Below are 71,497 nucleotides of genomic sequence, written 5' to 3'. Positions count from 1 at the left end.
GGGGTCTCCCTACCCCCTGTTCCCTCCTCTTACTTTTGAGGGCCACTCTGGAAACATCTGGGATCATACTGGGTACGACTGGGACCACCCTGGGGGCAACTGTGACCATGCTGGGGCAACTGGGGCCACACTGGAAATGACTGGGACTATGTTAGGGTGCAACTGGGACCATAGTGGGACAACTGGGAGCTACTGGGATCATGCTAGGGGCAACTGGGATCATACTGGGGGTGACTGGAAGTGACTAGGAGCAGCTGGGAGCAACTGGGTTCATGCTGGGAGCAACTGGGAGTGACTGGAACCACACTGGGAGGAACTGGGATCATGTTGGGGCAAGTGGGAGTGTCTAGGAGCACATTGGGTCCAATTGGGATATACTAGGTGTAACTGGAACTACGTTGAGGGCAACTTGGATCATACTGGGAGTGACTCAGCATGCTGGGGGACACTGGGATATACTGGGAGCAACTGGAACTATGTTGAAGGTAACTGTGATCATACTGGGGGAACTGGGAGTAACTGGGACTATGCTGGGGTGTAACTGCGATCACTGTGGGAGGAATTGGGCCCATGCTGGGGGCAACTGGGAGCAACTGGGTTTATATTGGGAGTGACTAGGAGCAACTGGGACCATACTGGGAACCACTGCAGCCACCCTGCGGGCAACTGGGATCATACTGGGAGCAAGTGGGACCACAGTGAGGATGACTGGAAGTGACGAGGAGTAACTGGGAGCAGAAAGGGAGCAACTGGGATCATACTGGGAGTGACTAGGAGCATGCTGGTGGCAAATGGGACCATGCTGGGACAACGTTAGGGGGCAACTGGGATTATGTTGGGCTGTAACTGGGACAATGCTGGGGCAACGGGGAGCTACTGGAATCATGCTGAGGGCAACTGGGATCATACTGGGAGCAGGTGGGACCACACTGAGGGCAACTGGGATCATACTGGGAGTGACTGGGAGCACGCTGGCGGCGACTGGGACCATGCTGAGGGCAACTGGGACCGTGCTGGGGGCAACTGGGAGCGACTGGGATCACACTGGCTCGAACTGGGACCAACTGGTACCACGCTGCAGGCGACTGGGATCATACTGGGAGCAAGTGGGACCACACTGAGGGCAACTGGGATCATATTGGGAGCGTCTAGGAGCACAGTGGCAGCAACTGGGATCATACTGTGAGTAACTGAGATCACACGGAGGGCAACTGGGAGCAACTGGGATCGTGCTGGGCAAGACTGGGATCATACAGGGAGCAACTGGGATCATGCTGGGCAAGACTGGGATCATACAGGGAGCAACTGGGACCACACTGGGGGTGACTGGAAGTAACTAGGAGCAACTGGAATCACGCTGGGAGCAACTGGGAGTGACTGGGACCATGCTGGGAGGAACTGGGATCATGTTGGGGGCATTTGAGATATACTGACAGCAACTGGAATCATACTGGGAGTGACTAGGTGCATGCTGGGGGCAACTGGGATATACTGGGAGCAGCTGGAATTATGAGGGTAAGTGGGACCATACTGGGGGCAACTGGGAGTGACTGGGACTATGCTGGGGTGCACCTGGGATCATGGAGGGAGTAATTGGGTCCATGCTGTGTGCAGCTGGGATCATACTGGGAGCGACTGGAACTACAGTGCTGGCAACTAGGGTCATACTGGGAGCAACTGGGGTGGAACCCTGGTCCCCCCTCCCCCGGCCAATGAAGGGTGAGCTGCGCGCCCGGACGCCCGGGTCCCCTGTGGTGCCCTGTGGCTGGGGGAGGGACAATGCAAATTTATGCTAACGAGCCCTGCGGCTTCTCTCCCCCCTCCCACCCCCTGTCCCTGCCGCCGCGGCACCATCGAGACGCGGCCTCCGGGGGCGCAGAGCGGCCGGGCGGGCGCCTGTTGGTCCGAAGGTGGGCGGGTGGTCGGCCGCACCGTCAGCAGGAGGGCGGTGCGGTGGGAGGTGTGAATCCGAGCCAGGTTTGGGGGGGTCTGGGGCGTGACGTCACGCTGGGGGGGCTGTGAGGTCAGGGAGGGGGGAGGTAGGGCGGGTCAGGGGGCGACAGCCCAGGGCCGGGCGGCAGCCGTGGTCTCGGTGCCTCTGATGAAGAGATCGACCAGGGCCATGTGGAGGCGGGGGGGGGGAGCTCAGGGGACCTGCCCTGGGTGTCCCCCCCTCGGACGCCTGGGTCCCCTCCAGCCCCACCCCGGACAGTGCAGTGGGCGTGGCCTCGCTATGCCCTGCCCCAAGCCTGCCACCCCCCTGGTGCTGCAGCCAGACCCTATAGACCCTGCAGACCCTATGTACCCTTCCCTGACCCTTGGCCCTACAGACTGCCCTCAGCCCCTGTATACCCTTCCCTGATACCCCCCCCCCCCCAGACCCTAGAGAGCCCCTCTGGATCCTATAGATCCCTCTGTTCCCTCTAGCCCTATAGATCCCCCTGAACCCTATAAATTCCCCATTCCCTCCCAGTCCTGTAGATCCCATGGGACCCTATGGATCCCTCCTTACTCTCCTGTATCCTATAGACACTCTCAAACCCTATAGGTCCCTCTCAGACCCTCTGGGTCCCTCCCTTTCCCCCCTGCACCCTATAGACCCTGACTCAATAGATTTATCCCTCCCCATGTCTGTACTGATCCCCCCAGACCCTGCAGATCACTCTCTTTCCCCCTGGACCCTGTAGATTCCTCCCCCCGCCCCAACCTTACAGTTCCCTCTTTTCACCAAACCCAGCCCCTACAGATTCCCCCAGACCCCATGGATCCCACCACCCCTTCCCCCTCCAGGCCCTAAAGATCTCTCCTGGAAGCTTTAGACACACACACACACACACACACCCAGGACCCCCTATGGATCCCTGCCTCCCCCCAAGCCTGGACCATAAACTCCAAAACTCCCCCTCACCTTGACTCCCCCCAAACCCCTCAGGAATACTGCTTGGGGACCCCAAAACCCCACAGGACTCCCCAACCTTCTCCCCCTCTCCATTTGTGTGTCCCCCCAGCCCCGCCCTCCCACGCCAGACCTGCTGGTGCTGAGCTCAGTGGGCACCATCCAGGAGGTGCTGGCCTGGCACTGGGGGGACTGGCTGGAGGGCCCCCCCAAGTTACCTGGGGGGGGGGGGTGTGGCTATGGGGCTGTAGAGGGTTATGGGGTGGGGGAGGTCCCTATGGATTGGGGGGTGGGGAATCTGTGGGGTTGGGGCCATGGGTGCTGGGGGCTCCCTGGGGTGTCGGTCCGTCCGTGTCCCCCCCCCCCCCCCCCCCCCCCGCCAAGGAAGGTGGAAACAAGATCATGGTCTTCCAGCCACATCTGTTCCTTTCAGAGCAGTAACTCATCTTGAGATCCTCCCGGAGCAACGTTTCACCTCTTCTCGCAGCTAGCCAGTCTCAGAGAGCAGACAGCAGTTTACGCAAGCGCCACAGTTTAGTGCCAGACAAGGAGGGAGAGGAAAGGACCTGGCGAAGTGCAGAACAGACAGAACTCAACTGGACAGAGTCATTCTCTCCTAGGACAGAAAGCAAAACCCACCGGAGGAGAACAGCAACCCCAAGATCAGTAACAGGAGAGGGAGTGCATGCTTGAACACCCTTTTGCACTTGTTCCTACTTGGCATAGAAGATTAAATATGCACGCTGGCAGAGGGCCGTCTTGATGTCACAGAGAACCACAGAGGCATCATTCATCTTGTACCAACGTCCATCGCTGGCCTGCAAAGAAAGGCAACGCTATCTTCAGATGAACTGCAGGGGTTTTAAAAGAAAAACACAGACAGGACACCACTGAAGGACACAATCCACCAACAGAAATCCCAAAGTTGACTTTTACCTTTACAGAGCAGTAGTAGTGTCCTGTCTGACAGCTGGGACCTACATGTACCAGGATGGCATGCAAGGAATAGAGGAGAGGTTCTCCAGCCACTTGAGACACATGTGCGCCAAGGTCCATATGTTCTGGATGTGGCACAAGCTAAAGAGAGGCCAAGAAGACTCCAAAGTTATCCTGAGAGTCATTAGGAAGCAGCCTGAGAAGACCTTGTCACCAAACACAGGCTAGAGGTATAGAAATAGATCTTCTGGCTTCATCAAAAACAGCTGTTGCCACTTCATCCCTGAAGTGGCAGAAAACTGTTCTCAGCCAAGCCAGCTCTTTACGCCCACAGTAAGTGCTTACCTTCACATTGGAACTTTCCTCTTACCGTAAGGCAAAGAGCAAGGCAGAGCTATTGCACTGATTTTTCGTAGACAGCTTCACCCGATAGCCATCGCGGGCAGACATTAAGGACTTCCAAAATAGGATTCTCCTTTGGGAACGATCTCCTTCCAAGCAGACAAAGTTGCCGTGCACTTGTATACATACCTGGCTAATCTGCCAGAGAAAGCATCGAATCTCTTCAAGCACAGTGTCAGGACATTGGAGGAAAAATGTACCGTGAGCCTCTTGGACGCGGTGGCCAGCTGTTCACACCTTGAAAACAAGCACAGACCCAACTGTTCCACCTATCTTCTCTCCACTCCACCCCCCATCCATGTAGGGCTGAGTTAAGGCTTGTTTTGCCCAACTACCGTGTGCACGTGTCTGCATTTCAGATGCCTTAAGTCCATAGGCTCTCCCTGAAGGTAGCTTTGGTCTCGGGTGGCTCCCTTTGGAGAGCAGCAGTCTGCAGCCCTTGCAATACAAGAGCGAGGCATGACACTGCTCAGAGAGCCAGCAGGAGCCCCTACTGCTCCGAGGACTGAGTTCTCCTGGACAGAGATTCAAGTATCCAAAAAAGTCTTGGAGATGAAACTGTGGATTGTTGCCAAATCACTGTCCAGAGCTCCTCCTTGCTTTGGCTCACCATTGCAGAAGGGACATGTCTTTTTGCCTTCTGGCCATAAGGGTAGTTCCGTAGGCAGCTTCATAGCTGGGAAGGTTGACCACCTCCAGCGCAGACAAGGCCAGGAATAAAATTCTCATCAGCTTTGCAAATATTCAGGCAGAAGGGAAAAAAAATGACCTGCTTTAGAAACAAATGCATTCTTTTCCAAGTTCCGGATGGTTCCTGTGGGTTAGTTGTACAGGGAAGGAAAAAAAAAAAAAAAAAAAAAAAAAAACCCCAAGCTGCCTCATGACTGGCTTTCTCAGTTAAGTCCACACTTAACTAGTGCTCCCAGGCATGCAATACTGTAACCCAGTATCTACTAGGAAGATGTCCTTAGCAATAACCTTACTTGCTACATTTATAGCCCTTTTTGCCATTCAGCTGCTCAGGTTTGACAAAGTCTTCCAGAGCTGCAGTGACAGATGAGGCTGCCTGGGTGAGAGAGAGAGGAGAGCACTAAGCTCCTGGAAACTCAAAATCTCAAGAAAGAGCTACCTGTGTGGTACCAGCCTTGTCCCAATAAACAGCTACCCCGGGCGGTACCCGATTTGCCTGTGGGACGCATGGTCCAAAAGAGCAAAAGCAATCCAAGCCGTCTGCACAGCAACCAGAGGCGCACGGAGGGAGTCCAACGCAGGGGGGTATGACAGTGTCATCACGGCTGTAGATACCATCCTTGCTCTGCCCAGCTGACACCCAGCACAGGGAGACCATTTACAGAGCTTCCACAGCAGAAGCACACAAGCACAGTTCCCTTCCCATCCAGCAGCAAGCTCTTGTGTGGTAACAGCCACAGGTTGAATTCCACGGAGCTTCCTGGAGATAAATGAGGTGCCCTGCAGGGGCCTGGAAACATTTTGCACCACAATTTCAAAACATCTTACCTTGATATCCAAGGGAATATCAAGGAATGCCTCGTAGGTGTCAGAAATGGCTTTGCAGCTGAAGCACGTTACTGGAAGGCAAAGAGAAATGCTTCTCAGGTTGGGAAGGAGACTAACTCTGCCCCTTTCAGTGACCAAGACATACTGCTTTCAACACACTGGACATACTGCTGCATCCCAGAGGCTGTTTACCACAAACAGAGAAAGAGCCACAGATCATTCTAAGGGCAGGAATAGTTTTTAAAAGTACCTCTGGATCTCAGAGATCCTCCAAAGACCTAATGAATGAGCGTGCTAGCCTGAGAAGATGTGTCCCAGCTGGAAAGAAATGGTAATCAGAGCTCACGAGGTGGAAGGCAGAGAGTTAGCTCTTGCAAGAATTTTCCTTGTTAGGAAAGCCCTGGACAGAGGTTTTCACTGACGGTCGTAAAAAGGGCTAGGGAGTATTTCAGCGGTCACGTGCTTATGCTTACTCGCTGTTTCTGCTCAAACAAGCTCTCTGCATGGCACCCACAGCATAGCAGAAGAATTCATGCGCGTCTTCCTGGCTGCCAGGATGGAAATGTTCTCCTATTCCTAAGAAAGAAGAAGGTTTTCACAGTGATCTCAGAGAAAAAGGGAGGAAAACTTACCTTTCTAAAAAAGCTCTCCACCTTAACACGAACACAGCAAAACCAGTGACACACTGGGTGCTTCAGAAATCAAGAATATCTCCAGATGAAACCATCTGAAATGACTTATGTGGAAGCTCATTGAGGAGAGATGTAGGTTTGATGGCACTGCCCGAACAAGACAGGACCTCCTCAATGTGTGCTACCGTCGTGCACATCATGCAGAAGCCATCCTCTGCACCTGAAGAGGGAGGGAAAGAAAGAAGGAAGGGAGGAGGGAAGCAAGCAAGCCTGATGTGCATCTCCGGGGTGCTGAAACCCTCCTCCTCCCTGCTGAGGAGGTCATAGTCTGTGGTGTCCACCAACCAGCTGTGGACATCTCTTCCCCGCTGCGGGGATCTGCTCCGGGCCCTTTCCAAGCACAGTTCCTATTGCAGCGGGAAGAAGGGCTGAATCCGTGCTCCTCTTTGTTGGTCTTTGTTGAGCCTGCTCCGGCCTGGGCTCCTCTCCAGGGGCTGCAGCTTCCTGGTGGAGCTGTCAATGGCTGCCTGAGGGCGACAGCGGTGGTGGCTGGATCCTCTTCCAGGCACCCATTTCACAGAATCACAGGCTACTTGAGGCTGCCCAGGAGGTCACCTGGAGGGTGAAGTCCCCTGGTCCCAGCCCCCTGCTCAAGCAGAGCCACCTGCAGCTGGTTGTCCATGACCATGTCCAGAGGGCTGTGGAACATCTCCAAGGATGGAGACTCCACAGGCTCCCTGGGCAGCCTGTGCCGGTGCTCGTCACCCGCACAGCACCCTTTGCATTCCCCTTGCTGAACTGCGTGAGGTCTCTGTCAGCCCATCTCTCCAGCCTGCCCAGGCCCCTCGGGATGGCAGCACGACCCCCTGGCTGAAGCACCTCTCCTCCCAGCCTGGTGTCATCTGCCAACTTGCTGAGGGTGCCCTCTGCCCATCACCCAGACCATTAGTTAAGGAAGATGTTAAACAGGATCGGACCCGGTACTGACGCCCGGGAGACACCGCTAGCTCCTGGCCTCACACTAGACTTGGTGCCACTGAGCAGCACCCTCAGGGCCTGGCCGTTCAGCCTGATGCAGTCCCACTCGCTGTCAGCTCATCCAGCCCACATCCATTCAAGTGACTTGAACTCCATCTTTAGAAAGAAGAGATTGCAAGATGGGCACATGCAAACACACTGCTTTCAAAATCCCACAATGTAAACTTCTCGGACTGGGTATTTCCACCAATTGCTGCAAAACCTATGGAGAAAGAAACACCCCGTAAATTCCACAGGCAAGGCCAACGAGTCTTTTTAATTCTGGCTTTGGCTTTTCTGCCTGCTGGGTCCAAACGAGTGTTGTTTCTGCAAGGCGACCCCAAAAGCTGAACGCGGATTAAAGCTCTTCCTGGAGGGACCTGTGGGCAGGCAGGCCAGCTGGCAGAGCTGTCCGAGTCTCCGGAAGGTCTCTCTGAGCTCTTCCTGGCCAGAGGCAGCACTGGGAGGAGGGACAGGGTAGGCTGCTGGTGCCCTTTGTGCAGCTTGGTCCCTGCTGGGGGAAGTTTTGATGCTTCCTGGATTCCTGGATTCCTCAATTCCTCTCTGGCACTGCAGCAGTCAGATGCCGTGCTCCTCCCTCATCCAGGTCGACAATGTGCCCCCGTCACCATCTCGGCACCCCAAGTGATTGCCTGATGTGCGTCTCCGGGGTGCTGAAACCCTCCTTCTCCCTGCTGAGGGGTCACACTCGGTGCTGTGCACAAACTGGCTGCAGAGGTCAGAGCCCCGATGTGGGGATCTGCTCCGCTCTCTCGGCCGCAGCTGAGCATGCTCCCGAGCGGCCCTGGGTGTGGGAGCCCGCTTGGAGCTGGCATTGGAGGGCCCTGCAGCTGCATCATCCCTTGGGGCTCGGTCATGACGTGGAGGACTTGCTCTCCGCCTCCCCTTCCTCCTCGCAGAGCGGTGGTAGTCCGTGGTCTCCACAACCCGGCTGCGGAGAGCGTAGCCCTGCCGCAGGGATCTGCTCTGCTTCTGCATTGGCAGGGTTTGCTCCTGAGCAGCACTGGGTGCAGGAGCCGACTGGGAGGTGCCGTTGGAGGGCCCTGGAGCAGCAGCATCCCTGGGAGCGTGATCACGACTTGGAGGACTCCTCCTCCTCCTCCTCCTCCTCGTCCCTGTTGAGTGGTCGTAGTCTGTGGTGTCCACCAACCAGCTCCGGACATCTCTTCCCCACTGCGGGGATCTGCTCCGGGCCCTCTCCCTGGCACCGTTCCTCTGGCAGCGGGAAGAAGGGCTGCATCCGTGCTCCTCTTTGGTGCTGTCTTCTTGCACGGTGTGCAGAGGGGCAAGTGGTGGAGAGCAGACCGGGCACGCAGCTTTCCTTCTGGACACCAGCCTCAGGCAGCCGCAGAAGAAGCGATGCAAGCAGGAGCCCACGTAGGAGGTGATGCTCAGCCTGCCTGGCCAGCCTGCAGATGCCTCCCATGCACCTGCCTGGGTTAGCTGTCTGGTGCTGGCTGGTGCAGAGGAGCTGCTGTCCTCTGGAGAGTCCTCCATGCCCACCGCCATGTCCTGCAAAGAGAGCTGTGCAAAGGTCCTGCCCTTTCCTGCTGAAAGGACCTGAACAGTGGGGAAACCCCAGCAGCTGTGGGAGGGGACAGCTAAGGGCCTCCCAAAGCCTCTCCTGGAGGGCTGCAAAGGCAGAAGGGCCAAAGGCGGACAAATGGGGTGGATCGAGGTGGGATGCTTTGAGAGGGAGCAGCCTTGCGGCTGTGAAGAAAGCGGCAGCGTGGGAGGGAGAAGAGAGCAATGCCAAGATCCCAGAAAGAAATCTGCTGTCCCTCTGATGCCCTGAGCCACTTCCCCAGGTTACCTTAGTCCTAGGAGGCAGACCCTCTGGTCCCACAGCATCCTCCTGCTTGCCCTCGGCCCCGCATTGACTGAGGGACGAACAGGCATATGCTGGTGCCAGTGAGGAAGGCACCTTTTCTCCCCTTTTCAAATCAGAACACCTGGAGAAAAAAAAGAGTGATCTGCGTTTAGGGCTGTTCTTGCAGCTTTCTCTGGGGTTCAGTCATTTTCTTGGAGCGGTTTCTACAACAGACAGAAGACGTAACCAAGACTACAAATGGGAAAATTGATGGGGGTCTGCCCACCAGGTCTGCCCCTGTCAAAGCAAGTCCTCGTCTTTATCATCCCTACGGCCTCCATTTCATAGAATCATAGAATCATCAAATGGTGTGGGTTGGAAGGGACCTTAAAGATCATCTAGTTCCAAGCCCCCTGCCATGGGCAGGGACACCTTCCACTAGACGAGGTTGCTCAAAGCCCCATCCAACCTGGCCTTGAACACCTCCAGGGAGGGGGCATCCACAACCTCTCTGGGAAAACTCTCCCAGTGTTTCACCATCCTCTCTGCAAAGAATTTCTTCCTAATATCTAATCTAAATCTTCCCTCTCTCACTTTAAAACTGTTACCCCTCGTCCTATCGCTACACTCCCTGATAGAGAGTCCCTCCCCATCTTTCCTGTAGGCCCCCTTTAACTACTCTTCTCTACATTAGCCAGCTTCAGACAGCAGGCAAGTCGCACTTTACACCAGGGCAGCAGCCTGAAGCCCAGCAAGGGAAGATAAGGACTGACGGGGGGTAGTTCAGATTCAACAGCACTGAAGGAGGCAGGTAGTAATTGTCTCCTATGACAGAAAGAGAAACAGGCAGGAGGAGAAGAAAAAGAGCAAAGGCAGGAAAAGGAAACGTATTCTGAACACATTTTAACACTTGTCATCACCTGACATAAAACAGCAAATAGGCTTGCTGCCTGAGAACTGTCTTGATGCCACAACCATTCACAGCCATATCATTCATCTCGTACCACAGTCCATTGCTGGCCTGCAAAGAAAGGCATCAGTCTCTGGAGATGAACCGCATGGTTTCTCCACAAAAACACAGGCGGAAAACTACAGAACCAAGAGTACGCCAACACAAATCCAACCCAGCCCCTAAGGAGACCTTCTCCCCCCAACCCTTGGCCGCCAGTTACGCTGCCGGGAAGGTTTGTCTTCCCCAGCACACATTTTTTCCCTTGCTAGGAAGGAAGTTGCTCTTTACCTTTGTGTAGCACAAATAGTGTCCTGCACGACAGCTGTCACCACGATGCACCAGGACAGCATATAAGGAGTAGAGGAGCACTTCTCCGGCTGTCTGGGACATGTATGGCTGAAGATCCAAGTACTCAGGATACTCCACAACCTACAGGGAGACCAGGAGGGCTCAGAAACGATCCTGAAGTACTACATGAAATAGCCTTCAACAGGCATGGTTTGTCTGGCAGGAAACTGCTCCCGGCCAAAGCAGCTCTGTCGGAGTAGAGTACATGCTTGTCTTCGCACCGGAACTCTCCTCTCCTCGGAAGGGAACACGAAAAAGCCAACAGGAACAGCTTGTGAAAGAGCGTACTGCTTTGGGAAATCTCCTGCTCCGGGAAGAGAAAGTTGCCCTCCAGTGGCATACACACCTTGCTGATCTTCCTGCCGGTGCAATCTTCAAACTTTTTCAGACACACTGTGAGAACCTTGGGCGCGCAATGGACTGTAAACCCCTTGGAGGCAGCAACCATCTTGTCACACCTTGAAAGCAAGCACAGAGCCAAGTGCTGAAATGCACCCAATTTTCCCCCAAGAAGACCAGACAAGCTTTCTTGTCTCACACAGCCTTACACTATTTTAAGGCTATTCAGTACCATAAGGCCATATTAAAAAAAAGCTGCGTCTCGTTATCGTGCATTAAGCCTATGTGAAACGATGACTTCTGCTCAATGACATGCAGCACCTTCCCGCAGGATCTAGTACTACTGGGTCGCTAGTAATCATCTTACTTGCTACACTTAAAGCAGTTTTCACCATCCAGCTGCTGCGGTTTCACAAAGTCCTCCAGAGCTGCAGTGACAGAAGAGGCTGCCTGGAGGAGTGAGAGAGGAGAGCAGTGAGCTGCGGGCAATGCCCTTGCCCAAACACTTACTAGGAGTTGACAAGAAGACCCAGGTAGCTGATGCTGAGGAGACGCGCTGTGAACCCGCAAGCAGTGTCCAGAAGGAGGCAGAAAGAGGGTATGATGCTGAACATTTCCCTCAGGGAACTGAATTCCTGAGGGATTCCCGGGGCTATCAAGAGCTACTTCCCTGTGGCACTGCAGGGTCATCAATAATGAAAACGATACAACCCATCAGCCTGGGAGCCAGATGGGGTGCTGAGGGAGGGCAAAAGGAAGAAGGATGAGAGAACATCAAGGGTGCAGAGAGGATAATTCGTACTTGTCCAGCTTAAAGCCAGCACCTACAAGGAGACCACTGCCATGGCCTCCCCGGAAGAACTCAGCCCATTCCACTTCTGACCCTCCACCAAGCTCTCTTGTGTTTGCAGCATACGTTTTAAAGTCAAAAGCATGGATTGCGGAAAGCTACAGGGGCCTTGGGTCGTCTTGAAGCACAGCTATAAACCCTCTTACTTTTATATCCAAAGGGACATCCAGGAAAGCCTCGTAGGAATCGGAAACTGCTTTGCAGCTCAAGCACGTGACTGGAAGGCAAATCAAAATGCTCAGCGATAGGGGAAGTCACTGGCTGCGCCAGTTTCCGTCCTTCATACCTACTACGCCGGTCACACGATTGGCTGTTTATCACAGGCCAACAGAAGGGCACAGACAATTCCAAGTTGAGCAATAGTTGCGGAAAAGTACCTCTGGATCTCAGAAAGCCCCCAGATATTTGATGGATGGTGGTAGTTTCTTGAGAAGACATGTCCAACCTGGAAATAAATGGTAAGGCAGAGAGTGATCTCCTCCAAGAGTCTTGCTTTGTCTGAAAGCCCCGGGCATAGGTTTTCCTTGGTGGGAGTACATCAAGGAGTCCAAAGGGCTTGGGAACATCGAAAAGGTAATTTGCTTGTGCTTACTCGCTGCTTCCACTCAGACAAGCTGTCTGCATGGCATCGACAGTATAGCGTAGGAACTCGTGGGCATCTTCCTGCCTGCCAAGCTGGAAATCTTCTCCTATTCCTAAGAAAGAAGAAGTTAATAATTCTCTCCTACAAGAAGGGGAGAAAACCTGTAAAAGCACCTGAAATGACTTACGTGTGAGGACGTTGATGACAGCGCTAGGCTGGATGGCACTGACCGAGGAATGCGGGACCTTGTTAACGTGCGCTTCCATTATGCACATCATGCAGAAGTCTTGCTGACGACCTGAAGAGGGAGAGAGGGAGGGAGGGAAGCAAGCTCCTCAGGTTACATAATAGCCATAGCGATGGGAAACCTCATGGAGAAGCTGAAGTTTTAAGAACAGTCTCCACTCCTCCCAAGGTGCCAACGTCCCAACAAGCCCGGGACATTTTAGTGCGTAGAAAAGTTTCTTCAGAGGGATGCTTAACTGACAGAAGTTTTCTGTGCAATAAGCAAAGAGAGTTTGACTTGCAGGAATAGGGACCAAGACCCGGGGCTAGAAAGAAGTGCCTCTCTGAAGATGAACACACCTAGATAAGGCGAGCGGCTGCTAAGCCTGAGCGTTCAAAGAACAACTCCTCGTGGGGTTGAGAAAGAAGGGCTGCTTTTCTCCTGAATCAAATTCCAGATTGTGGGAATCCTGGGGAAGTGCCCAACAGATGTACAAGGAGATGTTCCTCAAAGTACTCACACGACTGGCTGTGCTCATGAGAGAGCAGGTAGTTGGCCAGAGGGGCTGTGTACGTCAGGCACTGCAGGACGGAGTTGACGAAGCACGTATTGCCCAGGTTGTGCAGTCCCGCTCCAGCTCTCTGTCTTTGCTGCCAATCCATGCAAATCTTCTCCGGGGGAAAGGGGATCCTTTGTTGTGGAGCCATTTCCTTGGCAGTGACTGCAGGGAAACGACATTTGAGAAGAGATGACACGATTTTGTTGCACAAAAGCGTTTTTAGAAGTCGAGTTCTGTACAGGAGCACCCAGGACAACCAGCTCTAACCTCCAACCCAGAAACACTGGGGGAAGCCTAACGCTGCCGTTGATACTTATTGGTCAAGAAACAGTTTTGGAAAATAGGCTGCTCCCCTGCTTATTTTGCCAAAAGTCCAACAAGCCCACACTCCGATTTCTGTGCCCAGGGCTACCTTCCTTCCTACCTTCCTTCCTACCTTCCTACGTCCTGGAGGTCAGGGCGTGCTCCAGAAAGAGAAGATCGGTGCCAATCCTGTCTCCTGATCACAAAGAAATAACTGTAACTCAACAAAATGCTGAAAAAAAACCCCAAACGCAACCCACAGAACAGCATCCGCCACCAACAGTGTTTCAGTGGCACTTGTAACCGCTGTCGAGCTGCAGGCTGATGGCCCCACTGTCCCTGTCACAGGACTCCAGTTGCCAGCAATTACCGAGGCCCTTTTGAAAGACTGCATTGCGTGTCACCTTCTCTGAAGAGGACCTGCTGCTTACCTGTGGCTAGCCTTAGCAGCAGAGCCCTCGGGCTCTCCAGCCCACACTTGCTCACCTTGGATGCAGGAGTGACCGGCTTTCGGCCACTATTTTAACGGCTGCCTTTGCCGTGCTCCTTCTCTGTCTCCCTTCCTACCGCCTCAGTCAGGGCAGGCTTCTTGTCATTCTAGGCTGAGCCCAACGCCTCAGACTACACTGCCACCCCCTACTTACCTATCCTAGGATATGGTAAGGAAATAGCAAACAGGAACTCTACCCGTAGCCCACCTCTGGCCAGCCTATCAAGGTGTAATAGCTCAGCCTGCAGCTCGGAAGGCGCAGACCAGCCTGTACTTTCATCCCGTATCTACCTACTCTATGATCTGTCCTGAAAGTCAAATCAGAATTACCTTGGAAAGAGGATGGAAGTTGAGAACTGAGCAGTAAATGATAAATGGTTGGGAAAATGTAGGCATGCAAGCAGCAAAGGAAGGAGGTGAGTTATCCTGAAGGCCAGCTCAGCCCAGCTGGCTTTTGCTGGCCTGCTTTTCAGGATCCCAAGACCTGGCCAGGTGTGCTCACAAGCGCCGGGCGGGTGCCGCATCACTGCCCCCTTGTGACACGGGGCTGCACGGGGACATGTCCCCTTGAGGCCATCGAGCACCATGGCCGCCACAGCCCGGGCACCTCCGGTAGCCGGCAGTCGCTGGAGCTCCCCAGAGGCTGCTGGCGCAGGGCTGTTTGTCTGCGGCAGAGCTCCCACCTCTTCCTGCAGCTGCATGGGCTGGATGAATAAAAACCTGCCCAGGGCTGTAGGCGTGCCTGTTCACAGCTTTGGCTGGCACGTTTGGGTTGCTGAGGGTGTCTTTTCCACTCTGCCCAGGTACAGGACTGTGTCCGTGACACTCATGTGGTCTCTCACAGGTTCATTTCCAAAGAATTTGATCTGCCCCCAAGACAGAGCCACGGGCTGGCTCTGAACTAGCACTACCAAAGAAACACCTTCAGCAACTGTGCTGGGTTGAACTTGGCTGGCTGCCAGGCCCCCACCCAACTGCTCTCTCACCCTGGACCTCTGAAAAATGTTTGTGGGTGCCTTTTTAGCATCAGGTTTAATTCCTTGACCTGCTCGCAGGGCAGTGAGTATTGCTCCTGCCCCGATCAGGCAGCTGGGTGTTATTCCTGCCCTTTTGAGCTGGCCGGTTTGGCCCTTGCCCTGCCTGGCTCATCTAGTTTTCCCCAATGCTGCTTGGGGCAGTTAATTTTACTCCTGCTCATCTCAGGGCAGCTAGTTTGGCTCCTGCTCCACTTGGGGAGGCTTTCTTTTTTTTTTATCCTCCACTTGGGGCATCCAGTTTGGCCACGGCCTTGTCCGGGTGTCTTGCTTTCACTGTGTCCCTCTCGGGAGAGCTGTTTTTCCCCCTCTCTTGTTTGGCAAGGCTCATTTTGCCCCTTCTCCACACAGGGTGCCTGCATTTACTCCCCCCCTGCTCAGGTGGTTCTTTATGCCTGTACTGGGTCTGGCTGAGATGGAGTTAATTCTCCCCAAAACAGCCCTCGTAGTGCTGTGCTTTGTATTGGTAGCTAGAAAAGTGTTGATAACACACCAGTGTTTTGGCTACCGCTGAGCAGTGCTTGCACAGCATAAGGCTGTCTCTCCAACACTTCCCCCTGCCCCCACTGGTGGGCTTTGGGTGGGCAAGATCCTGGGAGGGGATATAGCCAGGACAGCTGACCCAAACTGACCAAAGGGATATTCCATGCCATATGACGTCAGCTCAGCAATAAAAGCTAAGTAAAGGGAGATGGAAGGGGGTGGCATTTTTTTTTAACATTTGTCTTTGGGTGCAACCGCTACAAGTAGTGAAGCCCTGCTTCCCGGGAAGGGACCAGACATCGCCTGCCAATGGGAAGTAGAGAATAAAACCTTTTGTTTTCCTTCGTTTTCACGTGCGACCTTTGCTTTTGCTTTATTAAGCTGTCCTTATCTTGACCCACGAGCCTTTTGTTATATTTTCTCCCCCCTGTCCAGCTGAGGAGGGGGAGTGATAGAGTCGCTTTGGTGGGCACCTGGCGTCGACCCAGGGTGAACCCACCAGAACTGAATATCCAACACTTGGGCTCGTTTGCCTCCACTGCCATACTGTGGACTGTGGCTATGGCCAAATTATGGAATGAATACGTATAATACATATTCCACCACAGGCTTATAAGCAAGGCTACCCTATTAAAATCTAGGCTTCCAAATGACTAGTAACAGGAAGAACAAACAGACGGAAATAGCAAAAATAACTATCCCTTGGATATAGAGGACAGCACTGAAATCAAAAGGGTTTCCTGACTCCGGCAACCCAGAAGGCATTGAAAGAGCTAAAGCAAGCAGTCATGGAAGCTCCCTCATGAGCCCTGCCAGACTACAACAAGCCTTTGGTATTATATGTACACGGACAGAAAGGAATAGCCAGTTGGCCCAGAAACGTCTGCAAGCCGTAGCATACTACTCAGCAGAACTAGACCTCTTAATTCAAGGCATGATTTCATGTGCTGGGGCTGTTGCAGCAGCAGCTGCGATGACTGAGAGAGCAAGACATATTGTCCTGGGGCACCTCCTAATGCTGATGGTTCAGTCGTACTCTTTAGTCCTCCTCTGCAGAATTCAAGCAGCTGTGGATGTGCCACAGTTGGGAAGTACATTGGTTTATGGCACTCAACCTAGATGGCTACTGGCTTTTTTGACTGAACTTTCCATAAACGCACAAGGTACACTCCAACAGCGCGAGATGTCCTCTCCTCCCTTCACTGTCACTGCGGCGCGGGCAGCTGAGTGCCCCACGGCAAAACCCCCCAGGCTGTCTTGCCCTGGCTGGCTGCTGGCAGGAGGGGACACGGGTCGGTGACAGCCTGTGGGGTGACAGGAGGGACACGGGTCAGTGACAGCCCCGGGGGGTGACAGGACACGGGCCTTTTGTCGTAACGCGCTGGGTCATGGAAGGCGCGGAGGGGCGGGTGCGGCGTTCCGTTGCAGGTGCACACTGACACGCTGGCGGCAGCCTCTCCTGCAGTTTGTGCCTTTCCATATCAAGGCATTCTTGGTGGACGTCAGGTGTTTTCTGCGCAAGGTAAAGCAGGCTTTCCAATTAAGCCACTCCAATTTTTGGCATGCCATATGTCCTGGTTTCGGCCAGAATAGAGTTAATTTTCTTTCTAGTAGCTGGCATAGTGCTATGTTTTGGGTTCAGTATGAGAAGAATGTTGATAACACACTGACGTTTTCAGCTGTTGCTAAGTAGTATTTATACTATGTCAAGGACTTTTCAGCTTCTCATGCCCAGCCAGCAAGAAAGCTGGAGGGGCACAAGGAGTTGGGAGGGGACACAGCCAGGACAGCTGAGCCAAACTGGCCAACGGGGTATTCCATACCATGTGCTGTCATGCCCAGTATATAATCTGGGGGGAGTTGGCCTAGGGGGATCGCTGCTCGGGAACTGTCTGTGCATTGGTCAGCGAGTGGTGAGCAATTGCACTCTGCATCACTTGTTTTGCATATTCTCATTCTTTTATTATTCTCATCATTATTATTATTTTCTTCTTTTTCTGTCCCATTACACTGTCTTTATCTCAACCCACAAGTTTGACTTTTCCCCCCAATCCTCTCCCCCATCCCACTGGGGGGGGGGAAGTGAGCGAGCGGCTGCGCGGTGCTTAGTTGCTGGCTGGGGTTAAACCCCCGACACCATACTGTATGTGCCTGTACCAAGGTACGCTGCTTGGAGGGTCAGGTACACCAAAGGAAGATCATCTACTCCAACCTCCTGCACGCAATGGCCATTTTCATCTATGTATCTCAGCGCCAAATTGAACGTCTTGGAAACATAAAGGCTCCTGCCTGAGAGCGTCTAGTCATCATTTCCTTTGACAGTTCATTCCAAAATTAGTCTCTCCCACAGTTCAAAGGAAGGAAAAAACCTCCAAAAACCAATGTCTCCGACTTCAGTTTTTAATTTCTGCTATGCCTTTTACCGTGTTACATTTTCTCTTTTCCAAAGATTTCTACATGCTTTTTCCAGTCATCTTTTGATCTGCAACTCTTTCAGGCTCTCACTAGAAGTTATTTACCTCTTCCATCTACATAACTGTCTATGTAACTGTTATACAGATAGTCTTCTATCTCTGTAACAAGTATATTCCGTCTTAATTACTAGAAGGCAAATCACGGGTTTGTTTCAAGTATCATGAGCTTAAAGTCTCATTATTTTGCTTTGCTGGACTCATGATTTTTCACATTGGAGACTGCCAGCATCTTACTACAGCAGAGTGAAAAAAGCTTTTGTGTGTGATTTTTTTGCTCCGCTGTGCCCCTATTTCTGGGCCCCAGGTCCCGGCCTTCTGGAACCTTCTCCCACCCCAGTTCCAGGAGTGTCCGAGACCCCCGTCAGTCAGGAGAAGGGACGCCGGGCCCCTCCCCGCGACGTCCATGTTGGGTCTCTCGGGGCGTTGTCCAGGCCATTGTCACCTTAGTATTGTTATTACTATCATTATTAGTTTCTTCCTTTCTGTCCTGTTAAACTGTTCTTATCTCAACCCACGAGTTTGACTTTTTTCCCCCCAATTCTCTCCCCCATCCCACTGCGTGGGGGGGAAGCGAGCGAGCGGCTGCGTGGTGCTGAGTTGCCGGCTGGGGTTAAATCCTGACAAAGGTGTGGGAGGGGCTGAGGGTAGAGGGTCTCTAAGGAGATGGGTGTTCTATATGGGGTTGGGGGGGCTGTATGGGGTTTGGAGGGGCGGTTGTGGGGGTTTTATGGGGCTGGGATGATCTATATGGGGGTGTGGGGGGGGTGTTTTAGGGTCTATATGGCCCCAGGGGGGTTATATGGTCCATATGGGGCTGGGGGAGTCTATAGAACTGTGGGGAGGGCCTATAGGGATGGAAAGAGTGGCCTATAAGGTCTATATGACCTGGGGGGAGAGGAACTATGGGGTTTATATGGGGCTGAGGGGAGTTACAGGGCATCTGGGTCGGGGGGGCATCTACCCCTGGACACCCTGGTCCACTACCTGGACACCTGGGGCTGCCTGCATGTCCAGATGACTGGGTCCTCCTGTGACAGGGGGATCTATAGGGTCCAGAGGGATCTATATGGCCCAGGGCAGGGAATAACAGAGGGATCCAGGCAGTCCAGGGGATCTAGATGGTCCAGGCTTGGGAGAGGCAGGGATCCATAGGGTCCTGGGGGAGGGGGTGTGTGTGTATATAGCTTCCAGAAGAAATCTTTAGGGCTTGGAGGGGGAGTGGGTTCCATGGGGTCTGGGGGAATCTACAGGGGCTGGGTTCGGTGAAAGGAGGGAACTATAAGGTTGTGGGGGCAGAATCTACAGGGTCCAGGGGGGAAAGGGAGTGTTCTATAGGATCCAAAGAGAGTCTATAGGGTCTGGGGGTGTGTGTCAGGGAAGAGTATGGAGGGTCTGGGGGCGGTCTGTAAGGCTGGGCATCAGGGCAGGGTCTATAGGGCCAGGGGGGTTCTATAGGGCCAGGGAAGAGTCCATAGTGTCCGGGGGGGGGTGGCGGAGATCCATAGGGTGGGGTTAACCTCCACTCTCTGTGGGGCCGCGGGGTCTGTCGGGGCGATGGAGGCGGGGCGGGGGGCTTGGGGCGGGGCCTGGCGAGGCCACGCCCACTGCACGCAGGGGGCAGGGGGGAACCCGCATGTCCAGGTGGGGGGGTCACGAGGGGGAACCAAAAGTCGGGGACCCCCCTGCGTCACACACACACACCCCGGCTCCCCCCTCCTGACCTCACAGCCCCGCTAGGGCATCAGACCCCCCAACGTGACGTCACACCCGAACCATTTTCTAGATTTCCTGTCATTGTTCAAAGAAGCTTAAAGCAGAAGCCTGCCTTTCTAGTGGGCTTTCTTCTTCTGCCAAACTCATCTGCTGAACCCCACGTTTATTGGAAGGGTTAGCTCTGTATCATGGCACCACCATATGAAAATACTCCTAATAAAGCTTCTATTTAAGGAACACAAACACCTTGGTGATCAGCATTCTTATGAGAGGAAATACAGATTACAGGGCATCCTAAAGTCTATGTGTAAATGTCTGCTGGCAAATGACAACAGCTTTCCAAACAAACTGGAACAAGGTTGAAATGTGGCAGCTTCTTATTGAACGTTATTCTAAAATTGTCAGGACCAGCTGTGAAGAGTGGCTCTATGTTTGGGGCCACATCCTACCTTTTACAATAGAAAAACAAGGCCGCTTGGCACAGGAAAAAAACATACCTCTTGGCAGCACCTCCCCACATTGCATCAGTTCAAAAGATTTAAAGTCCTACCTGTCTTTTCCAAATGAAACCCCTTGATATGGTTATTTTTCGTACATGTTAGCTACCAGCAAGCTTCTACTGGTACCTTTTTTCTGTCACTAGTCTCTTCTCTGCTCATGTTCAGCTATCACTGGAAATCTCATCACGTTGGATAGTTTACTGAAAATTTATTATAACCAAGAAGTGACATAACAGGGCTGTAATGGATTCTGCAAAGCATTTTGCTGCTGCTATTTTATAACAGGTACCACCTTCTTCTGGCAGGCAATTAAAACAAAATTCAGCTGTGAAAATTTTTGCAGTATACCCCACCCAAACTAATCAACAATGGTTAAAAATAACATGCCCCAGCAAAACCTTTCATGATACATGGCCACAACTCACAATTCTCTACAAAATGTTCACTTTTATAAAGCTCTGATGTAAAAATCAAATAATCAAGCAGCAATATTTTAAGTGCAGCACAGGGTCTTCCATGTCACTATTTGCAACGCTTGAATTCATTTACATTTTATCAAAATCTAATACAGATGACTTAGGAATTAAGTCATTTTTTTAATATCCGTCATTCTATGTAGTGACAGATTTCATGTTTTGCTTATCTTTATCTTTGCTTTCCTTCGATTTTTCCTTCTTGTGTTTGTGCTTTTGGCTCTTCTCCAATTCCGTTTCGCTTCCAATGTGTTTCTTATGCTTCCTGTGTTTCTTATGCTTCTTGTGCTTCTTATGCTTCTTGTGCTGCTGCTTCTCCTTTTTCTTTTTCTTGCTGTCTTGACTCTCTCCCGAGCTGGCACTGCTGCTGTGGCTTCGAGGCTGACTCTCAGAAGGGCTTTGACTACAGCTAACACTGGGACGGCTTTGACTTCTGCTTGCTTCAGGCTGGTCAACTGCAGCAGGTGCTGCTGTATCCTCTTTCACCTTATCAGCAGACTTTTCTTTGGGGTCTTTTGGACTTTTTCCTGCAGCTCCCTCATCTTTTGCAGATACATTACTCTCACTGTCATTTTCATTGTGGTCTTTCTTTGCCTTTTCCTCCTCGGCTGGTCTGGTTTCTGGGTGATCTTTTGTCACTTTTGGGTGAACTTTCTGTGGGGTACCAAGAACCTTCTCACCCTTTTGAGAGGAAGATGTTTCAATGCCGCCTGTCTTGGGAAGCTCCTCCTTCACTTTTTTCGCAGGAGGTTCCATTCCAGGACATCTTTCACGAAATGAAGGAAATCCTTCGTTCTCATCTCCTTTTCTTCTCTTCTGGTGTTTTTGATGTTTATTTCCTTTGCCATCTCCCTGTGGATATTCCACTTCCTTCTCTTTTGATTTGGTAGGATCTTTGACGACATGGCGTGCTCTTCCAGAAGATTTTCCAGGGTAATTTCCAGCTCTATTACCAGCTGACCTTGACCTAGAACAATAGTTACGACTCTTCCCTTCGCCTCTTCTTGGATACAGCCGCGATCGCGAGTAGGAATGCAAATGGGAACGACAAAATGATCGAGAGTGGGAGCGAGAGGGGGAAGAAGCTGATCTTGACTTGGAGTAGGTATAGAAACTTCTAGAGTAAGATGAAGCACTAGAAGGAGACTTGGACCTTAAAAAAAACACAACACACACACACGAAGTTAATTCAAAACAGTCACTCTCCCCAGTTTTTTCCTTCCAGATTTGCTTTGGGGTTTTTGACTCTCCATACACTTATGTTCTTTCAGCTGCTGACATAATGCTACTGCCAACCGAAGAACTTAATAACATGTACAAGTTTCGGCTCACAAGACAGAACAGCTGTTGCTTTGTTAATGGAAAAACATACAGGAAGGCTAAGTCTGTTTCCACTCACTTCTACCACGCGAACTACCATAGCTATCGGCTGATTTAAGGTGGTGTATAGTGGCCTCTACTGCTATGTGAACGCACCCATTTTTTCACTACTCTGCAACGACATGCAGCGCAAATCATTTTTGTTGCAGTAAGATGCAAAAAGAGCAAGTCTTAATGGCTACAGTGCAGTATCAAACATCAGGAAAACACGATTTGGCCTGAAGACAGTAAAGCTCAATTTTAAAATGCCAGCTTAGTCTCTTTAACTTCACTACTTCTTTGGCAATTTGTACAGGATGCAAAATACTTGCACTGCAGTCTTACAATCAACACTTCTAGCCCAATGTCCTAGCAAAAACTTGCACATACCTCTAGCTCTAACCAAGGATAGTGACAGCGCTTCAAGAAAGAGTCGTATCTAAATGCTTCTAAACTCAGCCTCGAGTAATATGACTCAATGCCATTACTCTAGGAAGGATACTGACAGCATTACTAAGAGACAGCTATGCAGACTCCTGCCCAAGTGATTTGGGGGGATAGAAAACATCAGCTGCCCTGCGTTTTTTCTTCACAAGTTTCTCTTGTTTTTCATTTAACAATGTCAACAAAATTCTAGTGAAAGCCACCAGTCTGCAGTCCAGCTTAAAATCTCTCCGTGTACCTACAGGAGAGAGACAAAAGAGGAAGACAATTTCTCTCACATATCTCCTCCGATGTGCTTTGAGGTAATGGTTACAATCAGAACAGGGAGATGCAGAAAATCCGGCTACTACACCTATTCAGTTCCTAGCCTCCTCACGGCTCTCAGGAGGTGAAGGATGTCATTGCAGAGAAGCTTCAGGGAAAGAGACCCCTGTTCCTTAACAACTGCTGCCCCATTATCACCATCAGTCAACTGTAATCTCTGCCATATTTGAGCCAGTAACCTACCTATGAAACTCCTATCCCTGCTAATCCCTTGAATCATCCAATCCATCCAATGAGAGAGGGGTGCAGTGGAACTCCCCCTGATTCTTCCAGACAACCTGCTGCTCCATTACAGACATGTAAACCAGTTACCTGGAAAACGAATGCCTACGCTCCTCTGGAATCTTTTTACATTCCATCAATTCCTTAGCAAAATCACTGGTAAACTCATCAAGTTTGGACTTTTTCTTTTCCCTGTTAAAATAAGTTTGACCTTTATTACAAAAAGGCACCAAGAGACAAAACATGGCCAATATGAGAAAATATAGACTGCATGCAAATGCAACAGGGGAACATCCCATTTCAGCAAAAACAGTTCAGCGTTCCTACAAGTTTTAGGGAAAGTTTTAGAATTACATTTGTCTTGGTTTAGTTTTGCATGTTTACCATCTGCAACACAAAAGTATACTGGAAAAAACACTGTCATTTTTGCTTACGTCAGGTGCACTTGAGTGTAACTGCAGCTCATTATGTGATCAAAATACAAAAATGAAGAACAACACAGCTTCACTGAGCCAAATACTTACTCCTCTTTAAGACTCCGTTGTTCTCTGTAAAACTCCTCCCTAGAGAAAGGAGATGCTTGAGTCCTTGGGATGGTAGGTGGAGGAGACATGGGTACTGCTCTTGGAACCCAAGCTGATGACGTGTTTGCGGGAGCTGGGGGATATCCTGGAGGGGGGACAGCGCACCCAGCAGATGGAGGCTGGCCAGGTGGAAACTGAGGAGGAAACGGTGGTGGTGGTACCCCCAGTGGAAGAGGAAGTGCATGGCGTGCTGGAGGATACAAGGGAGCTGGAGGCACAGGCACAAAGACTGGTGTTGATTCTGGTAGTGCTGGGGCCTGAGTCCTTTGGGTACACTCGCTGTGCAGGCGTCCTCGATTTGGACCTCTAAAGAAACCCAAAACCATGTGTCACTGTTTGTTACACTCTGTCGGATTTTAAAGAGGAAAGCGAAGGAAGCGGGAGCATGGTGGGGAGCACTTCTTGTTCTCAACTTAAGCATTTTTCTCCCTGCTTTCCGTTCATGTGAGATTACACTCATTTCTTGATCCTCATACTTGCCTTCCACATCCTCACCCCCAACACTCCCCTCGGTCTTCTCTCCTGACACTCAGCTTTGCAGCTGCAAGTGGAGGCTGCCCACGCTTAACAGAGACTCCCATCTCCCACGTGCCATGTGCCCACCGCTCCTCTGCTACTCCTGGAGACACTTAATATTTCGCACTTCTAACCTTCAAAGTCCTGCACAAATATTAACTCATCTTCTCTCAAACTTCTTTTAACCTCTTCCACATACGCTTCCTGTGCTGTCGCCTCATGATGATGTACTTGGCCTGTTCTTGTCCCTGCATTGTTATTTTCTTGCTTACTGAATCTGAGATTTTAAATCATCTGTGGGGTGGATCCCCATTTTTGTTTGGATTTATCTTTGAGATTTTATAAACACAGTGCACCCTTACAGTCGATCTAACATCAAGCATATAAAAAAATGAAGGACTGACTTGGCACAGCAATAAGAGATAAAACAGACTCTTCTCTTTCCAACGGAGAGAAAGCAGCTTGGCTATCTGAGACGACTAAATTGAAGAAACTCAGAATTGTCCTAAAATAACAGCCTTGACTTTTCCAATGATTTGCTCAATCAGAATCAACTAAGTTGTTCAAAAAAGAATGCTGGAGGCTGGTTTCTATTGGGAAATCAATTTCTTCAGCCTTATACAGCCAGTGAGCAAAAGGGTGGCTTTCCACCTGATCCTTTAATTAGATTTGATTTTTAGATGCACTTATGGTTTCCTCAGAAAGCGTGCATTTTTCAGAGTCCTCTTTTCAATTATGCACTGGACTTCTATTGTAAATAATCTTACTGCGAGCACATACCCCTTTGTTAAAGCCAATTCAAATTAGGCCATTTAAAAATTAATGACCACTTGTATTCTACACAACTATCTGTGCACACTTACTTCATCATAAATCAGCTGTTGTAGAATTTATGTGTTACAGCCTCATTTAACAGGTTACCAGTATTAATACATTGAATTTCTGCAGAACACTTACAGTTCCCAGCCTGGTCTGCCACCTGCTGAGCAAATTGTACTGGCTCTCGCTGGATGACCTTTTGGAGTGGAGAGAGGAAAAAGCAAAAAATCCCATTCAGTGTATCTGAAGATCATTTTTTAACAGAAATTCTTTTTAGAAAAATTAAAAGTTACAGTTCCTTACCAGTGGTGCGTGTTGATTGTCCTTGGGGGCCCAGACGACTTGGTAATGCTGGTTGTCTTAGTACAGGGGTCTGACAGCCCTTGTGAATAAATGCAGACAGTTGGAAAACAAGCTCTACTAAAATACAAGAATCGCTGCAAATGTTGAAACAAAGCTTACCTTCTCTTCCAACAAACTGCTGACTGACAGAGAGGAATATGTAGAATGTTCAGCAGCAGTCACCAGAGCAGCAGGAGGTGTAAGAGTCACGAGTGGGGGTGGTGGCAGTGGCAGCTGCTGCTGCTGGTGGTGCCACATCTGCTGACGGTGCCTTCTTCTGTAACCGGCTCCACTTTTGAAGTTGCTCACAGCCTAGAGGCAGAAAAACATTTACGCAAAGGTAATATGAAACTTCAGCAGATATACGAACAAAAGCCTCCACAGAGTAAAATTACTTGTGTAATTAGCTGTAAATGCTATCAATCCCCAAAGAAATCAACATGCCGATACATGAACACATCACATTAAACACTGATACTAGTGATTGGTAACTCGGAGTGTCTGTATTCAAAGTACTGCCCTGTTAACACAGAATTTGAAAGCGAGGCAATCACCTTAAACAAAAGCATGACCTGAATTTGCCAGATTGTCTCCAAGGAGTTGTAAGCTTCTGTGATAACAGATAATGCACTTGAAAGGTAAATTTAGCCTTATTCAAGTCAACCTTGCTTAAGCAGATGTAAACTAATATTTCCTTCCCTTTCAGCTTTTTACAAAGAGCCTATTCTTACAAGCACTTTACGTAAAAGTCATCAGGTTACCCGGCGTAGGCACTTGTTGGCCACTAAAGCATCAGGCGAAACACCTGTCTGATGACACTCTGGACATCTATGCTCCTCAGATTCCAGTAAGGCTGTTCTAATACCTGTGTACAATTAGAATAATCAAAATAGCATTTAGCCAAACTAAGGAAGTTTTGGGGGTTCTAATCAACTATAAAAACACCTATATGATCAACAGGTGAATATGGTCTTGAAGTGAGAGCATGAAGCTATAAAGGTTCAATAGCGTAAAAAATTTCTAGTATGCAGCAAATAACTCTAGAGTTTTGGTATGTCACTGTTGTAACATTTGAAGATGTAGAGTAGGCTGTGTCTTGATGTTTCAGCTAGTCTTTTTCCCACTATATAGTACAGTGAGAAGTCCCCACCCTCCAGGTTAACGAATAAAACTTGTCTCAGAAAAACAAATAGTAGGTTCAAAAAACCATTACTAGGTTCGCGCTCTGAAGGTTTTAACCAACTCTCCCGTGGAGGAAAATGTGGATTAAATGCTGCTAACTATCCGTTTGTTGCAGACCACCGAAAGTCACCAGAGTTGGCTATATAGTTTTGTATGAGAGAAAGGGCTGTGGGCAAACTAAATGCACTCAATATCCAATACTGCAATCACCTGCACAATCAGCCACTCCTCTCATACTCGTCCTTCCGCATGTAAATTTAACTAAAAAGCTATGTATTTTACTATTTATTTATTTATTTAACTATTAAAGCTCTGTGGCTTTTTTCCCCCTTTATACGAGAAGAGCCCTTTCCTATTCAGGGTATACTTAAGTATAAAATAGAACTGGTAACAAAATAATTTCGCTATCTCCTCTTTCTGCTTTCAGAAGAGCAGATGTGCTGTTTTGAATTAACAAACATGGGAGTTCACACTTACATTCATCACAATAACTGTTTCCACAGCAGGGAATAATAGCCGCATCAGTCATTATCTCCTTACAAATGAGACATAAAATCTCCTCTGGAATAGGATCATCTGAGGAGGAAGAGGATGGCTCCTCCGGTAAAAAGGGAGGCTTTTCCTTCTCTCTTCTAGCATAAGCTTCCCTGGAGGAGGGGAAAGGGGAAGGAAAAAGAAACAAATTAAAGATGGGTAAAGGAGAACTTTTCCAAGCTTTGGATCTTATCAAAGGAAGACAGGAGATGGAATTCTTCTCACTCCACATTAGCCTCCTAAAACATAGGCATTTAGTTGAACCTACTTTTCTATAGCCACCACACTAGAATAGGGAGGGGGGAACAATTTTCCCACCGCAGACCTCTCCCATTCAGTGGATCAACAACGAAATTAGCTCAGATGAGCTTGTGGGTCGAGATAAGGACAGGAGAGATCACTCACCAATTACCGTCACGGGCAAAACAGACTCAGCTTGGGGAAAATTAACTCAATATATTACAAATCAACCAGAGTAGGGTAATGAGAAATAAACCCAAATCTCAGAACACCTTCCCTCCACCCCTCCCTTCTTCCCAGGCACAGCTTTACTCCCAAATGCTCTACCTACCCTCCCCCCCCAGCGGCGCAGGGGGACAGGGAATGGGGGTTACGGTCAGTTCATCACACCTTGTCTCTGCCGCTCCTTCCTCCTCAGGGGGAAGACTCCTCACTCTTCCCCTACTCCAGTGCAGGGTCCCTCCCACGGGAGACAGTTCTCCATGAACTTCTCCAGCGTGGGTCCTTCCCATGGGCTGCAGTTCTTCACAAACTGCTCCAGCATGGGTCCCTTCCATGGGCTGCAGTCCTTCAGGAGCACACTGCTCCAGCGTGGGTACCCCACGGGGTCACAAGTCCTGCCAGAAAACCTGCTCCGTGGGCTCCTCTCCACAGATCTGCATGTCCTGCCAGGAGCCTGCTCCAGAGTGGGGTTCCCACGGGGTCACAGCCTCCTTTGGGAACACACCTGCTCCGGCGTGGGGTCCTCCACGGGCTGCAGGTGGACATCTGCTTTACTGTGGACCTCCGCTCCACCGTGGACCTCCATGGACTGCAGGGGGACAGCCTGCCTCACCATGGTCTTCCCCACAGGCTGCAGGGGAATCTCTGCTCCGGCGCCTGGAGCATCTCCTCCCCCTCCTGCTTCACTGACCTTGGTGTCTGCAGGGTTGTTTCTCTTACATGTTCTCACTCCTCTCTCCGGCTGCTGTTTTCCCTCTGTCCCAACTTTTTTTCCCTTCTTAAAAATGTTATCACAGAGGCGTCACCACTATTGCGGATTGGCTCGGGCTTGGCTGGCGGCGGGTCCGTCTTAGAGCTGGCTGGTATTGGCTCTCTTGAACACAGGGGAAGCTTCCAGCAGCTTCTTACAGCAGCCACCCCTGTAACCTTCCCCCCCACCCCCGCTACCAAAAACTTGCCACACAAAGCCAATACAGACATTTACGCACGGTTTCTCTCGTTCACTTTTTGGTCGGTCCAATTAATTCCATACTTACACATTAACACGTGGTATTGCGTATTTTCCAGTTTTTGTCACCATGACACCCTTCCTTTTGGGATCTTTCACCTCCACCAAGAAACTCCTTGGAATTCCTGTGGTCTTTTTCATCCTGGGCACAGACCCAAAACTTTCGTCCTGTTGAGACAAGAAATGCAGACATACCGCATCTTAAGACCCACACTTAAAATGACATTTCAATGATGATTTTAAGCAGCAAGAGCCTTTAATCCTCTCCTTTTACCTAGCGTAAGGGTCGCTCGACTAAAATACTTCTTTTCCTAAATGAATACAGCCAGGATGTTCCAAAGGCTTGAGCAGTGTTTTGAATTCGGTCGACATTCTTTGGCTTACCCTCAGGTTCCTTAAGGGCGAAACAGCCCTTAGCTCACCATCCACTCAGAGAAGAGACACAAAGCCGCTCCTCCTCCTCCAAAGGGCAATGCAGAGGGAGAGCTTAATGCAGTGCTCTGAATCACTCACTGGGGAAACTTATGTTCACCATCTCTATATGAAGGCTAAATTCATACCTCATGCATGTACCTTCAGTGACTAACATTAAACGGCATGAAGACGCAACCAGAGGCTTGTCTGATTAAAACACACAAATGTTCAGTAGATGGGGTCAACAGAAACATCTTCTTTTTATACAAAATACTAAAAACTATGAACTGTCACTAAAAAGAGTTAAAACCAGAAAAATTTCCAATAACATTGAAATGTACAAAAACACGCATACAAGTTCACAGAGAAAGATCTATGGACACATTTCATGTCCATGACCTAGAAAAAAAGAAAATTTTACATTTCTAATTCCAGGTTTCCCTCAAATTCTGAAAGGCTTTGCAACATTGCCATATAAGCTCTGTATTTCACCCCAAGAGAAACAATTCTTCACGTGAGTATTCATGTACTTGTTACCTAACTGCCAGGGTAAAACAATTAAAAACTAGGTAACACCAGAAGTCCCCCACAATCTTACCCCATTTCTTGGGCAGTTCTTCATAGAGTGGCCAGGTTTTCTGCAACGATGGCAAGTATATGACGATGCAGGTGGACCCACGGGTTTCTTCATGTAACTGCAAGTTTTGGGGGAATAAAAGAACAAGGTATGCACATGTCTCGCTTGTTAAACCAAACACCTCTACAGTTTTTTCCATAATCTTCAAAGAACAGATCTGACATTATCAACACTTACTTGATTGGATCATATTCATGGCAGGACTGGATCATCATAGCTTTTATTTTATCCTCTTCGGAAGCACTGGCTTCAGCCAGATTGGCAGTCTGTTTAACAGGCAATTATTTGACACGCACATTAGAAACATGTTTAAGCCCACACAGCCAAAGACAACACCGCTCACCGAGTCCTGTAAAGAGCAGCACAACACTAGCTGAGGTTGCATGAAAAGAGCTGCTTATAGAAAATACCGTTGTCCTGAAGATGTTCTGGGGAGCCCTTACACCGTTATTACATGGTGTTTGTGTGCGTGTTAACCTACTTGACAAGAGCGTTCTTGGGCACTCAAAACCTTAGGCTCTGTTTGTACCTTACAGAAAGACTGGCGTAACCAATCCAATTGTCTTCCAAGTGGACCGAAGGCATAAGTAGACAACATTACACGATCCAGTATTTTTAAGGTGATTTTTAAGCTCCAGCCTATTTGAAGAAGACATCCACTGTACATTTAATTGAGAAAGATGCATGCAAGTATCCTTATTTACATTTTGCAGCATTAAAGGGACACACAACTTAAGAGTCAGGGAAGTTGTTTTTGCTTGCTGAAATGCAGCTTCCCACACAGAAGCATTAAAAGCAAGCAAGCTTTTTATAATCCCTCAGCAAGACAAAAGATTCTTGTCACTACAAATTTGACCATCATGTGCTGGAGGCAGTCCACACTGCATGCTTCTCCCTCTACTAACTTCTTCATATTAAGTGATTTAACTACAGGAAGCACAATCTGCATTTTTTTTTCCAGTTGACTGTGTCCTTTTAACATATAAATTGTAATATCAACCTTATGCAGAAATAGATCTTTCAAATTATTGAAGCCAGCTGTTTTTTCAAAGTAGTATTTGTTCCAATGTTTTTATTTCACACTAGTCCAGATCCAAGCAGGGTCTAAGGGAGAGGCTGTAAAGGATGTGGACCTTCAAGCACCTAGCATTCAGATCAACCACTCAGATCAACCACTCATGGTTCTGTTTTTATATGCATTCATTCACAAAAGCAACCAACTAGTTTCAACATTCTATTAAATGGATGTTTCATAGACACCATTTTTTTCTCCACAGTAACATAATCCAGAGCAACACCTATGAAATCATTTCCATGAACATTTACAGAAAGCTTTACAGATACTTGACTAATTTCTTTGAACCCAACAGTTTACAAAACACATCCAAAACCCACAACACATTAGTAGGAATAGACCAAAATTCAAATATGGCATTTCATACGTAGTAATAATAAACCAGAAAACTCTTAACGCATCACCTCCATGCCAAGTCAGTCTGCACTAAAGACGTTAGAGTAAGTAACAGGTTTGAGCTGCTTTCCATTATGTTCCTGTATTTTTCTGAAATACTGAAATTTTCTCAAAAGCTTAAATGTGTACACCACAAGGACACTTCTTCATATTTTAAGAGTAAAATTTGGCATAAGTTTACAGTACCAAGGACATGTTTAGGGACAGCACTAATGGAGACCAAGTTCTTTTGGTGGCTACCTTCCAAACATTTTTTTCCCCCCCCCAGATGCACACAATTTAATTTCTTCAGTGAGAAAGGAAAGAAGTGACCAGTGTGAAGAGATTCCTCTTTCTTGGAAATGAACTCCAGCCTTCCTTTTCAGAAGAAAGAACTAGCTCCTCTGCATTAGGCCCTGCCCTCTCTAAGCTTTGTAACTTTAAAGACTAGTTCTTTCATTGGCTAGCACTACGCCTTTTCACAAAGTGCAGACAGTAGTGCTTTCCCAGAGGAAGGTACACATTGTTGAGCAAAAAATGCAAGCAGGTCCATAGCAAAACATGGCATTACAACAGTTCCAGAAGGTCACATCTGCTAATATGCCACACATACACATCGGTATATTCCTAGAAACAATCAGGTACACTTTCACACTTCACACAGTCTGCATTCCAACAAATTAGATTATGTTGTCTACTGTCTATATACTAGCATTTATGAAACTGTGCAGCGTTAAAAGAATGGATCTGTAACTTTAATGGCTAGAAATTCAAAAACAGCCATGCAATTGTCCATGTTACAGAAACGATTCTCTTTTGGCTGTTGCACACTCCCCCCTCCAAATGCCCGTAACTTACAGCCCATTCAATTCTTCTGGAAAAACTGTTAGTTTCCAATGCAAAATCAATGAAACATATGAGAAATGGTAAACAGCTTCTGAAATGCTGCTTCTGTGTGTCTGGAAGATGAGTAATAGTGCAACATTACGTTGAGGCTGATAAGGTACTCCCCTTCTATCTTCCCAAAGTGGGAACTGCTCTTTACAGGCTAGTACCAAAATAGACACCCATTTTAAAGTTAAAATTAATACTTTAAATTAATAAAAATTAAATTAAATTTTGTTTCCATTACAACAGTTATCCAGCTATAGATCACAGTATAAGATTTTAAAAAACAAAGCAAACACTTTTTTTTTTTAAAGAATTTGAAAAGAATATATCTATACCTTAGCAAGGTGGGCCAGAGAAAGAGATGCAGGAGAGTCATCTGTCTGTTCACAAAAAATTAAACACATATTCAAGTTCTACAGTCAAAACATAGCAATAGTTAAGGTCTACTGTAGTCTGAAAGTCTGCACTATATCCTCTGAGTGTCGCTGACAGGGGCACTGCCAACCCCGTGTAATTTGTGTTTGCTCAAAACAAAGTCCAAACCTATGGCACCTTAAGAGTGCCTGTGTGGTTAATGAGAAGAAACGAAAATAACCAAACCCGCACGACATCAACGTACTGCTCCACAGTATCTCAGAGAGGGACCCTTGTCAAATGCTCACATCTGTCAATTTTCAGCTAAAAAGGATTTCAGTTTATTTGAGAAGGAAGCATCACTACAGGAAACTTATTTGCAGTGTAGCTTGTCAATTAATCCGTTAACATCTCATCACTTCTAAATGCACACAGTTATGCTTTTATGAAGACAGTAGCTGCCCGGCAAAATCAAGCACAGGCGTATCAGCCCTCAACCATGAACTCTGCCCCTCCTGTCGTCACTAAGTTTAAAAATGCCAAACTCACCATACCCCACAACACCCAAATAAAAACACCAAGCCAGAACATCAGCCATGAAAGTAAACCACCACTTTGTCTAGAAAAAAACAGGCTGCTCAAATTAGTGAAATAAAGGTGTTTACCATGACAGAGCGGCCTACAAAAACAGACAATACTGATGTCTTGTATTTTATTAGACCACAGGCCATACTATCCAGATTAGTTCCGGAGGTGTGAGAATTTAATATTATGCTTCTTACTAGCAGAGCAAACCCAATTTTTAATGATGATGAAAACATGGAGTCAGAGCACAGTCCTGTAATTTTTTTCTCCACTGCAACCACACTCCTCCCTCCCACCTACCTCCTGGAACACCCTGCAGGAGTGAAGCCCTCAGGCCACTAGTTTGCAATAGGCTGCAGCGTTTATGGAGAACTAATACTGAAATGCTGGTTTTCCACAAGTAAACAGGGTAACACTTAGCTTGTTCCTTTTCCAGAATATGGAATTATATTATGCCACAAGCAGCAGTTAAGCTTACACTAGCAAAACATGATCAGAAAGACACCTGAATCTCTGCTTATTAGGACTTCGGTTGTTCAAAAACGTAGAATAAAGTGTCACAGCGTAAACTGAACAGCTGTCCTCAAGACACAGAAAATAGGAGGAAAAGGCTAATCTCACTGCTGGAGTGCTGCATTTAAATTACAGTGGTTTCCTAAAACCCAATAGCTTGGTTAAACTGAAAATTCAGCCAGGAAGGATCACAGCTGTGCTTGGCGGTGCTAAAACAATGCGCGTGACTCTCTGCATTTCTGCAGCCTCTGAGGACTAATACCAACTAGAGATCCTTGCAGTTACTGAAATAGGAATACGAAAACAAATAGGATTCACTTTCTTGATTTGGCAGTAGTAACGGTAGGACAGCAGCACAGATTTGGAAGTGTAGAATGACAGCTAACATAAGAGCAAGACAATTAAGAAATATTCAAAGTATAAGCTTTTGTGCATCCTTTAAAAAAAAAAATCTGAACTGATTTTAACATTGCTGCTTTACTGTTCAACAATAATTGGCAAGCCTTCCCAGTGATTTATTCAGACCACACTAAGATCCAGGTTTGGCTTTGAAATACATGCAGAAAGACGTTTATTTAAAATAACAAAACAAAACAAAACCCCACACACTTTAGACCAAGACCTGAGTTAGCTTTAAGAATAAAGCTAACTGTGCCTCCAACACTAGAAGCACCTGAGGCTGCAGTGCTTTTACTCTGTGTGTGAGACAGAGAGAGAGAGAGAGGACTTGTAAAGAGAGATGCAAGGCTTCCACCCTCCCTATGGCTACCCACAACCCACATCAGGTACAGTCAGAGCAAACAAGAAGGGAACAGTTTTGCTTTGTCTTCCTTTTAATTAGTTCTAACTAACACTAAGTCTTCCCTCCCACTCCAGGATTTTTCCTTTCTTAAAAAAAAATATTTTTTTGAGACATCTATCTAAGCTTATGGTAAGATGCTACTTAGAAACGTAATACAAAGACACCAGGGAACACACGAGGCTGAAAGAATGGTAACCTTATTGATGAAGATGTGATTTGTGTTTATACACAAGCTAGTAAACAAAGAGAAAAAGAACTCTTTCCAAGAAATAAAACCCCATCTCAGTTAGATCAAATACTATAAAGGTGGTTTACATAAATGCCTTCCATTAACTGCTAGGGTCACTGGGCTCACAATGAGAGCCTTTCATGTCCAAAAAGGAAGTTGAACCAATCAGTGATAGAATTATGGATGTCAGGTTTAGGCTTAGTGTTTTTACACCAACATACAAGAAGTTTTCCACTTTAAGTTCATTGTATACCATTCCACGAGAATCAGAGGCTGTATTCTTGACAGAACACAACCCCAGAGCTCATCAATTTCTAGATTAAGTTACCCAAACAGCTGATCAAGGGATCAGATCCAATGATCCAGGGTTAGTGCAAAGCCTCACAACATTCTAGTGAAGAAAAAGCAGTTATACTTGAAGATGAAAAATAAAAACCAACAAATAGGAATTTTTACATTATAAGGGCTATTTTGAAAAGCACAGTTACACCTAGCCTTCGACCCAAGTCGCAAATCCAGATCTAGACCATTACCAGTCAGGTATTTCCTTGTGTGACTTCTCTCTAGTTTAGCAGCCGAATGACAGTGTTTTCTAATCCGAAGAAAAATGCTGCCCCTTTTCCAAATGGAAATTCAGAGTGGGGGTATACTAAAGAAAGGCTTAACCTTTGGGAAATCAAAGCAGCATCCAACCCCGAAGCCACCCAGGTCCAAAAAAGTACTGCAGGCAGAAGTTCAGACAAATGACACGGATTTTACCCACAAATACACCAGGCTCTAACCTTGTGCCAAAATCTCTACACTGGGTCTTAGATATTTTCATTTGCAGACAAACTATTAAACTAAACTGCTTCATCAGATAGAGTGGAAAGATCAAATGCAGAACTTCCGAATACCACTTCGCGGAGCAACCATATTTAAATTCATGGCAATCTCTTAAAGACATACATGTACTCAGAGGGGCCCAAATAATATCACTTCAATTATACACTTTTAGGAACAAATACCCAAGCATTTAAGGACATGAAACGGAAACATTTAGCTGCACATGACTGTCCTCAAAATGTATGGGATATGTTGGTTTGGCTATTTGTTTGAACCCCCAGGTCACAACTAAGAAACAGTACCAAGTTTAACCACGGTGGTTTCTCAGTGAGTTTTGATAACATTTTCAAAATCCATTGGGCAAAAAGAGTATTTTAAAAAAAAAAGCTAAGTGATATAATGTGGAAATAGCAGAAAATTCACTCCAAACAATTTGGATTGCAAGAAACAAAAAGCACAAAACAACCTACAAACAAAACAATGTACAAACATACGCTTTACTAGCTATACACAGATGTAGAACATGGCACCATGTTCAGTTGTGCAAACCTCGGACCTACATGATCTAAAAGCGATCATACATTACCTGTACAACACAAAGTCATCCAGGAAATAGTCTAGCATATTCAATGTGAAATGCAATGCATCACTAGGCACCAATACCAATATTTACATTAGACCTGTGCAAGTGATGGCATTACCCAGTTTTTCCTATGCTGAATCAAAGACATTGTCTTTACAACATACACCAGGTTTTACTGGAATATATAATTAGTTAATGTTTGGAAAATTAATACAAGGCTACATGGTTTAGAATTAAGAGCAGTGTGTAGAAAAAAGTGTGAGATTGTGTTTTTACATACTGCTTTTGATGTTCCACGCACTGGCTCAGTTTGACTCCTGGAAGAAGAAATAAAGGTGATTAGAATTTCAAGTAAAGCACTTGGACCCAGCATAAAGCAGTGACAACAGGTTATAAAACCTGAACATCAAAACATCATGTTCTGATAGTCTAGGGAATGGGGAAATTTATTCATATACCTAAACTGTTCTCTCTCGGCACATTCAGTGCAACTAAAAAACCCAACAAACAGACCCAAATCCCGTTTCTACTTTGTCACAAATTAAGATGTACAGTTATAGGACACAACAGTGCAAGAGGAAGCCCTCAGGTATTTTGTCTCTGCTGCGTCAGTATCAAAAAGATGAAGTCTGTATCACAGCTTGGTGTTCTTAAATAATCAACTCTCAAAATACAAAGGCAACTTTAACCAATCCGTATATATCTAGTATTACAAATGGGTACCAGATACAGTACTTTAATTTCCAAGAAAGAACACTGACGTTCTAGACACTTTGAAGTGCAAGTTTACTTCAGAGAAAACAGTCAGTCATCTGACAAAGAGATAACAAGAATGGCAGCAGCATAGGCTTTAGAACAGAGTTTCTTTGTGAAAGCCCAAGCACTGTATTCAGATAGCTCCTACATTTAGCATATGCAAGATTGACTAAAAATAGTAGTAGAAATGTCACCTGAAAGCAGTTTCTGGGGTTTGGTGTGATTTAGGAGCCCTGTGACGAAAAAGAAAAGGTCTTACTTGCCAGAATTTGCTTTAAGATAATCTTGAAAAGGCTACAATCTTTTTGGCAATAGTCATTACATTTGAAAACTTGCTGAGATTCCACACACTTATTGATCTGTATCTGCATGCCACTCATCAGGAATCAGACGTGCAGCCCTTGATCTAGTTAACAAACAATTCATACGTCATCCAAAGCGTCGCATGAGCAGAGACAATTCAATGGCTGCTGCGGAATTTACGTACAACTAGAAAGGCTCATGCTTCCTGCCACTGCTAGAATACCACCAGGCTCGCAAGTACAGCCACGTACCTCCTGAAGATGGGGAAGTACAGGGAAATACTTTAGATTACCACGCAATGCTTTCTTCATCCATTTACCTTGAAGAACATACAACAAGGTGAGTAACGCATTTTTGAAGGCCTCTCCACCGTTATAGCATACATTCCTCGTTCCCAAACATTAACCACTCTACCAGTTGTTTCTGCAATGTTTCCAGCTGATGGAATAGAAAGCTCATCTGCCTGGTTCATTTTCAACACTACAACAGCAGCGCCATTCTTTCCGTATCCCCACATACAGGTCTTTGCTTGATCTTTGATGCTAGCAGCATCTCTCCTCTCATTTCAGGGCAGGATTATGATACCAGGAGAGAGCGCCAGCCAACCAGAAACGGAGGATGCGTTGACAAGGCGGCACTAAGCACACATATTTAAGTTAAACATGGCCAAAACAAGGCCATGGTTACAAGCACAACACTGTGCCGTCCTGAATTCCTAGGTAGTGCCTGAAAGCACTGCAGCAACTGCTGAAGTAATATGCCCAAAGTTTACAGGCAGACTCACAGCAATTCAGGGTTTTTTGCTCGCAAATGCTTCACAGGTACCAGGATGCTGCTGTGCTGTTTTTTCGAGACACACAGTAACTCACCAGTCTACTTTATTGCCTGAGAACCAACATGAGAAAGACATGGCAAAACCACAAGCTAATAATACCTACTAATTGTGGGGGAGAGGCGTCTCTTTAAGAAGGCTGGAAAACATGAATGTTCAAACAATGCTAATGTAGCTGAATACATACATGACAGCAATAATCCTGTAGTCAGCACTGCATTTGCATAGCTGTAAGTTTAACCAACACATCCGATTCTCTGTCCTCCAGAAATCTGAGGAATATAGATTGAAAACCTGGAGCACTGATAGCAACTTAGGGTAAAAACAGACTTAGAGAACTAGTAACGCCTGGTAACGTGCTGAACTGCTTACTGAGTTTCAAGTTTGGAAGGGGTTAACTATTCCTTTGTTGTACTCGCTCAAAAGGTGATACACTTTAGGAGAGTGTTCTTTTTCTCTGGCCTGAAATGGACATTGTCTTTAGGAAACTAACAGGAATCACTTATGAATGGAACTTCTGGTTTGCATGGTTTGCCAGCTGGCAACCCTTGGTCTTTCCTCTGTGTCTAGTATGCAAAACACCCAGATTTACCAGGGGGTAAGAATACCTGCCATATCCCACCCTGCACCCCCCAAATGCAAGAAATAGTCAAACACTGACAATCAGACTCTTCTGAGGTGGGAAGAAATTAGAAGTTTACACAACAATGCCTATCTGTCTTTACTATAAAAGCAATCAAATCAAACACATAAAATAAGGAATCTCTCCACGTAGAGGAAATGGGATCTACAACTTGGCTCTCAGAAGAATCAACCCCAAGAACAAACCCAATGGAATCATCTTAAAAGCTACCATTGTTGCAGTTTCAACCCAATCTCCCAGCAGGCCAAAACACGTACGTCTGCTTTGGGACAGATATATTAAAATCTAGCCCATGACAACAAAAATTAACAGCAGCTTTAACAAGAAAGATACAATCTGAATGCCTCTTGTAAACTAATATCAATTTAAAAAGTTAATGCACTGAAACCCCTAACCAAGAATACAATGCTTTACGGATACTTACGTAACACGGGGTTTGCTGGTGACTTTAACTCCTCCAGCAGGGATTCTTCTAACAATTACCAATGAGTTCCTAGGAATCAGGGCATTACCATCTGTGTATTCTGAAAACAACATCAATACAGAAAAAGAATCTGCCACTTTACGAGAACCTATATCAATACATAATTACACAACATTTCAGAGAATCCCTTTACGGATGGAAAAGCAAAGTTTGATATGGAACGTTGCACTTTTATCGTCCCAACACACTGAAAGTACATTTCAAGAAACCTTCAGGTTTGATAATCAAACACAAGCAGCACAATCTTTTTCATGGTTTTACAATGGTTGGAATGCCAACAGCAAAATGGTCTCAAAGGTCACTGAAGCGGAGTCTGCTAATGCGTGAGGTTCTTTCCTGATCTAGCTTAAGTTGCTTTTGCTTCTGTTAGGCTACAAAACCAACAGAGCTTTGGAGAAAAACCAACCACAGCAAAGTCTCACCTGCATAAACCAGATTCTGAAGTCTGACTAGCTTGCCCTGCAACAAAAGAGGCCCTCAGCTAAAGCATGACAACTCTGCGCCATTGCTTTCCTAGCTGTTAGCTATATCAATTCCCCTGTGCTGCTAGCGGTCAAGACTGACAGAACACAGAAGAGCGCCTGCCATCTCTGTCTATTCCTTGGAGCTTAATCCATCAACAACACCGCTTCTCAGCTGCTCGGCGCTTTACGTGTAAATGGAAACAAAACTGGCAATGCTAGTATTTGGATCAGAGAAATTAGGGGGGGGGTTGAGCTTGCTTTCACAAGTAGGGCACAATTGGCTCCAACTAAAGTGCTATCTCCCCTCTGAAGCTTATCATCTAGTTTGAATTAACCCAAGGGATGTGAATTGGATGTCAATAGTTGTGGATGCCCCGTCCCTGGGCTTTTGAGCAACCTGGTCTAGTGGAAGGTGTCCCTGCCCATGGCAGGGGGGTTGGAACTGGATGATCCTTCAGGTCCCTTCCAACCCAAACCATTCCATGATTCCAGGATTCTATGAATTCTTGCGATTCATTTTGCAGAGCTGAGACACTCAAACAAAATTCCTTACGACGACAGCCGTGAAAAGCCTTTTGAAAAGAGAGTGGGCCTGAAGCTACCCATGCTTTGCCTGGGCTTACACCATGTTAGTCTTTGAAGAGGAGGAAAGCCTTCTGACCTTCTACATAACGCCCAAACAATCAAAAAACCAAACTACCTGAGACACTTGGACTGAGTAAGCTTAAAATGCAAAGATCTCTCCATGAGAATGGTTTTTATATTGTCCTTACACAAGCTGGATATGACTAAATATTTTAAATCACTATCAGCAGCCATTCCCTGTAATCTGCCTACAGTTTTAAATATTAAAAGCTCTTACCTTTGCAGACCGAATCAGAACAATGGTCTGAAAACCAAAGATGCTGTATATCTAGTCAAGCTCTGTCAGGGTGGTTTTGCTCAGTGATCACACACAAAACAGGAATATTTCACAATTTATGCTTCATTTTTCAGTATATTATTCCTACAGGCAGGAACCTCTCTTACCCCAAAACTCACCTACCAGAAGACATTATTTCCACAATGAAATGAACATTCTACTTCTATTTCCAAATGACAGAATGCTTCTTCAGAAAACTGAGAAATCATTTAGCTGAAACTAATTCCTGATCTTCCCCCCTAGGGAACCGAACAGCAAGCTTCCTCTGGACTTCCGAGGAGGTTCAAATTGTAGGAGAAAGGACTACTAATGACGAAAACAGAAGCTTTTACAGAAGTCATATATCCTGAAAGCAACCCCTAGAGCTCTTCTCAAAGAAGAAACTCTAACCCTTCCACAGCCACCTGTCAAGAAAGGCCTGCACTGGGACTTTTTGATGGAGAAGGAGCTGAAGCAGTACTGGGGCCCAGGCAGGCAACTGGGACATCATGGCAGCTGCAGATCTAGAAGCCCAAACCAGCTGTTTCGACCTGCTGAATGGAGTCATACAGAGCGTTCTTTCTGGTCCCGATCACAAACCGCTGGACTGACATTTCAGAGCTAGAGGACAAGCAACAGCGGCTCCACAAAAAGGCAGGAGTTTGCTACGCCTGTGCTGAACTGAGGATTGTTCTAGTTCTGCAGCAGCTTTACAAGTGGCAGCACCTCGCCTAGGAAGAGACTGTATATATGAGGACAGCAACCAATGCATTTATTCACAAATGATGCAAGCCTGCAGAGGTCACTTCGAACATGCCCAACAGCTGTGTGATGCAAAAAGAGGAAGAAGTCCTCTTCTAGTACTTGGTGACAATTCATTGACCATTAGAAGAGAAGCATTGACACCTGCCTTCTGAATAGACTTATCCTTGAATGTGTGTGTGTATATATATATATCTTGTGATATATGCTTGTTTTCAATTCGCTTGTTAAGTGCACCATGAAGAGAGGTCCAGCCATCTAGTAACAGACTGATATAAAACTGAATTCACCTTAAAAGTCCATCAGCGCACATTTAAATGGATCAGCTGAAGAGTGACAATAGTGCGGTGAAGGAAAGGCTTTCTCTGTATAGGACACTTATCCCGGCACCTATTTGTATTTGGTACTGAAGTATCCCACCAGCTTGGTCACCGTCTCAGAGAATTTGTGGAAGAGTGTTTACATACAGCAGAGTCCATTGCTGAGTTAGTTCTGTGAAGGGGCCTGATACCAATTGGCTTTAAGACATTTATTTTTCCTTCGCCGCAATTAACTGAACTAATTTTGGTGATGAAATTTTATGAGAGGTGAAGCCAAACAATGTCGACTAAAAAGTCAACTTTTTTCTTTTTTTAAATAGGGAAGGACTAAATCTGGCGCGCTATTCCCGAAGTCCCTCTCAATTTGAATTTAACAGAAGCCAGCTTAGTCTAACAGCTCTCAGAATGAACTGGTGTCTCCCAGCAGGAACCTGTTCCCCATGGGCAGCAGCATCCCCTAGCAGAGACTCGGCAACTACCAGGACCTGCAAAGCAGCGTCACACTGCCTCACCTCGTGACTCCACATCTGCAAAGTGAGCAGTGACGTCATGCCCAACAAGGCTACTTTTCACACTTGTCCAAGCAGCGCTCCAACAGAAATGTTCAGCAAAGCTGGAGGTAACAACATTGTTGATTCCTATTCCCTGATAGCACAACACTTGTTTTTTGTTTTACTGGCAGGGATGGCCAGTAAGGGGCTACTGGGCTTTTGTCAATCTGACCTGTGATTAAAAATAAGGATCCCGTTAACTCAGAAAGCTTGCAAAAGCAAAGGAAGATTTGGATGTTATCTCCAAGTCAAGAGCAGAAGAGACATAACAGTCTAAAAGACAAGAAACTTGGTATGCTTGAAAGACCCAAGGCAAAGAAGTATTTCATGGAGGCAGACAAGTTAAACAAGAGCTACTTTGACTGCTGCCTCATACGGACTCGGAAATCTTAAATCAGCTATTGCATTAGTATCCACAACCTTCCTCCTGCAAAAAAGTACAAGCAGCTCAGGTTATGCTCCGCTTCGCGCTGAATGCACAATTTAAAAATCCCATTTTTAAATTCACCTATACTTCTGAAAATCTGCTAGCTTTACTAATTTCTGTCATATGTATGCTATCAACAGGTTACTGAAAAAAGCTCCTACTTTATTTTACGGCCTGCTTTAACCCACCGTTTGGAGTCTGACAGCAGTGCAAAAGCACCTCTCTGAGCACTATGCAGAGAAGTATTTTCACCCAGATAAAGTACAGAAGCTCTTCAGAACAGAAGTCATCAGAAGGCAAGCCGATATGTGAAATGACAAAGAAAAGCCTTGACTAGCCTTAGATGCCTTGCCAACCAGCTGATATGCTGCTGGGGAAAGGATTTGCAGAGTAAGAGCTGACAAGGACTACTAACATGCCAGACTCTCTCTACCACAAAAGAGGGTAACTCCCGAGAACACGTTTTCCCCCTAGCGCTTAAAATTATGCTTTCTCACGAGGTGAGTTTTTAGCTCTCTTCTCATCAACGCCCCTTGCACACTTTGCGACAAACAAATCATCTGTGTAGCTGCACTGAAAGCACTGCCTTGAAACATCCTGATGAACAGACTGGACTATTACTGGATTTCCAGCTTCCACCCAAGCTGTCGCGGGGTCGTTTGTGACACCGCCAGCCGGGCAGTCCCCGAGGCCCCGTGCCTGTTGCCCCCACGCACCTTCGTTGGTCTGGGCGTTGGTGATCAGCAGGTCGCAGCTGGCCGCCGTCAGCTTCTCACGGGCCATGATCTGGAGCTTGAGGTCAGGCAGAGAGATGTAGAGGCCGTCGAAGGTGACCATATCATAGTTCAGCTTGGAGAAGAACTTGTAGTGGACACACGACATGGTCGGGGCCAGGCGATGCCTGCTCCACGACAGCGTCTACCGTGGCAGATGGAGGCGATGCTCGCCCGGCTCCTCCTCGCAGCCCAGGCGGGCAGGCGGACGATGGGGAGAGGCCCTGTGAGAGACCGAAAGAGTTAATGTCTCAAACATGGCGGTGGGGCAGGTTCTACGTAATGACGAACTCTGCTTAACAACGAACCCTGCACAGCAAGGAACCACAGGTGAAAAGAAGCCAATCGGCACAGATCAGCACAGACATCAGCAACAGGATGGGGAGGCCATGCCTGGGGGTGTGCAGCTCTGTGTTCTGATATGCTGATCTGATATGCTGAGCAGGGCAGCTCACCATGCATGGCCAAAGATCAAACAATGGTCAGGTCTGCAGGGAAGGAGGAGTTACTCCCCAAATGACCTCCAAGCCCAGCGATCCATTTCCCGAAGGTTCTGAAAGCACAAACCGCGCATGACACTTAACTAGCCTAATGAGTTTGAGTGCTCTCTCAGTCATCGCAGCTGCTGCTGCCACAGCCCCAGCACAGGACATCAGGCCTTGAATTACGAGGTCTAGTTCTGCTGAGTCACATTCTACAGCTTGCAGACGTTTCTGGGCCAACTGGCTATTCCTTTCTGCCCATGTAAATATAATACCAAAGGCTTGTTGTAGTCTGGCAGGGCTCATGAGGGAGCTTCCATGACTGCTTGCTTTAGCTCTTTCAATGCCTTCTGGGTTTCCAGAGTCAGGAAACCCTTTTGATTTCAGTGCTGTCCTCTATATCCAAGGGATAGTTATTTTTGCTATCTCTGTCTGTTTGTTCTTCCTGTTACTAGTGATTTGGAAGCCTAGGTTTTAATAGGGTAGCCTTGCTTATAAGCCTGTGGCGGAATATGGATTATACGTATTCATTCCATAATTTGGCCATAGCCACAGCCCACAGTACGGCAGCGGAGGCAAACGAGCCCGACTGTTGGGTATGCACTAAAAGCCCATCCTCTACCAGAAATCAGCTCTCCTGGGTATCTGTCCCACTGAATTCTCAGTGGTACGAGGACAGGCATCTACGTTATGAATTTTCACCAAAGAAAGTGAGCATACGGCCCTTCCGCCAGGAAGGGTTTGTCGCTAGCCTCAAAGGAGGTCCCTGGGTATGCCTGGAGAGCAAACCTATTGACAAGCTTACTGACTCTGCAGCAGCTGGGAACTGGAAATGCCAACAGAGCCTTGAAATGGATACAATGGACGGAGACGGACAATTCACATCTTCGGACCATACAGATGAAAAGGGGAGTCTTATGCCTGCAACATTCCACAGATCAGTTTCTGGGTCTAAAGGCAATTGGTCTTCCTCCACAGATTCTTCCAAGACCTTACTATATACCACATCCACTGAACATGGAAGGGAGTTTCTCCAGAAGCCTGTACATCAAACCTATTCTAATAAGCCACCACACTGTAGAGTTTTTTCCTGGATGGAGTTTCTCAGGCCCTGCAGACTCTTGAGACAATGTGGATATTTGCAGATAGATTAACCTGGTATTCTGCAGGAAGCTGTAATCAAACCAAGGATAATGATACAATTTTGGTTGCCACCACAGGCCTGTAGGATCCTGATTGCTCTGAGTCATCTACTCTGGGTCCAAACCTTACCGGTTTACCTGAACATCCAAATCCAGCACATGCAAACCCTTCTACAGGAAATCACTTACAGGATTCAGACTTATTTGGAGATTATACTACCCATTGACACAACTACCAGGGCGATACTAGAGAGGTGGAGAAAGGGCAGTTGAGGATTGACCCTCAACCTGAGCTGAAAAGTGTATTCCAAGTGCATTAATACCATCCACACAGGTTAGAACCTGTCTCTCTTCTGCCTCTGTAGCTCCTAGCTACTGCTCTCTATGGGAAGAAGTGTTACAGCCCACTGATAGAATGTGGCACAAAGTTCCACCTGCCTGCAACAGCTTTTATCCCAGGGTTAGGCGTTGCAGAACTAGAAAGAGCTGCTGCAAATGTGTCAAGACACTTAGAAAAAGCCATTAATGAAAGCGCAGAGAGTATTACAGCCCTACAAAAAGAAATCAAATTATTATCACAAATGTAAAGGGAACTAGGCCTTAAGCCTCACTGTTTCTAAGACTATTCATATCAGACATATAACTAATGATTAGAGCTTGGTTTAGATGTGATTTAATAGAACGCAGGTGCTTATAAAACAATATGCATAAGCTGCTCACTTGTCCCTCGTGTAGCCCTCACCATAGCTGGCTTAAAACCCAGTCAAGCTGAATCAACAGAAAAAGAATCATACATCTTAGACCTCAGACATAAGAATAGATAAGTGATTAACTTTAGAGTAAGACGAATTAAGAGAACAACCTGAGTGATTCTCAGAAATTCAGAGGTGATCTTTGGTGTGTAAGAAGATAAGTGACTGTGGTGACTGGAGACCTTCTGCCTATGACCACTAACTTCAGAAGAACCGAGACGGGACAATAAGAATCGGTTGAGACAGGAAAACGTATTGGACTTCTGAAACCACTGGAGAATAGAGAAGTGAGAGTTTGTGCAAGAACACCAAGAACTTCTTCTGACAAAACATCAATTGCATATTGTTTTGTAAAATCGTATATATAGAAGGCGGTTTTGAGTTATCTTTCACCATTCACTGCGGTGGTGGCCCAACTCTGAGTTGTTAATAAAGCAAACCTAGAGAAACCCACGTTTGAAAATCCTTTAGCACAAATGGTAATACAGAATCAATCACCCCTAGACCACCTTGGAGAAGTACAGGACAGACTATGTGCATTATTGTGACGGATGCACTTGAACCCTCCTTAACCAAACCAGCAGCAATTTGGTACAGGCTCCAAAGGAGGTAAAGCCTGAGCCGCAGCCGGGCCAAGAACTCCTCTAGGAAACCCACAAAGGAGCAGAGCGGCACAGCGAGAGTTGTGGGTACAAGGACTCTTATGCATACCTCTCCCATTGTATGCAATTTGACTATGAGCCAACCACTTTACCCCATAACTATGACAGCCTAAGCGAGCCTTCTCTGAGCTCTCCCTGCTAGGCAGCATGGCTGCACGGCAGTAATCTCCAGCAACGAGATCTTTTAACAGCAACAGGTCGTTGGATGAGCCCAATTTGAGTTCTCCCTGGGCGGCAACTGACCTACTCCACCAGGCAACTCTCCCCTTGAGCAGGGACGACTCTCAATGTTAAGAGATATTAGTCGTTGACCTTAAATAAGTAAGTTTCAAGTAGAACAACTCACTTCTGAATTATAATGTTCTGGGATTTAGTACGCTGTTTACTTAGCATGAGTAACTGGATTTGCTGAAGCCTTAGGCCACAAGCTGTAAACTCGCACTGAGATGTACTGAACGGGTACCTACTTAGTAAAAACAGGAGCCTCCCGAGCCAGCCTAAATCAGATGATAAGGAGCCTTCAAGGCTACAACCCTCAACAGCCCCTGCAGCTCGGCAAGACAAGGGCCTGCCCGGAGAAAGTGAAGGAATCCAGTAAGGTGTCAGAAGATCTCCGACCACAACCACGACTGGACCAAAGGGCGTGTGGAAGGTGCATGAAGATCACATGAAGAGGGGGGTGAATAGTCTGTAAGGGTATAATTGCCCAGGGATTTCTTTGTTTGGATTTCTGTCTGGGGGCACCGAGCTCGAGCTGATCCTGCTGCTGTACCACTCTATTAAATTATGTACTTTTATAAGACTCCATGCCTGAGGGCCTGTTTCAGGAAACCAAGGGCTCAAACTGCAGAGCGAACTAACACCAGGTGCCCGAATGGATCGCTAAGTGATGAACAGCATGCTAAACTTGGAAATCTTAACTAAGTGATACAAGGACTGACTGTGCACACACAGTCTTTTAGCCATAAACTGATGACCAAGTCTGGGACTAAGTCTGGATCCAGCTGCGCCTCGACTCCCCACTGAGATGGAGTCTTGAAAGCAAGGGGGTCCACTCTGAACCTTGTGACTCCACAGGAGGGTCTCCCTTTGTGATACCTTTCCACACCTCCCATCTCTGTGTAAATCATTCCAAATCAATTCTAACACGATCTTCCTTTGTATGTTTCGCCCATGTAGTAAGTAACAGAGTGAACCTTGCCATCGAACTCTGTTAAGTCGCACTTTTACAAATTTTTTAAGTGATCTAAAACACTCATCTTGTGCTTTGCCTGGGAGAACCAGGGTAAAAGCAGTAGCCTCAAGCCTAACCTGGGACTTGGGCCCTGCATTGCTGCCGTCCCAGTACTTAAGAAAGGCAATTCACAATTGCACTTGTGACCGGTACCCCCATGCTCCTGACACCTGGTAGGACAGTTAGCAAAACGAATTGCATTTTATGAGGCAAACAGCCATGCTCTGTGACCAAGCTGGTCGCTTATCAGTCCCCTTTCCCCTCTGCATCAGGCCCCGGAGGTCCCGCACACCAGGCAGACTTCTTCCCCCGCTCCCTATCAGCCTCAAGGTTCCTGGGTGCCAGGCTGACTTTTTCGCTCCTTATGGGCCTCTAAGGTCCCAGGAACCTGGCCAGCCAGGTTGTGATGACCCTGGCACACAACTGGGAAGCGCAGCAGCACGCAGAGCACCTTCTGTAAAATCAGACAGAACTTTTTCCCTCTTCTCATCCGAGGGCTAATTGGTGGAGGAAATGAACATGACACCTTCCCCTCCCGTGGGGCAGAGGCTTTCTGCCTTGATACACATCAAACTGGATGGGAATGGTGGGAACCTCACGGAGCCACGTGGGTCTTCCACCTGCCCTAGATACCCCAAACTAACAGCACTTAAATAACAACACTTTCATAATGGGCAGGTACCCACTGGATGCCCAGTGGAACGAGCTAATTTTCCTGCTCTCTCTAACCCACAAACCCTTTAAAACCCCCACTGTCAGCCTGTCATTTCTGTCACGCTGGCACCAGGAAAGGGCCTATGGAAACCCATTTCTAAATGGGGAATCGAATCCCTTGATCCATCACTGAGTCCCAGACACCCAACCAACCAGGCTGTGATGACCCCATCGCAGAGAATTAACAGAAGGACAAACAGGAGGAGGAGGAGAAAAAGAAAGAAGACAAACAGGACGAACTGGTGGACGGCAGAAGGAGGAGGAGGAAGGGAATGAAGAGGACGAGGAACATAGAAAGAGAATGAGAACAAGGAGGAAGAAGAGAGAGAAAAGAGGGACGAGGAAGAAGAGGAGGAGGAGGAGCAAGAGGAGGAGAAAGAAGAGGTGGAGGTGGAACACAAGGAACAGGTGGCACAGGACTAGAAACAGGAGGAAAAACAGGGAGAGAAGAAGGATGAGCAGGAGGAGGAACAGAACACAGGAACAAGATACAGAACAGGAGGAGGAGAACAAACATGAGAAAGAAGAGAAAAGAAGAGGAGGAAGAGGAGGTAGAGGGGCAAGAAGAGGAGAAAGAGGAAGAAAATGGAGAAGGAGAATGAAGAGGAATGGGAACAGGAGGAGGAGGAAGACACAGAGAAGGAAGAGGACATGCGGGATGAAGAGGAACAGAACAAAGAGGAGGCAGTGGAGGAGGTGGGGGAGAAAGAGGAGAAGAAGGAGGATGAGAAACAAGAAGAGGATGAGCAAGAAGTTGAACAAGAGAAGGATGACTAACAGGAGAAGAGGATTAGGGTGAAGTTGTGGAGGAGGAGTGGGAGGAAGGGGGAGGAAGACGACAACTAGAGCAACATCAAACAGGAGGACAGACAGAAGGAGGAGAAGAAGGGTAAAAGAATGACAATGAAGAAGAGTAGGAACAGGCGGTGGAGGAAGACAACCAGGCGGAGTAAGACGGGGAGAAGAGGAGGAAGCAGCGCGAGCTAAATGTTCCGAGGCACACGTACAGCAATGGACAATGAGAAATTACAAATAAATATACTTGGAAACAAGTCCCCATGGTCGCCTTTTTTTCCTTTTTCCCTTCCAGGTGACACTGGTCAAGCCCCAGGCACCTGCAGCCAGTCGCTGTACACAGCTCCCCTAATGCTGGATATCTGATACACGTTCAATAAAACAACGCACCCCCAGAGATTTTGTCTGTTCACCTTGAGCTGCGGAGAAGGTGTCTATGTGGGTGAGGACAATCTGCTTTCTCCCTTTAATTTTTACGCCTCAGGAAAAACACTGCAAGATTCAGACTAGAGGACAGCAGGGAATTCAAAGGGTAAGCGACCAAGAAGGCTCCAACCACACATTTTCACCTTCATTTTGCCTTAAAAAAACTGAGTTTGGATCCTGATTGCCCACTTTAGCCTGGAATAGTCCCATTCCTCATCTGAAAGCTACTGCATGCTGGCTGAGGACAGACACAATCCACACAGAGAGCAATGAGAGCTCATCCCTGCACTTCCCTCAGTCACATTTCCTTGGAAAACTTCTTTGCCGGGTTGTTTGAAAACCTGTAACTGCAAGAACCAGGAAGAAAACTTCCCTGACGGGTTGACTGGAACTTCCCAGCTGTGGTAAAACCACCCTCCCTCCGTACTTCCATTTCACAAGAGCCAGCAGCACAGCTTGCGTGGGGGGAAGGCACCAGGAAGACCTTGGGGCCGAGAGACGAGCACAAGCATCTGCCAAGGGAGCTGCGTCCAACCAGGAGCGCTCCCCATTGCTTCTCTGACAACAAAGCCCCGGTGAGTGCTCCCACCAGGAGGCAGAAACAACTTCCACTTCTGCAAACCTCTGTTGATGAAAGACTGCCAACAGAGATGGGGCTGTCCAGGAGCACGAGAACCACATGAAGGCCAGAAGACAACAAAGGCACCTGGTCTGACCGCCCCCCTCCAAAGCGTGGCAGCCTCCTGTCAGAGAGGAGGTAACTCTACCTTCCCCTGCCCTGCTGGCATGAAACATTGGTCTCCAGATGTGAGGGCTCGGGCTGCCGACACTTGGCGTACCAGCAGGAACGCTTTGGCCTATGTGCCAAGTGTTCCCAGAGCTTTCTGCTGGCCTTTGCACAGCTCACAGCCCAGGAAAGGTGCGTCTGGGGCCACCACCTGCTTGTCAGTTTGCCATCCTGACCAAGCCAAGCTGTGATACAAGAGCTTCGGTCCTCCCTGTCTCCCAAGGAAAGCTAGAAATGGCTTGATCACCGTCGAGCTCCTGTGGGATATAAAGAAAACTTGTCAGGCAGCAGTCGCATCCTGTTGTGTAGGCTTTGAACTAGCCTGGTGAAAAAGCTGACCAGCAGATTATGCTACGTAAGAAAAAGCTCCTATGTGAAGATGGCTTTGAAGACACATGCAAGAGAACCTGACCCACAGAGACCTTGCCTATGCAGGTGGGTCTATTGTTAGAAGAGACCAGACAGAAACGAGCTGAAAGTGGCAAAGTTGCAACAAAGTAGTGCAAACACAGCTAATAAATAGGCATTAAGCGTGCTTGCACGCGGGAGTTGTGTGGACAAACACTCAAAAGTGAATGGTAACAGGTGATCTCACGGCCAAAGCCAAGAGGTTTTTTTAGACTGTAAAAATGAATATGTGAGTAGCCTTACGATTGCATATAAAGAGTCAAGAATTCTTATGGGGGGTCCTTCTCAGGCTCCCAGCCGAGAGGCACCTTTATGGCTGACAATTAAAAGGGGGGTTATCTAGTGTGGACATCTGCTACCTGCTTTCCTGTACCCACGCGTGAACTCAAAGGGAAGAAAAGTGCAAGCAAATCCATTTTGGTAAAAGTTCAGGTCAACATTTAAACAACCAAAACTCTGAACAGTTATGCTGACCCTTCCTTACATCTTTATTGTACCTTCCTTTGACCTCTAACTAAGCACATTCCCTTCTACCCACAGTCTTTCCTCCCAGACGCACAGCTCTCCTACATAAGAAACGTAAGCTACAAAAGAAAAAAAACTGCTTTGGTGAACACCAAAACACCCATCATTTTCTCAAACTCTCCACTGCCCCATCTGACAGTCAAGGGACAGGATCTCCTAAAGGCTCTTGCATAGGCACTGCCCTGAAACCCCCCCACTGCTTCTCTACCAGTGCACAAAGAGATTAGCAGGGGTTTCATTTTTGAGTCGATGTAGACGGTCTCTGAAATTAGACAAGTAAACTTTAATGAGGATAAGCCCTTTGCCTTTGCATCTGGCAACCAACAGGGATGCAGACCCGGCAGCACAGATCAGTGCCAGGCACAAACCACCACCCTACACACAGGGAAAGCATGACAAGTCGGATGCAATATCCACTAATGCCAAAAAATGGCTCTTGACATCAGTTCGCTGTATGATCACGTTAGTTCTTTTAGTCAGACACAGAAATCAGGAGTGATTTCTTTGTCTTTTGCTGAAGTAGGCTTTCAAGTAGATATTGCCAAAGAATGCAAAACCAACCGAAAAAAAAAGGTTAAAGCAGGTACTTGCATCCTCACTAGCTGCATATCATTGAAGTGTTTCTCACATTGTCTTCTCTACTCTAAAGGGTCCCCACTTCAGATGCACTTGAGTTACATTACCGTTAAACACACACCACTAGCAGACATTTCTCTAGACTGAAGGCTGACGGCAATGTACAAGGACAGCTGTCCTGGGTTTGGCTGGGATAGAGTTCATTTTCTTTCTAGTAGCCGGTATAGTGTTATGTTTGGGTTCAGCTGGTAACACACTGATTTTTTCAGTTGTTGCTAAGTAGTATTTATACTAAGGCAAGGTTTTTTCAGCTTCTCATGCCCAGCCAGCAAGAAGGCTGGAGGGGCACAAGAAGTTGGGAGCGGACACAGCCAGGACAGCTGAGCCAAACTGGCCAAAGGGGTATTCCATACTGTGTGACGTCATGTGCAGTATATAAACTGCGGGGAGTTGGGCAGGGGGGGCGAGCTGCTGCTTGGGATCTAACTGGGCATCGGTCAGCGAGTGGTGAGCAATTGCACTCTGCATCACTTGTTTTGTAGATTCCAAGCCTTTCATTATTATTAATGTCATTTTATTATTGTTACTATTACCATCAATTAGTTTCTTCTTTTCTGTTCTATTAAACTGTTCTTAGATCTCAACTCACGAGTTTTACTTTTTTTCCCCCAATTCTCTCCCCCATCCTCCTGGGTGGGGGGGAAGTGAGCAAGCGGCTGCGTGGTGTTTAGTTGCTGCCTGGGGTTAAACAACGACAACAGTCCCTTCTGGACATCTCACTCCTGGGTAGAAATCCTAGAGACTTCCTTTAAGGAAGGAAATCCAGAGAGCTACAATAAGCTTTTTAAACCAAGCACCGCAAATCACAAGCTGTCGTGGTTTAACCCCAGCTGAGATTGACATAAGAACAGTTTAATAGAACTGAAAAGAAGAAATAATTAATGATAACAATAATAAAATTGCAATAATGATAATAATAAAGATTGGAATATACAAGTGATGCACAATGCAATTGCTCACCACACACCAACTGACACCCAGTTAGTCCCCCAGCAGCAACTCCTCCCAGCCCCACACCCCCCAGCTTATATACTGGGCATGACATCACATGGTAGGGAATACCCTTTTGGCCACTTTGGCTCAGCTGCCCTGGCTGTGTCCTCTCCCAACTTCTTGTGCCCCTCCAGCCTTCTTGCTGGCTGGGCATGAGAAGCTGAAAAAACCTTGCCTTAGTATAAACACTACTTAGCAACAACTGAAAACATCAGTGTGTAATCAACATTCTTCTCATACTGAACCCAAAACATAGCGCTATACCAGCTACTAGGAAGACAACTCTATCCCAGCCGAAACCAGGACACAAGCAAACAAACAGACACAAAATGACAGGTAAAACTCTGAGGCACAAATGAGGAACAAAAGGTCTCCCGTTCAGTCCACTACCCTTCACAAAACAGACAAGTGGCTTAAAGAAACGCCTGCAAAGAAACTGCAGATGGAAGATAACTCTGGTAAGTCCAGTACGAGCGACCAACGTGGAAACAGCAGTGATGACCCTCCTCCTGCTCCTCCTACGAGCTCTCCACCTGCCACGTGAAGAGGCAAACCCAAGGATGATCGAATCAGAGCTGACAAGAAATTGCCCCCCCAAATCCAAAATGATCAAGAAATCTATGTGAAATGCAGATTCATGTCCACTATCATGGATGATGAACCTCACCCTAAGCACACATTGTGCCTTGAGGTAGGAGCCAAGGACTGCATGAAGTCACCACCACGAGCAGATGTTCAAACCCGAAGCATCCAGAACACACAGACAAACCTCCACCATTTTTTCAGCAATGCTTCAAGTCACGTGACACTCAGTCCAGCACTTTACAAAATGTCACTAAACTTAACGATAGCAGCCTCCCCGCAGGTTTTTTACTCATGAGCAAAAACCAAAGAGCCACGTACCCTTGGGAAACCCTTGTCCTTCCGTGTGGCTGGTGTCTTCCCATAGCTCTTCCTCAAGGCAGGAGAAATGACCATGAATTTGGAAGTCCACATACATTCAGAAGTACACTTAGTCCTCTGGTAGTCATTACCTATGGGCCAGAAGTCCTCTCACCTCTCCCCAGAATTGCCCGTCAGTCATCTGGCAGTCATTTTCCATGAACCGCAAGTCCTCCCTCCCTCCCTCCCTCCCTCCCTCCCAACCCACCAGAAATGAGTCAGACTGCACCAGAACTGCCACTGCCCAACCTGCTGTAGACATAGTAGACCAGAAATGTTGGTTTCAAGACAGGAAACACAGCACAATCCACCAGAACAGCAACAAATCAACCAGAATTAGCACACGCAAACCAAAGGTCCCTATCCAAACCCTGAAAAGACAATCAAGCTAAAAAAGGACTCTGCACAAAAAAAGACCATGCAGAACACAAGATAAGGCAAAAATAGCCTAACCCCAGGAACCCAGGGCCAACAAACCCAGATCCTCTCCATAACAATAACACCCTTTAATCCTAACTCTCTTCAGCTCTGGCATACCATAACCCTGCCACCCCATAACCCTAGTGAACTGCAACCCTAGCATCCCAAAACACTAGCACATGGTAGCCCTAAGAGAGCAAAAAGTTGAACACAAACTCCCTGGAAATCTCTGCCAGGCCCTTCAGGTGGCCCCAGATTTCAGACATCACAACTCTGAAGTGGGACACAGCCACCGGGATGTTGCCAGCATCCATCTTGACTTCATCTGTCACACCCGGAAAAAGTGCCTGGCTTAAACACTCTCGGGGAGAAAGGCTGAGGCACTCGGAGACTTTGAACCGGCCAGCCATGACCACGGGGTTTCAGCTCACCATTTCTGTCTCAGAGCCACCAGGCAGATGACCCCGTCCTCCCTGAGACACCGCGCGGGGCACCCGTACCCAGGCCGGATAGAGCCTTTGCTCTAGGAGGAGGTGCTTCCTGGGAGGAGGATCTCTCATGGGGGCACTGGCAAGCCCTCCTCAGGCCTGGATGCCTGAGAAACATCCCTGTGCTGCTCTGTATCTCACCAAAACCAGGGGTGGAGGAAGGCTGCTTTGGTGGCTTCCAAGAGAACCAGCTCACCTGGGCTGCTCTGCGGCCACCGGGCACCTTTGCTGTCAGGCAGGTCCCAGCGTTGCTGTCACGGGCAATTGGCTGTCACCTCCGTGCAGGACGCTCTCCAGCAGACAGTACGTCTCCTCTTGCTCTCCCTGCGGACAAGATCAAAAGGTAGCAATGAGGGTGTGCTTTGCCCCATCCCCAGGGTGCCACAAGAGAGACCTGCCACCCCCAAATCAGCTGTGTGACGTGGACACCGCGTACGAGCTGCAGACATGGGTCAGGACTGGCTGGGGGGAGTGGGCAAGCCATTCTGTCACGCATCCCGCGCTGGCAGAAAGCAGAGCTGGAGAGAACGGGGGAAGCCCAGGGCAGCCGGCAGCAGGGCTTCACTGGGAAAAACCAGGCAGGGCTGACCCTGACACCCTGCACGCAGACCCGGCCCTGGGAGTTGACAACCTGTCCCTCTGCCTACCGCTGCCACAGGATCCAGAAAGCAGTGCCGCCGGCCCTGGCGTGGTCCTGAGCCACCGCTTGACAGACGAGTCTTTAGCCAGCAGGCCTAAAAAGAGGAAAAACTGCCCAGAATTAAGCTGTGCTCAGGTTTTTGCAGGCAGCATGGTTTTTTGAGGTACCTGGTGGTGCCACTCCTGGGGAGCACTCAAGAAAGAAGGGCGGCTGCCTGTACCTGCAGGCAGGTGGTGGAGCGTGTGCAGCGTGAGCGAGCGGTGGTTTGTGTGGCTGTTGAGTGGGTTTGGGCCTTAAATGTGTCCAAGGTGGTACGCCTGGTTCCTTCTGCCTTGCAGGTGGTCTTTAGAGCGGAAACAGGTTTTTTTTAAAGCAAAACCAACAAGCAAACAAACAAAAAACCAGCTGGGTAAGCTTTTTGCCCCCAGCTGGCCTTTTCTTCCCCCGTCCTGAACACTCTGCAAGGTGGTGACTGTCACCAACATCAGGGCGCAGGATTGGGCCCAAGGCAGGGCTTTTGCAGGCAGCACTTTTCTCGAGGCTCCTGGGGAGTGCTCAAGAAATGGGGGCAGCTGCCCAGAACTGCTAGTTTTGGTCTCTGTCCAGCCCCCTGCCCCCATTTGTTATTCCTCCCTCTCTGCCTTTAGTCCGTCGCTATTGTCTCCCTCCTCTTTCTTCCTCTGACTCCCTGCCTGTATTTTCCAATTCCTCTCTCTCTGTCCTAGAGCCCCGTGCCGTTTTTTTCCTTCTCCACACCTCTCTGTCCTGCTCCCTGTACAAGGAAGGAAGGAGAATCACAGCACGGCCACGTAGAGCGTGTGTGCGCACGTGCAGGGCTGTGTACCTCGGAAGCCTCGCGCTGTAAGAGCTGCAAGGCACCAGCGTGTTCTCTTAGGTGGAGGACAGTCGAGCGAGTGGAGCTACAGAAGAGGAAGGGAGGAAAGGACAGACAGATGAGGGAAAGAAGTGCCTGAACTCTAAACTTTGCCTGGCAGGGCAGAGAGCAGGACCTCCGGCGAGTCCTGGGCCCTTGGGGTCACGTCAGCCCTCTTCTGTGTCCCAGTCCCTCCCTGCCCCGTCCCCTTTCCCTCCGCCTAAGTTTTTTTGCTCCCCGGTTGTCACGTCCCACCTGTGGGGAGGGGGGAAGAGACCGAGATCTGCAAAACCCCTCAGTGTGGATTAAGGTGAGATGACACTCAAGGTCCACACAGAGACACCAGCTTTGACGGGAGAAGTCTCTAGAAGGACTCTTCTGTAACCATGGGCCCCCTCACAGGTCTAGCTTCTCCCGAAGAAGCTATGTGGCTCTCTGGGAAACCAAGGTTAAGGCCTTGCCTTAACAACTTGAAGAGAAAGGGGGGTGGGGGGTGGGGGGTGGAGAGAGCTCACCAGCCCCGGCTCCAGCGTCGGAATTCGGTGTCGGGAGGGAGGAGACAGGGTTTTTCTCACTCCTGCCTGCCCCTGTTTGTCGGCCCCAGGTCCCGGCCTTCTGGAAGCTTCTCCCGCCCCTGTTCCAGGAGTGGCCGAGACCCCCGTCAGTCAGGAGAAGGGACGCCGGGCCCCTCCCCGCGACGTCCATGTTGGGTCTCTCGGGGCGCTGTCCAGGCTCTCAGGACAGTCCCTCGGGGCTCGACCCTCACACCTGGACCTCTCCTCCTCTCTGGGACGGGGCTCTGCTCCCTGACCCCCCTTTCCCTCTCCTCCAAGGCTCTCTCTTCCTCTGCCACCCCACCTCTCCCTGGACTTGCCTCGTCTTTTCCCTCTTTCCTGCTCCCCGTCCCTCGGTCTTGCCGTCTCTCTCTGTCCTGCAGGCCGTCGCAGCTTTGCCCTTCTCCACCGCTTTGTCCTGATCGGCACCCCTCTCTTTTTTCCCATCATCTCTCTGGCCTGTTCCCTGTCCCCCCGGCCCAGGACCCCCGAAAGCCTCTCGGGCCCCTGCCATCCCCAGCATCCCCCCCCAGTGGGACCCCCATGTCCCCAGCACCGTCACAGCCCCCAGTGTCCTCATTCCCCGCCATGACGCAGGTCCCCTCCCCTCCCGCCATGACACGGTGTCCTTGTCCCCCCCAAATGTCCTTGGGTCCCCTCCTGCCCCCCGACGGTGTCCCCCAGGACGTGGTGTCCCCTGTGCCCCTCCCGCCATGGTGGCACTGTCCCCATGTCCCCACAGCCACAGCGTCCCCACGCCGGCATTGTCCGCAGGGCAAGGTGTCCCCCGTGTCCCCATCTCCAGGGTGGGCCTGTCCCCCTGTCCCTGTCCCCGGGGTGCTGTCCCCAGGTTGGCAGTGTCCCCATGTCCCCGTCCCCAGGGTGCTGTCCCCAGGGTGGTGTCCCCCGGGTGGTGTCCCCCATCCCCAGGGTGCTGTCCCCCATGTCCCCATCCCCAGGGTGCTGTCCCCAGGGTGCTGTCCCCCATCTCCCCATCCCCAGGGTGCTGTCCCCCATGTCCCCATCCCCAGGGTGGTGTCCCCCATGTCCCCATGCCCCAGGGTGTCCCTTGCCCTGGGGTAGGGTGTCCCCGGGGTGTCCTCGTGCCCATGCTGTCCCCATGGTGTCCCCCCCAGTGTCCCCAGGTGTGGGAGATCAGCTTGCTCTTCTCTCGGGGGGGTGGGCTCTTGGTGGCAGCGCATGGCACTGGTGGCCCTGCAGGACGTGGGTGCTGCGGGGGGGGTCCCATGGGTGCTGGGGGTCATCGGGGGGGGTCCCATGGGTGCTGGAGGATGCCCACCTCTGCTCCCTGCACGCCCGCCGCGTCACCCTCAACCCCGAGGACCTGCAGCTGGCCCGGTGCCGGCAGGGGCTGGAGGTGGGGGTGGTCTGAGGGACACCCCCACCCACTGCAGGCACCCCAATAAATGGGGGTTTGCTGCTGCTGCTGCTGGGGTGGGTCTGGCAGGGGGGCCATGGGTGCTGGGGGGACATCAGGGGGTCCTATGGGTGCTGGGGGGGACCATACGTGCCAGGAAGGGGGCCTGGGGTGGTGCCATGGGTGCTGAGCGGGTCCCATGGGAGCTGGAGGGGGGTCCCCAGGGCGCAGGGGGGGCTCCCACGGGTGCTGAGAGGGCTCTAGGAGGGTCCCATGGGTGCAGGGTGGGGGTTGGGGCACCCTTCCCTTGGGGGTGCAGTTTGGGGGGGATGGGGATACTGAGGGGGTGATGGAGGGTGTGGCTAGGGGGCGTGGCTTCAAGGGTGTGGCTTTCTGGGTCCCCCCTCTAATATAGGCACTCCTCCGGGGTGCACCCCATGTTGCCCCCCCCCAGGAATGGCAGTCGCGCTGCTGCCGCTGGTAAAGGGTGGGGAGGGCAGGGGCCTGCGGGGCGCTGCACCTCCGCCGCCTCACCTGCCGGCATGGCCATCCTGTGCGTGTGCCTGGGGGGGCAGTGAGTTTGGGGGGGCACCCCAAAACTGACACCCCCCACCCGAACCCCCAAACCTGCCCCTGGAACCGCTCCCACAAACCACAACTTACCCCTTGGGGAGCCCAGGACCCTGATGCCCCCCAGGCACCCCTAAACCTGCCCTGGGACCCCGACCCCCCCATCCCCTTAGGGACCCCGAAATCACCCTTAGAGCCCCTCCCATCCCCCTCGGGTGCCCCAAAACCCTCTTAAGGAACCCCAATATCCCCTCAGGACCCCCCAGCATTCCCTTGGAGTCCCCCAATATCCCCAATATCCCCTTAGGGACCCCCAAAGCTCCCTTAGTGCCCCACCCTAGCACATCCCAATATCCTCTCTAGGCACCCCAATACCATCTTGGGACCCTCATACCCTCCTAGGGACCCCAAACCCCCTTAGGCTCCCTAAAACCCTCTTAGGACCCACAATGCCACCCATGGGGACACCAAACCCCCCTTAAAAGCCCCTTATATAAAAGCCCCTGGGACACCTCAATACCCTCTTAACGTCCCCTATATTCCTCTGGGCCACCCCAAAACCCCTTCAGGGTCCCCAAACCCCTGCCTAGGGCCCCCCAGTACCCCCCTGGAGACACCAACACTCCCCCCAAAACTATGCTCTCACATGGGGGGGGTCCTGGAACCCTTAGGGATCCCCTCTATCCCCCTGGGACACCCCAATACTCCCTTGGAGACCCCCTGAACCTGCCTGGGACCATCCCCCCCCAAGCCTCACTTAGGGCCCCCCAATACCCCCTTGGACCCCCTGTATCCCCTTAGGACACCCCAAGCCCCCTTAAGGTACCCCAGTACTCCCTTGGGGTCTCCCAATACCCCCCTGTGCCCCCAAAACCCCCTTCTGACACCCCCCCCACCCCCCCGCAGGAGCTGTGTTCCCACGGCGGGTCCCTGTCACGACCTGGGCTGGACAGCCCAGGGAGTCCTGTTGAATTCGGCATTCCCTCAGGCTAAATTAAGGTGAAACTGAACTTGGGAGGTATAAGAGGAGGCGGTGGGCTTTCTCACAACAGGAGTTGGCGCGGAGCTACCTCGGGGCCCCGTGTCACCTGTGGTGACCATGTCCATCACTTCAGGGCAGAAGGAGATCCCTCCCGTTGGGTCAGGAGGTTCAGAGCAGACCCCCTTGCTTTCTAGGCTCCTTCTCCGAGAGGAGCCTGGGGGCGGCTGAATCCACTCCTAGTCCCAGACTTGGTCAGCGGTTTATGCCTAAAGGGATGAGGCGTAGGGATTGTGGGAAAGCAAAAGGAAAGAGAGAACAAGACAGAGAGAGAAAGATTTCACCGGTCCTGGGTCCAGCGTTGGGCCAGTCAGCCGAGGGCTCCAGTCCCGGTGGGCTTGCGCACGACGTGGGGCTTCAGTTTGTGTGCTCATCCTTGGCCCTCCTTCGGGCGGGCACTCGAACTCATTAGGTGTCCTGATCAGTCTGTGAGCTTTTGGGCTTGGGGGTCCTTTGGGGAATAACCTCCCCCTCCCTGCAGACGCGGTCTTTGGCCATGCAGGGTGAGCTGTGCTGCTCAGTGTACCGGAGCAGCACATCCGAACAGGGAGCTGTGCACCCTCCGGCACCCCCCTCCTGTTGCTGATGGGGTTCCTTCTTGTGGGGAGTCTCAGTTGAGCAGAACTTGCCCCCCCGCAGTGTTTGAGACATTAACTCTTTCAGTCTCTCAGAGGCCCCCCTGGGCCCCTTTGAGGTTTTCCCCTTCTACACCTGCAGCACCATCGGTCGCCTCCTCTTCGGGGACCTGGTAGGGGACCCAGGAGTCTGGGAGGGGACCCAAGCATGCATCACTTGTATATTCCAATCCTTTTATTATTATTATTATTATCGTCATTTTAGTATTGTTGTTACTGTCATTATTAGTCTCTTCCTTTCTGTCCTATTAAACTGTTCCTGTCTCAACCCATGAGTTTGACTTTTTTCCCCCCAATTCTCTTCTAGAGATGGGTGTTCTCTATGGGGTTGGGGAGGCTGTACGGGGTTTGGAGGGGCGGTCGTGGGGGTATTATGGGGCTGGGATGATATACATAGGTGGTGGGGGGGTATTTTAGGGTCTATATGGCACCGGAGGGGGTAGTATATGGTCTATATGGGGCTGGGATGATCTATATAGGTGTTTTAGGGTCTATATGGTGCCGGAGGGGGTAGTATATGGTCTATATGGGGCTGGGATGATCTATATGGGTGTTTTAGGGTGTATATGGCGCCAGAGGGGGTAGTATATGGTCTATATGGGGCTGAGGAGTCCACAGGACTGCGGGAAGGGGCTGCCTGGGGCTGCCTGCTGCCTCTGTGCTGAGACATCTGGGGCTGCCTGCACCCCTGGACACCCTGGTCCACTACCCGGACACCTGGGGCTGCCTGCACGTCCAGATGAATGGGTCCTCCTGCTGCCTGCATCCCCGGACGCCTGGGTCCTCCCCTGGACGCCTGGGCTCATAGATGTTGACCTGGATTACGTTACTGTGGAGGAAAAAACGGTATCCATGAAACATCCATTTAAGAGAATGTTGAAAGTAGCTGCATGCTTTTGGGAATGACCGCATATAAAAACAAAACCATGAGTGGTTGATCTGAATGCTAGGTGCTTGAAGGTCCACATCCTTTACAGCCTCTCCCTTAGACCCTGCTTGGATCTGGACTCGTGTGAAATAAAAACATTGGAACAAATACTACTTTGAAAAAACAGCTGGCTTCAATAATTTGAAAGATCTAGTTCTGCATAAGGTTGATATTACAATTTGAATGTTACAAGGACACAGTCAACTGGAAAAAAAATGCAGGTCGTGCTTCCTGTAGTTAAATCACTTAATATGAAGAAGTTAGTAGAGGGGGAAACGTGCAGTGTGGACTGCCTCCAGCACATGATGGTCAAATTTGTAGTGACAAGAATCTTTTGTCTTGCTGAGGGATTATTAAAAGCTTGCTTGCTTTTAATGCTTCTGTGTGGGAAGCTGCATTTCAGCAAGCAAAAACAACTTCCCTGACTCTTAAGTTGTGTGTCCCTTTAATGCTGCAAAATGTAAATAAGGATACTTGCATGCATCTTTCTCGATTAAATGTACAGTGGATGTCTTCTTCAAATAGGCTGGAGCTTAAAAATCACCTTAAAAATACTGGATCGTGTAATGTTGTCTACATATGCCTTCGGTCCACTTGGAAGACAACTGGATTGGTTACGCCAGTCTTTCTGTAAGGTACAAACAGAGCCTAAGGTTTTGAGTGCCCAAGAACGCTCTTGTCAAGTAGGTTAACACACACACAAACACCATGTAATAGCGGTGTAAGGGCTCCCCAGAACATCTTCAGGACAACGGTATTTTCTATAAGCAGCTCTTTTCATGCAACCTCAGCTAGTGTTGTGCTGGAGGGGCACAAGGAGTTGGGAAGGGACACAGTCAGGGCAGCTGACGCAAACCAGCCAACGGGGTATTCCATACCCTATGATGTCATGCCTAGTATGTAAACTGCAGGGAGTGGTTGTGGGGGGGAATCACCGCTCGGGGACCAACTGGGCATCGGTTGGTGGGTGGTGAGCAATTGCATTGTGCATCACTTGTATATTCCAATCCTTTTATTATTACTATTTTCATTTTAGTATTGTTATTACTATCATTATTAGTTTCTTCCTTTCTGTCCTGTTAAACTGTTCTTATCTCAACCCACAAGTTTGACTTTTTTTTCCCCCAATTCTCTCCCCCATCCCACTGTGTGGGGGGGAAGCGAGCAAGCGGCTGCGCGGTGCTGAGTTGCCGGCTGGGGTGAAGGAACGAAAAAGATGTGGGAGGGGCTGAGGGTAGAGGGTCTTTATGGAGATGGGTGTTCTATATGGGGTTGGGGGGGCTGTATGGGGTTGGAGGTTCGGTTGTGGGGGTTTTATGGGGCTGAGATGATCTACATGGGGGGGGGTGTTTTAGGGTCTATATGGCCGCGGGGGGTTATATGGTCCATATGGGCCTGGGGAGTCTATAGAACTGTAGGGAGGGCCTATAGGGATGGAAAGAGTGGCCTATAAGGTCTATATGACCTGGGGGGAGAGGAACTATGGGGTTTATATGGGGCTGAGGGGAGTTACAGGGCATCTGGGTCGGGGGGGCATCTACCCCTGGACACCCTGGTCCACTACCTGGACACCTGGGGCTGCCTGCATGTCCAGATGACTGGGTCCTCCTGTGACAGGGGGATCTATAGGGTCCAGAGGGATCTATATGGCCCAGGGCAGGGAATAACAGAGGGATCCAGGCAGTCCAGGGGATCTAGATGGTCCAGGCTTAGAGAGAGGCAGGGATCCATAGGGTCGTGTGTGTGTGTGTGTGTAGCTTCCAGGATGGGGGGGCAGAATCTACAGTGTTCAAGGGGGGAAAGGTAGTGATCTATAGGGTCTGGGGGGATCTGTAGAGCTGGAGGGAGGGAAGGGAGGGATCTATAGGGTCTGGGGGATCGGTACGGACAAGGGGAGGGAGAAATCTATAGGGTCGGGTTCTATTGGGTCAGGGGTCTATAGCATCCGCGGGGGCGGCAGGGATCCATAGGGTGGGGTTCTCCCCCCACTCCCTGTGGGGCCGCGGGGTCCGTCGGGGCGAGGGCGGGGGGGGGCGGGGGGCTAGGGGCGGGGCATGGCGAGGCCACGCCCACTGCGGGGAGGGGGAAGGAACCCGGGTGTTCGGGGGGGTCACGGGGGGGGGAACCCAAAAGTTCGGGTCCCACCCTCCGTCACACACACCCCCCCCGGCTCCCCCTTCCTGACCTCACAGCCCCGCTAGGGCATCAGGCCCCCCAACGTGACGCCACACCCGAACCCCCCCACAAGCTGCGGCCGCCGCCGCCCGGATTCAAACCTCCCGCCGCGTCGGCCCTGTACTGACGTCATTTCTGCTCGCTCGCCCGCCCGCCCACCCACCGTCCGACCAATAGGCGCCCGCGCGGCCGCTCTGCGCCGCCGGAGGCCGCGTCTCGATGGTGCCCTGGAGGTGCAGAGCGGGGGCGGGAGGGGGGGAGAAGCCGCGGGGTGTTATTAGCATGAATTTGCATCGCTCCTCCCCCAGCCGCAGGGCACCCTGGGGGACCCAGGCGTCCGGACAAGCAGCTCCGCGTTTATTGACCGGGGATGGGGGGCGGGGGGCCAGGGCTGCTGCCATTTCCTCCCAGTATGAACCCAGTATGATCCCAGTTGCCCCCAGCATGGTACCTGTTGCCCCCAGCATGGTCTGAGTCACTCCCAGTTTGATTCCAGTGGCTCCCACTGTGATCCCCGTTTCCCCAGCATACTCCTAGTCACTCCGAGTCAGTCCCAGTATTATTCTGGTAACTCCCCATATGATCCCAGTTGCCCCCAGAAGGCTCTGACTCACTCCCTGGCACTCCCAGTATGATTCCAGTCACTCCCAGTACGATCTTAGTTTCCCTCGTTTCCCTCAGAGTAGTCCCAGTTGCTCCCAGTATATCCCCGTTGCCCCCACTGTGCTCCTACACACTCCCAGTTGCCCCCAACATGATCCCAGCTCCTCCCGGTGTGATTCCAGTCACTCTCAATTGCTCCCAGCATGATCCCAGTTCCTCCCAGTCTGCTCCCAGTTGCTCCTAGTCACTCCTAACGTCATTCCAGTTGCCCCCAGTTGCCCCCATCATGATCCCAGTTCCTCCCATTGTGGTTCCTCTCACTCCCAGTTGCTCCCAGCATGATCCCAGTTCCTCCCAGTCTGCTCCCAGTTGCTCCTAGTCACTCCCAGTGTCACTCCCAACGTCATTCCAGTTGCCCCCAGTTGCCCCTATCATGATCCCATTAACTCCCAGTGTGGTTTCAGTCACTCCCAGTTGCTCCCAGCATGTTCCCAGTTGCTCCTAGTGGCTCCCAATGTCACTCCCAACGCCATTCCAGTTGCCCCCAGTTGCCCCTATCATTGTCCCAGTTCCTCCCAGTTGGTTCCAGTCACTCCTAGTTGCTCCCAGCATGAACCCAGTTCCTCCTAGTGTGCTCCCAGTTGCTCCTAGTCACTCCCAATTTCACTCCAACGTCATTCAAGTTGCCCCCAGTTGCCCCCAACATGATCCCAGTTCCTCCCATGTGGTTCCAGTTACTCCCAGTTGCTCCCAGCATGATCCCTGTTGATCTTAGTCACTCCCAACACTAGCCCAGTTGCCCACAACAAGCTCCCAGTTCCTCCTTGTGTGGTTCCACTTACTCCCAGTTGCTCCCAGCAGGATCCCTGTTCCTCCCAGCATGCTCCTGGTTGCTCCTATTCACTCCCAACGTCATTCCAGTTGCCCCCAGTAGCCCCTGTCATGATCCCAGTTCCTCCCAGTGCGGTTCCATTTACTCTCAGTGTCTCCCAGCATGATCCCAGTTCCTCCCTGTCTGCTCCCAGTTGCTCCTAGTCACTCCTAACGTCATTCCAGTTGCCCCCAGCATGATCCCAGTTCCTCCCATTGTGGTTCCTCTCACTCCCAGTTGCTCCCAGCATGATCCCAGTTCCTCCCTGTCTGCTCCCAGTTGCTCCTAGTCACTCCTAACGTCATTCCAGTTGCCCCCAGTTGCCCCCAACATGATCCCAGTTCCTCCCAGTATGCTCCCAGTTGCTCCTAGTCACTGCCAACGTCATTCCAGTTGCCCCAAGTTGCCCCCAACACGATCCCAGTTCTTCCCAACATGATCATGGTTGCTCCTAGTCACTGCCAACGTCATTCCAGTTGCCCCCAGTTGCCCCCAACATGATCCCAGTTCCTCCCAGTGTGGTTCCAGTCACTCCCACTTGCTCCCAGCATGATCCCAGTTGCTCCCAGCATGTTCCCAGTTGCTTCTTGTCACTCCCAATGTCACTCCAAACATCATTCCAGTTGCCTCCAGTTGCTACCAGCATGATCCCAGTTCCTCCCAGCATGCTCCTAGTCACTTCGAGTCACTCCCAACACCATTCCTGTTGCCTCCTGTTGCTCCCAACATGATCCCAGTTCCTCCCAGTGCGGTTCCAGTCCCTCTCAGTTGCTCCCAGCACGATTCCAGTTGATCCCAGCCTGTTCCCAGTTGCTCCTAGTCGCTTCGAGTCACTCCCAACTTCATTCCAGTTGCCCCCAGTTGCCCCCAACATGACCCCAGTTCCTCCCAGTGTCATTCCAGTCACTCCGAGTTGCTCCCAGCATGATCTCAGTTGATCCTAGTCACTCCCAATATCATCTGAGGCGCCCATACAAGCAGCTCAGCGTTTATTGACCCGGGGTGGGGGGGGCCAGGGCTGCAGCCATTTCCTCCCAGTATGAACCCAGTATGATCCCAGTTGCTCCCAGTATGATCCCAGTTGCCCCCAGCATGGTACCTGTTGCCCCAGCATGGTCTGAGCCACTCCCAGTTTGATTCCAGTGGCTCCCACTATGATCCCAGTTTCCCCAGCATGCTCAAAGTCACTCCCAATCACCCCCAGTATGATTCCAGTCACTCCCATTATGATCCCAGTTTCCCCAGCATGCTTCTAGTCACTCCGAGTCACTCCCAGTATGATTCTGGTCACTCCCATATGATCCCAGTTACCTCCAGAATGCTCTGACTCACTCCTTGTCACACCCAGTATGATTCCAGTCACTCCCAGTATGACCCTAGTTTCCCTCAGCGTAGTCCCACTTGCTCCCAGTATATCCCCGATGCCTCCAGTGTGCTCCTAGACATTCCCAGTTGCCCCCAACATGATCCCAGCTCCTCCCAGTGTGGTTCCAGTCCCTCCCAGTTGCTCCCAGCATGATCCCAGTTGTTCCTCCCAGCATGTTCCCAGTTGCTCCTAGTCACTTCGAGTCACTCTCAACTTCATTCCAATTGCCCCCAGTTGCCCCCAACATGATCCCAGCTCCTCCCAGTGTGGTTTCAGTCACACACAGTTACTCCCAGCATGATCCCAGTTGATCCTAGTCACTCCCAACATCATCCCACTTGATCCCAGAATGATCCCAGTTCCTCCCAGCGTGTTCCCAGTTACTCCTATTCACACCCAATGTCATTCCCAACGACATTCCAGTTGCCCCCAGTTGCCCCCAACATGATCCCAGTTCCTCCCAGTGTGGTTCCAGTCACTCCCACTTGCTCCCAGCATGATCCCAGTTAATCTTAATTACTCCCAACATCATCCCAGTTGCCCCCAAAATGATCCCAGTTCCTACCACTGTGGTTTCAGTCACTCCCAGTAGCTCCCAGCATGATCCCAGTTAATCTTAATTACTTCCAAGATCATCCCAGTTGCTCCCAACATCTTCCTAGGTCATCTCAGTGTGGTTCCAGTCACTCCCACTTGCTCCCTGCATGATCCCAGTTAATTTTAGTTACTCCGAACATCATCCCAGTTGCAACCAACTTTATCCCAGTTCCTCCCAGCATGCTCCTATTTGCTCCTAGTCACTGCCAACGTCATTCCAGTTGCCCCGAGTTGCCCCCAACATGATCCCAGTTCCTCCCAGTGTGGTTCCAGTCCCTCCCAGTTGCTCCCAGCATGATTCCAGTCGATCCCAGCCTGCTCCCAGTTGTTCCTAGTCGCTTCGAGTCACTCCCAACTTCATTCCAGTTGCCCCCAGTTGCCCCCAACATGACCCCAGTTCCTCCCAGTGTCATTCCAGTCACTCCAAGTTGCTCCCAGCATGATCCCAGTTGCTCCTAGTCACTCCCAACATCATTTCAGTTGCTCCCAGTCACCCCCAACATGATCCCAGTTTCTTCCCAGTGTGGTTCCAGTCACTCCCAGTTCCTCCCAGCATGATCCCAGTTGCTCCCAGCATCTTCCCATTTGCTCTTAGTCACTCCCAATGTCACTCCTAAAGTCGATTCCAGTCGATCCCAGCCTGCTCCCAGTTGTTCCTAGTCGCTTCGAGTCACTCCCAACATCATTCCAGTTCCCCCCAGTTGCTCCCAGCATGATCCCAGTTCCTCCCAGTCTGCTCCCAGTTGCTCCTACTCACTTCCATTCACTGCCAACTTCATTCCAATTGCCCAGTTGCCCCCAACATGATCCCAGTTCCTCCCAGTGTGGTTCCAGTCACTCCCAGTTGCTCCCAGCATGAACCCAGTTGCTCCCAGCCTGCTCCCAGTTGCTCCTAGTCACTCCCAATGTCACTCCCAACTTCATTCCAGTTGCCCCCAGTTGCCCCTATCATGATCCCAGTTCCTCCCAGTGTGGTTCTAGTCACTCCCAGTTTCTCCCAGTACGATCCCAGTTCCTCCCAGCCTGCTCCCAGTTGTTCCTAGTCACTCCTAGTCACTCCCAAGGTCATCCCAGCTGTTCCCAGCTTGGGCCCAATTGCTCCCAGTGTGGCCGGAGATCCGAGAAAGCTGGCGCCCGCAGGGAGGGAGAAGCGGCTCCCCAGAGGGACCCCCCCGCGCCCAGCCACCCGCTTCCCGAAGGCTCCGGAAGCACCAACCGGCCGCGCGGCACACGGAACCCGGTGACCCTCGCCTTTTTTCCTCCCCGCAATCGGGGGACACGGTGACCTCGAGTGACGCGGGTCCTGCCGACTCCTTTCGGGAGAAACCCCGCCGCCGACGGTTCCGCCTCCCGAGCTCGGGCTGCTGCTGCCGGGAAGAAAGTGTTTCGCCGACCCTCGGCCGTCGGCTTCACCCGGATCCAGCCCGCGGGAATTCCGAACTCGGCGCGACTCCCTGGTCTCTGCAGCCCGGGTCGTGACACCCCCCGACCCCTGGGACCCAGCGTGACCCCCAACCCCTGCCGCCCCCTGACCCCTCCACCCCTTTGGCACCCCTAGACCACCGTGACCCCCCCTCAGCCCCCCACTCCATCACCCTCTGACCCCCATCACCCCCATGACCCCCGTAACCCCTGGCAGTTGGGGGGCTGGGGGGGGCAATTGGAAGGGGGATGCTTGGGGGGTGGGGGGGGTGCAGGGGGCAGCCGCCCAGTGCCTCCTACCCCCCCAGGCTGGCCTGGGGGTGGCTGCTGGAGCAGGTGGGGCAGCGCATCCACCACCAGCCGCGGTGAGTGCAGGGACTGGGGGGCACTGGGAGGGACTGGGAGGGTGAGTGGGAGGACTGGGAGGGCACTTGGAGGGCACTGGAAGGGGCTTGGAGAATGATTGGGAGGGCACTGGGGTGGGACTGGGAGGGAACAGGGGTCACTGGGGAGCACTAGGACGGACTGGGAGGCACTGGGATGGGGCTGGGGGCACTGGGATGGAGTGGAGGGGAGGCTGGGAGAAGACTGGTCCATACTGGTCCATACTGGGCGCACTGGTGCCGCTGGGCAGGAAGGGAGGTGATGCTGGCGGTGGTGACCTTCCTGACCAACACGGTGGTGAAGGAGCTGCTGCAGGAGCTGCGCCGCGTCCACCGCACCCTGGTCAGCACCCCAAAACCGGGGGGGACCCCAAAACCCACCCAGGACTGCCAAAACACTATGGTGAGACCCCAAGAGCTCTCCAGGACCCCAAAAGCCCCCGGCAGAACCCCAAAATTCCCCGCAGGCCCCCAAAGCCCCTGTGGGGACCCCAAACTCCCCCAGTGGGACCCCCAAGCCCTTCCAGGACCCCAAAAACTTCTTGGTGGGACCCAAAATCCCCCCAGACCCCCAAAAGCTCTTGATGGGATCCTCAAAGCCCCCAAGAACCACCCCAAAACCCTTTGGTGGGACCCCCAAAAGCCGCAGGGCCCCCCGAATCCCCTGATGGGACACCCAAGCTCCCCCAAGGGCCCCCCGACCCCTCAGGACCCCCCCAAACCTCCCCAGGCCCAGCACATGGATGGGACCCCAGAGGAATCGGGGGTTGTCCCCCCCCCCCACAGGGAGACCCCCTCAACAGCACTAGCGAGGAGCTGGGTACTGCCATCAAGGGGGGGCACCCCAAAACGGGGGGGACCACAAAATAGGGGGTGACCCCCCCAAAAGGGGTTTGGGGGGGCTATTGATGGGCTGGGGGGGCAAGGTTTGGGGGGGCATAGGGAACTTGGGGGGTCTCCTATTTCAGGGGGGTGGTTTTGGGGAGGTCTCCTGGGGGTTGGGGGGGGCATGAGGGTTTGGGGTGAAACCAGGAGGTTTTGGGGTCCTCTAGAGATTTCGGGGGGTCCTGAGGAGTTGGAGGGAGGGATTTGGGGGGGTTCCTATGGGGTTTGGGGCGTCCCTGGGTATTTTGGGGTGCCTGGGGCTTTGGGGTCAGACACTGGCGGGTCTTTTGGGGAGCATCACCCCCCCAGCACACGCTGGCCCTGCAGCCCCCCCCCGGGACTCGCCGTTCCCCCCCAGCAGCCCCGAGGGGGCCCCGCCCCACCGCCCGGCCACGCCCCCCGCCCCTTTCTGCTCTGGATCCGCCCACCTCCTGCCCCCTTCTGCGGTTGCCACGCCCCCTCAGCCTCTCACCCATTCACACCATGGCTCCGCCCCTGTCGACCGTGGCCCTGCCCCCTTCCGCGGTCACCCCGCCCCCTCAGTCTTCCCGCCCTTTGTAACGGTCCTTTCCTTTCCTCAGGCTTCCCGCCCTTTTTAACGGCCGTTGCCCTTCCGTTTCCTCACAGACTGAGGGGTGAAGGGGTCCTGGCGCTGCCACAGCCGGCAGGTCGTGGTACGGAAGGGGGGGACGGGGACACGGACACCCTAGCAGGCGGCTGACCCCCCCAGCATGGACTGGTTCCAGTACAAGCGCTGCTTATGCCAAGAGGGAGCCCGCTTTGCCGTCGCCAGGTGCGGCCACGTCCTCCGTGCGGTGTGCAGGGGCGCAGGTAGGAGCCCCTTCACCCCTACAAAATGGAGGGGCACCCCCCTCATCTTGAACCCCTAAAATGGCAGAAGGGAAGGAGCCCCCTGACCTTAACCTCCTAAAATGGCGGAAGGGAGGGATGCCCCCTCACCTTATATCCATAACATGGCGGAAGGGAGGGATTCCCGCCCCCCGTCCACCTCACCAAAGGGTTCCCCCTCCCATCTTGCCAAACTTTTTCCCTCATAACCGCCATTTTGGAGGGGTGCTCGAGTCTGGTTTCTCACGCAGGTCCGTGCCCTGTCTGCGCCGCCAGCTGCTGCTACCTCCCCATCACCGACAAGGTGAGTTGCTGCCCCGTCCTGGCTGCCATTTTGACCCCTTCTCCTCCTTCATCCCTGGCCACCATTGTGAACCTTCCTCCTCCTCCATCACTGGTGGCCATCTCCTCCCCTCCCCACAGGTGTGTCTGTAGGAGAAGCTCTTCTTCAAGAGCCTGGCCGACATCGCCCTCAAGCACTTGACCCACAAGTCCCAGGCGAGGAGGAGGAGGAGGAGGATGGAGGGCAGCCCACCCCACACCAGCCATGGGGCCAGCCCCACAGCCTCTGCCCCACAGGTCTGGCGTTTCCAGCGGGCGCAGTCCAACCTGCTGCTGGCCTCTCACAAGGAAGCTGGCCGCCATGTCCTGGACCCCGGCAATAGGTGACGCTGTCCTCCCTCAGGGCCGCCATCTTGAGAGGAGTCCACCTTCCTGGACGCCACCTTGGAAGGGTCTGCCCCCCCACACCCTCTCCCCGCCACCATCTTGGGAAGCTCTGCCCCACATCACAGCCCTGCTCCAGCAGGGTGCTGGAGGTGCTGGATACCTGCAACAGGTGACACCCTTCTCCCTTAAGGGCTGCCGTCTTGGGAGGGGTCCACCATCCCGGCCGCCATCTTGGGAATGTCTGTCCCCTGCACCCTCTCCCGGCCGCCATCGTGGGAGTGTGTGACCCCCAGACCCTCTGCCGGCCGCCATTTTGGGAATGCCTGTCCCTCCACCATTCCGGCCGCCATCTTGGGAGTGTCTGTCCCTCCACCATTCCGGCCGCCATCTTGGGAGTGTCTGTCCCTTCCATGCCTTCTCCCGGCCGCCATCTTGGGAGTGTCTGTCCCCCCACCACATCTTCTGGCCGCCATCTTCAGAGGGTCTGCCCCACATCACAGCCCCGCTCCAGCAGGGTGCTGGAGGCGCTGCGGTGGGAGAACGGGGAGATGCACTGCACTCGGGTGATCCCCCCGTTCCCCCCACCCTCCTCGTTCAGTCCCCCATCTCCTCCCCGCCCCCACTGACCCCCCATTTTCTCTCCCCCATCTCCTCCCCGCCCCCACTGACCCCCCATTTTCTCTCCCCACAGCTCTCCCCTGGCTGGCGAGGGGGCAGCAGGTGAGACCCCTCTGTGGGGTTTTGGAGGGGGGTCTGTGGCAGCATTGGTGGTGGCACTCCCGTATATGCAAGAGGAGC

The 71,497-nt window shown here is 50.4% G+C and overlaps 1 protein-coding gene across 1 annotated transcript; it reads right to left on the bottom strand.

Moving 5' to 3' along the window:
* Positions 1 to 19,385: 19,385 nt before the first annotated feature.
* LOC142026403 (E3 ubiquitin-protein ligase RBBP6-like) lies at positions 19,386 to 42,964 on the bottom strand. Its single transcript, XM_075019374.1, has 17 exons — positions 42,799 to 42,964; positions 38,598 to 38,697; positions 36,590 to 36,628; positions 35,920 to 35,956; positions 32,084 to 32,128; positions 29,585 to 29,673; positions 29,369 to 29,465; positions 28,385 to 28,524; positions 26,829 to 26,998; positions 25,931 to 26,034; positions 25,290 to 25,481; positions 25,131 to 25,209; positions 24,966 to 25,023; positions 23,433 to 23,798; positions 22,999 to 23,100; positions 20,802 to 21,712; positions 19,386 to 19,477 (listed from the first exon to the last, which is right to left on the bottom strand). The coding sequence occupies exons 1-17, from the start codon at positions 42,962 to 42,964 to the stop codon at positions 19,386 to 19,388; spliced, it is 2,787 nt and encodes a 928-aa protein (XP_074875475.1).
* Between the last annotated feature and the right edge of the window lie 28,533 nt (positions 42,965 to 71,497).

Source organism: Buteo buteo, chromosome 33, assembly GCF_964188355.1.
Source record: "Buteo buteo chromosome 33, bButBut1.hap1.1, whole genome shotgun sequence".
NCBI lineage: Eukaryota > Metazoa > Chordata > Aves > Accipitriformes > Accipitridae > Buteo > Buteo buteo.
Note: the sequence above shows the minus strand (reverse complement) of the source record. Positions and strands in the feature narration are given on the sequence as shown.

Bases quoted from the DNA above. Each gene is read 5' to 3' on its own strand.
- LOC142026403 (XM_075019374.1), bottom strand. From the start codon at position 42,964: ATGTCGTGTGTCCACTACAAGTTCTTCTCCAAGCTGAACTATGATATG. The intron at 29,674-32,083 runs GTATAGATATAT...CCTGTTAAACAG, and splicing joins CTCTGGCCCACCTTGCTAAG to ACTGCCAATCTGGCTGAAGC. The intron at 23,799-24,965 runs GTAAGTGTTCTG...GGGTTTCTTTAG, and splicing joins GGCAGACCAGGCTGGGAACT to AGGTCCAAATCGAGGACGCC.